This window comes from Phocoena phocoena, chromosome 11 (genome assembly GCF_963924675.1).
Source record: "Phocoena phocoena chromosome 11, mPhoPho1.1, whole genome shotgun sequence".
Classification (NCBI taxonomy): Eukaryota; Metazoa; Chordata; class Mammalia; order Artiodactyla; family Phocoenidae; genus Phocoena; species Phocoena phocoena.
The window spans coordinates 48,001,645-48,055,198 of NC_089229.1; the positions used below are offsets into that span (position 1 = coordinate 48,001,645).

General features: G+C 37.5%; 1 protein-coding gene and 1 non-coding gene across 6 annotated transcripts; one reads left to right on the forward strand and one right to left on the reverse strand.

Moving 5' to 3' along the window:
• The first annotated feature begins 13,382 nt into the window (after window positions 1-13,382).
• TRNAG-ACC (transfer RNA glycine (anticodon ACC)) lies at window positions 13,383-13,455 on the forward strand. Its single transcript has one exon. It is a non-coding gene; the product is annotated as a tRNA-Gly (tRNA).
• A 247-nt stretch (window positions 13,456-13,702) lies between these two features.
• Window positions 13,703-37,433, reverse strand: MDM2 (MDM2 proto-oncogene). 5 transcript variants are annotated; one of them, XM_065887258.1, is made up of 11 exons: window positions 37,057-37,433; window positions 36,279-36,363; window positions 33,496-33,570; window positions 31,247-31,380; window positions 28,983-29,032; window positions 25,181-25,248; window positions 24,955-25,051; window positions 20,966-21,126; window positions 17,117-17,272; window positions 15,999-16,076; window positions 13,703-14,326 (listed from the first exon to the last, which is right to left on the reverse strand). In XM_065887258.1, exons 2-11 carry the CDS (start codon window positions 36,357-36,359, stop codon window positions 13,751-13,753), a joined length of 1,476 nt encoding a protein of 491 aa, XP_065743330.1. In that variant the 5' UTR covers window positions 36,360-36,363; window positions 37,057-37,433; the 3' UTR covers window positions 13,703-13,750. The 5 variants fall into 5 exon arrangements, with proteins under 5 accessions (XP_065743330.1, XP_065743331.1, XP_065743332.1 ...); XM_065887259.1 differs by lacking the exon at window positions 37,057-37,433 and having other exon boundaries at window positions 17,258-17,272; window positions 36,279-36,359; XM_065887260.1 differs by lacking the exons at window positions 24,955-25,051; window positions 25,181-25,248; window positions 37,057-37,433 and having other exon boundaries at window positions 36,279-36,359.
• Between the last annotated feature and the right edge of the window lie 16,121 nt (window positions 37,434-53,554).

Below are 53,554 nucleotides of genomic sequence, written 5' to 3' on the forward strand. Positions count from 1 at the left end.
AAAGAAATCATAAAGATTAGAGCAGAAATAAAAGAAATAGAGACTAAAAAAACTACAGAAAAGATTAATGAAACTAAGAGCTAGTTCTCTGAAAACATAAACAAAATTGATAAACAAGACTTAAGAAAAAAAAAAAGAGAGCCCAAATCAATAAAATCAGAAATGAAAAAGAAGTTACAACTGACACCACAGAATTACAAAGGATCATAAAAGATTACTACAAATAATTATATACCAATAAAATAGACAACCTCAAAGAAATGACAAATTCCTAGAAATGTACAATGTCCTCAGAATGAACCAGGAAGAAATAGAAATTATGAGTAGACCAATTACCAGTAATAAAATTGAATCAGTAATGAAACAACTCCCAAAATACAGAAGTCCAGGACCAGATGGCTTCACAGGTGAATTCTACCATTTAGAGAAGAGTTAACACCTATTCTTCTCAAACTATTCAAAAAACTGCAGAGGAAGGAACACTTCCAAACTCATTCTATGAGACCAGTATCATCCTGCTACCAAACCCAGACAAAGATATCACAAAAAAAGAAAGTTGCAGGCCAATATCATTTATGAACACAGATGCAAAAATCCTCAACAAAATATTAGCAAACTGAATTCAACAATTCATTGAAAGGATCATACACCAGGATCAAGTGGGATTTATACCAGGGATGCAAGGATGGAACAATATCCACAAATTAATCAATGTGATACACCACATTAACAAAATGATGAAAAAAAATCATATGATCATCTCAAGAGATGTAGAAAAATTTGACAAAATTCAACATATCCATTTATGATAAAAACTCTCAAAAAAGTGGGCAAAGAGGGAACATATCTCAAAATAATAAAGGCCATATATGACAAGGCCACAGCTAATGTCATACTCAATGGTGGAAAGGCGAAAGGATCTCCTCTAAGATAGGAAGAAGACAATGATGCCCACTCTTGTCACTTTTACTCATCATAGTATTGGAAGTCCTAGTCACAGCAATCAGATAAGAAAAAGAAATAAAGGGAATGCAAACTGCAAAGAAAGAAGTAAAACTGTCACTGTTTACAGATAACATGATACTACACATAGAAATTCCTGGGAATTCCCTGCCAGTCCAGTGGTTCGGACTCGGCGCTCTCACTGTCAGGGTCCTGGGTTCAATCCCTGCTCAGGGAACTAAGATCCTACAAGCCGCATGGCACACCAAAGAAAAGAAAATCCTCAAGACACCACCAAAAACTACTAGAGCTCATCAATGAATTTGGTAAAGTTGCTGGAGACAAAATTAATATACAGAAATCTTCTGCATTTCTATATGGTAACAATGAACAATCAGAAAGAGAAATTAAGAAAACAATCCCATTTATAATTGCAACGAAAGGAATAAAATACTTAGGATAAATCTAACTAATGGGTTACAGATGCTCAACATCACTAAAAGTTAGAGAAATGCAAATCAAAACTACAATGAGGTATCACCTCACACCAGTCAAAAAGGCCATCAACAAAAAAATCTACAAACAATAAATGCTGGAGAGGGTGCAGAGAAAAGGGAACCCTCTTGCACTATTGGTGGGAATGTAAATTGATACAGCCATTGTGGAGAACAGTATTGAGGTTCCTTAAAAAACTAAAACTAGAACTACCATATGACCCAGCAATCCCACTACTGGGCATATACCCAGAGAAAACCATAATTCAAAAAGACACATGTATCCCAATGTTCACTGCAGCACTACTTACAATAGCCAGGACATGGAAGCAACCTAAGTGTCCATCAACAGATGAATGGATAAAGAAGATGTGGTGTATATATATATATATATATATATATATATATATATATATATATAATGGAATATTACTCAGCCATAAAAAGAAATGAAATTGGGTCATTTGTCGAGATGTGGATGGACCTAGAGTCTGTCATAGAGTGAAGTAAGTCAGAAACAGAAACACAAAATATCATGTTAACGCATATATGTGGAATCTAGAAAAATGGTACAGATGAACCGGTTTGCAAGGCAGAAATAGTGACAGAGGTGTAGAGAACGTATGGACACCAAGGGGGGAAAGCAGGGGGGAGGGGAGTGGGATGAATTCAGAGATTGGGATTGACATATATACACTAATATGTATAAAACAGATCATAAAAACCTGCTGTATTAAAAAAAACAAATATCATATATTAACGCATATATGTGGAATCTAGAAAAATGATACAGATGAACCTATTTGCAGGGCAGGAACAGAAATGCAGACATGGAGAACGGATGTGTGGACACAGGGAGGGCAGGGGACCGTGGGATGAATTGGGAGATTAGGTTTGACATAAATACACTACCATGTGTAAAATAGATAGCTAGTGGGTATCTGAAAAACACATACCTGCTGTACAGCTGTACAGAAGGGAGCTCATCTTGGTGCTCTGTGATGATCTAGATGGGTGGGATGGGGGTACGGAGGGAGGTCTAAGAGGGAGGGGATATATGTATACATATAGCAGATTCACTTCACTGTACAGCAGAAACTAACACAACATTGTAAAGCAATTATGCTCCAATTAAAAAAAGAAATTAAGAAAACAATCCCATTTATAATTGTGTCAAAAGAAATAAAATACTTAGAATAAATCTAACTAAGGAGGTTAAAGACCTGTACTTAGAAACTACAGGACACTGAGACTGGTTCAAGATGGCAAAGAAGGACATGCTCTCATTCCCTCTTGCAAGAGCATCAGAATCACAACCAACTGCTAAACAATCATTAACAGGAAGACACTGGAACTCACCAAAAAAGATACCCCACATCCAAAGACAAAGGAGAAGCCACAATGAGATGGTAGGAGGGGTGCAATCACAATAAAATCAAATCCCATAACTGCCGGGTGGGTGACTCACAAACTGGAGAACACTTATACCACAGAGGTCCACCCACTGGAGTGAAGGTTCTGAGCGCCACATCAGGCTTCCCAACCTGGGGGTCCAGCAATGGGAGGAGGAATTCCTAGAGAATCAGACTTTGAAGGCTAGCGGGATTTGACTGCAGGACTTCGACAGGACTGGGGAAAACAGACTCCACTCTTGGAGGGCACACACAAAGTAGTGTGCGCATCAGAACCCAGGGGAAGGAGCAGTGACCCCAGGGGAGACTGAACCAGACCTACCTGCTACTGTTGGAGGGTCTCCTGCAGAGGCGGGGGGTGGCTGTGTCTCACCGTGAGGACAAGGACACTGGCAGCAGAAGTTCTAGGAAGTGCTCCGTGGCGTGGGCCATCCCACAGTGCGCCATTAGCCCCACCAAAGAGCCCAAGTAGGCCCCAGTGTTGGGTCACCTCAGGCCAAACAACCAACAGGGAGGGAACCCAGCCCCACCCATTAGCAGTTAAGCAGATTAAAGTTTTACTGAGCTCTGCCCACCAGAGCAACACCCAACTCTACCCACCACCAGTCCCTCCCATCAGGAAACCTACACAAGCCTCTTAGACTTCTTAGGCTTCATCCACAAGACGGCAAACAGCAGAAGAAAGAAGGACTACAATCCTGCAGCCTGTGGAACAAAAATGACATTCACAGAAAGACAGACAAGATGAAAAGGCAGAGGGCTATGTACCAGATGAAGGAAAAAGATAAACCTCCAGAAAAACAATTAAATGAAGTGGAGATAGGCAACCTTTCAGAAAAATAATTCAGAATGATAGTGAAGATGATCCAGGACCTCGGAAAAAGAACGGAGGCAAAGATTGAGAAGATGCAAGGAATGTTTAACAAAGACTAGAAGAATTAAAGGACAAAGAGATGAACAATATAATAACTAAAATGAAAACTGCACTAGAAGGAATCAATAGCAGAACAACTGAGGCAGAAGAACGGATAAGTGACCTGGAAGACAGAATGGTGGAATTCACTGCTGTGGAACAGAATAAAGAAAAAAGAATGAAAAGAAATGAAGACAGCCTAAGAGACCTCTGGGACAACATTAAAAGCAACAACATTCACATTATAGGGGTCCCAGAAGGAGAAGAGAGAGAGAAGGGACCTGAGAAAATATTTCAAGAGATTATAGTCGAAAACTTCCCTAACATGGGAAAGGAAGTAGCCACCCAAGTCCAGGAAGTGCAGAGAGTCCCATACAGGATAAACCCAAGGAGGAACACACTGAGACACACAGTAATCGAATTAGCAAAAGTTAAAGACAAAGAAAAATTATTGAAAGCAGCAAGGGAAAAACGACAAATAACATAGAAGGAAACTCCCATAAGGTTAATAGCTGATTTCTCAGCAGAAACTGTACAAGCCAAAAGGGAGTGGCATGACATATTTAAAGTGTTGAAAGGGAAGAACCTACAACGAAGATTACTCATTCAGATTCGATGGAGAAAGCAAAAGCTTTACAGACAAGCAAAAGCTAAGAGAATTCAGTACCACCAAACCAGCTCGACAACAAATGCTAAAGGAACTTCTCTAAGTGGGAAACACAAGAGAAGAAAAGTACCTACAAAAACAAACCCAAAACAATTAAGAAAATGATCATAGGAACATACACACCAATAATTACCTTAAACGTAAATGGATTAAATGCTCCAACCAAAAGACCCAGGCTTGCTGAATGGATACAGAAACAAGACCCATCTATATGCTGTCTACAAGAGACCCACTTTAGACCTAGGGACACATACAGACTGAAAGTGAGGGGATGGAAAAAGATACTCAATGAAAATGGAAATCAAAGGAAAGCTGCAGTAGCAATACTCGTATCAGATAAAATACACTTTAAAATAAAGAATGTTACAAGAGACAAGGAAGGACACTACATAATGATCAAGGGATCAACAATTTAACATATAAATATATATGCAATTTAAACTGCATAAATATAACAATTTAAATATATATGCACCCAACACAGGAGCACCTCAATACATAAGGCAACTGCTAACAGTTATAAAACAGGAAATTGACAGTAACACAATAATAGTGGGGGACTTTAACATCTCAACTTAAACCAATGCACAGATCATCCAAACGGAAAATTAATACAGAAAAACAAGCTTTAAATGACCCAACAGACCAGATAGATTTAACTGATATTTATAGGACATTCCATTCAAAAACAGTAGATTACACTTTCTTCTCAAGTGTGCACAGAACATTCTCCAGGATAGATCACATCTTGGGTCACAAATCAAGCCTCAGTAAATTTAAGAAAATTGAAATCATATCAAGCATCTTTTCTGACCACATTATGAGATTAGAAATCAATTACAGGGGAAAAAACGTAAAAAACACAAACACATGGAGGCTAAACAATACGTTACTAAATAACCAAGAGATCACTGAAGAAATCAAAGAGGAAATCGAAAAATACCTAGAGACAAACGACAATGAAAACATGATGATCCAAAACCTATGGGATGCAGCAAAAGCAGTTCTAAGACGGAACTTTATAGCAACACAAGCCAACCTCAAGAAACAAGAAAAATCTCAATCTAAAGTTTCACCTAAAGGAACTAGAGAAAGAAGAACAAACAAAACCCAAGGTTAGCAGAAGGAAAGAAATCATAAAAATCAGAGAAGAGGGCTTCCCTGGTGGCCCAGTGGTTCAGAGTCTGCCTGCCGATGCAGGGGACACGGGTTTGTGCCTCAGTCCGGGAGGATCCCACATGCCGCGGAGCGGCTGGGCCCGTGAGCCATGGCCGCTGAGCCTGCATGTCCGGAGCCTGTGCTCCGCAACGGGAGAGGCCACAACAGCGAGAGGCCCGTGTACCGCAAAAAAAAAAAAAAAATCAGAGCAGAAATAAATGAAATAGAAACAAAGAAAACAAGAGCAAGATCAATAAAACTAAAAGCTGGTTCTTTGAGAAGATAAACAAAATTGATAAACCATTAGCCACACTCATCAAGAAAAAGAGGGAGAGGACTCAAATCAATAAAATTAGAAATGAAAAAGGAGAAGTTACAACACACTGCAGAAATACAAAGCATCCTAAGAGACTACTACAAGCAACTCTATGCCAATTAAATGGACAACCTGGAAGAAGTGGAAAAATTCTTAGAAAGGTATAACCTTCCAAGACTGAACCAGGAAGAAACAGAAAATATGAACAGACCAATCACAAGTAATGAAAATGAAACTGTGACTAAAAATCTTCCAACAAACAAAAGTTCAGGACCAGATGCTTCACAGGTGAATTCTATCAAACATTTAGAGAAGAGCTAACACCCATCCTTCTCAACCTCTTCCGAAAAATTGCAGAGGAAGGAACACTCCCAAACTCATTCTATGAGGCCACAATCACCCTGATACAAAAACCAGACAAAGATACTACAAAAAAAGAAAATTACAGACCAATATCACGGATGAATATAGATGCAAAAATCCTCAACAAAATACTAGCAAACAGAATCCAACAACACATTAAAAGGATCATACACCATGATAAAGAGGGATTTATGCCAGGAATTCTTCAATATACGCAAATCAATGTGATACACCATATTAACAAACTGAAGAAGAAAAACCATATGATCATCTCAATAGATGCAGAAAAAGCTTTTGACAAAATTCAACACCCATTTATATAAACTCTCCAGAAAGTGGGCACAGAGGGGACCTACCCCAACATAATAAAGACCATATACGACAAACCCACAGCAAACATCATTCTCAATGGTGGAAAACTGAAATCATTTCCTCTAACATCAGGAAAAAGACAAGGATGTCCACTCTCACCACTATTATTCAACACAGTTTTGGAACTCCTAGCCATGGCAACCAGAGAAGAAAAAGAAATAAAAGGAATACAAATTGGAAAAGAAGAAGTAAAACTGTCACTGTTTGCAGATGACATGATACTATACATAGAGAATCCTAAAGATGCCACCAGAAAACTACTAGAGCTAATCAATGAATTTGGTAAAGTTGCAGGATACAAAATTAATGCACAGAAATCTCTTGCATTCCTATACACTAATGATGAAACGTCTGAAATAGAAGTTAAGGAAACACTCCCATTTACCATTGCAACAAAAAGAATAAAATACCTAGGAATAAACCTACCTAGGGAGACAAAAGACCTGTATGCAGGAAACTGTAAGACACTGATGAAAGAAATTAAAAATGATACAAACAGATGGAGAGATATACCATGTTCTTGAATTGGAAGAATCAACATTGTGAAAATGACTATACTACCCAAAGCAATCTACAGATTCAATGCGATCCCTATCAAATTACCAATGACATTTTTTACAGAACTAGAACAAATCATGGTAAAATTTGTATGGAGACACAAAAGATCCCGAATAGCCAAAGCAGTCTTGAGGGAAAAAAATGGGAGATGGAGGAATCAGACTCCTTGAGTTCAGACTATACTACAAAGCTACAGTAATCAAGACAATATGGAACTGACACATAATCAGAAATATAGATCAATGGAACAGGACAGAAAGCCCAGAGATAAACCCACGCACCTATGGTCAACTAATCTATGCCAAAGGAGGCAAGGATATACAATGGAGAAGACAGTCTCTTCAATAAGTGGTTCTGGGAAAACTGGACAGCTACATGTAAAAGAATGAAATTAGAACATTCCCTAACACGATACACAAAAATAAACTCAAAATGGATTAGAGACCTAAATGTAAGACCAGACACTATAAAACTCTTAGAGGAAAACATAGGAAGAATACTCTTTGACATAAATCACAGCAAGATCTTTTTTGATCCATCTCCTAGAGTAATGGAAATAAAAACAAAAATAAACAAATGGAACCTAGTGAAACTTCAAAGCTTTTGCAAAGCAAAGGAAACTACAAACGAGACGAAAACACACCCTCAGAATGGGAGAAAATATGTGCAAATGAATCATCGGACAAAGGGTTAATCTCCAAAATATATAAACAGCGCATGCAGCTCAATATTAAAAAAACAAACAATCCAATCCAAAAATGGGTAGAAGACCTAAACAGACATTTCTCCAAAGAAGACATACAGATGGCCAAGAAGCACATGAAAAGCTGCTCAACATCACTAATTATTAGAGAATTGCAAATCAAAACTACAATGAGGTATCACCTCACACCAGTTAACATGGGCATCATCAGAAAACCTACAAACAACAAATGCTGGAGAGGGTGTGGAGAAAAGGGAACCCTCTTGCACTGCTGGTGGGAATGTAAAGTGATACAGCCACTATGGAGAACAGTATAGAGGTTCCTTGAAAAACTAAAAATAGAATTACCATATGACCCAGCAATCCCACTACTGGGCATATACCCAGAGAAAACCATAATTCAATAAGACACATGTACCCCAATGTTCACTGCAGCACTACTTCAAATAGCCAGGTCATGGAAGCAACCTAAATGGACATCTACAGATGAACAGATAAAGGAGATGTGGTACATATATATGATGGAATATTACTCAGCCATAAAAAGGAACGAAATTGGGTCATTTGTAGAGACAGGGATGCATCTAGAGACTGTCATACAGAGCGAAGTCAGAAAAACAAATATCCTATATTAACACATGTATGTGGAACCTAGAAAAATGGTACAGATGAACCGGTTTGCAGGGTAGAAACTGAGACACAGATGTAGAGAACAAATGTATGGACACCAAGGGGGGAAAGCTGCGGGGAGGGGGGTGGGGCTGTGAAGAAATGCAAGATTGGGATTGACATATATACACTAGTATGTATAAAATGGGTAACTAAAAAGAATCTGTTGTATAAAAAAATAAAATTCAAAAAACAAAACTGGGACATCGATGAAAGAAATTGAATATGACACAGACAGAAAGATATACTGTGTTCATGGATTGGAAGAATTAACATTATTCAAATGACCATACTATCCAAGGAAATCTACATATCAATCTAATCCTTAACAAAATATCAATGGTATTTTTCACAGAACTAGAACTAATTCTGAAATGTGTATGGAAACACACACACACACACAAAACCCTGAACAGCCAAAACAATCTTGAGAAAAAAGAACAAAGCTGGAGGTCTCACGCTCCTTGGTTTAAACTATACTACAAAGCTAGTCATCAAAATAGTATGGTACTGCCACAAAAACAGACACATAGATCAATGGAACAGAATACAGAGTCCAGAAAGAAACCCACACACTTACGGTCAATTAATCTATGACAAAGGAGGCAAGAATGTACAATGGGAAAAAGACAGCCTCTTCAATAAGTGGTGTTGAGAAATCGAGACAACTATATGCAAAAGAAACTGGACTAGGCTCTCACACCATTCACTAAAATAAATTCAAAATAGATTAAGGACTTAAATGTAAGACCTGAAACCATAAAACTACTAGAAGAAAACAGGTAGTTTGCTGTTTGACATTGGTCTTAGTGATTTTTTTTTTTTTGGATATGTGTCCTCAGGCAAGGGAAACAAAAAGCAAAAAATCAACAAACGGGACTACATCAAACTAAAAAGCTTTTGCACAGCTAAAGAAACTATCAACAAAATGAAAAGACAACCTATTGAATGGGAGAAGATACTTGCAAATGATATATTTGACACGGGGTTAAAACCCAAAATATATTGATATAAAGAAGTCATACAACTAAGCATCAAAAAAACAATCCTATTAAAAAATGGGCAGAAGACCTTAACAGACATTTCTCCAGAGAAGACATACAGATGGCCAACAGGTACATGAAAAGACGCTCAACATCCTAATCATCAGGGAAATGCAAATCAAAATCACAATTGAGATACGCCTCACACCTGTCAGAATGGCTATTGTCAAGAAAACAAATAAGTGTTGGTGAGGAATCCTTGTACATTGTTGGTGGGCATGTAAATTGCTGCAGCCATTACAGAAAACAGTACGGAGTTCCCTCAAAAAACTAAAAACATAGTTACCATATGATCCAGCAATCCCACTCCAGGGCATATATCTAGAAAAAGCCAAAGGCACTAATTCAAAAATTTACATGCAGCAGGACTTCGCTGGTGGTCCAGTGGTTAAGACCACACTTCCAACGCAGGGGTCACAGGTTCAATCCCTGGTCAGAGAACTAAAATCCCACATGCCTTGTGGTGCAGCCAAAACAAACAAAAAAATGTACATGCACCCCAACGTTCACAGCGGCACTGTTTACAAGAGCAAATATATGGAAGCAACCCAAGCGTCCATTAGCAAACAATGGGTAAAGAAGATGTAGTACACACAAACACACACACACGGAATATTAGCCATAAAAAAGAATAAAATCTTAACATTTGCAACAACATGTATGGACCTAGAGAGTATTATGCTAAGTGATAAGTCAGACAGAGAAAGACAAATACTTTTACTTACAAGTGGAATCTATAAAACGAACACAACAAAACAGAAAGTTATAGATACAGAGAACAGGTGGTTGCCAGAGAGAAGGGAGGTGAAAGGAGGAAAGAAATACATGAGGGACATTAAGAGGTACAAACCTTCAGTTGCAAAGTATTTAAATGAGTCATGGTGTAAAATTTACACTGTGTGGATTATAGGCAATAACTATGTAATACCTTTGCATAGCAACATATCATAACGAGACTTACTGTGGTAATCATTCGAAAATGTATAGAAATACCAAACCACTCTTGTATAACATGAACTAACAAATCAATAGTACTGTAGGTCTTTATACTTACAAAAAAACCAAATAAACAGAAAAAGAGATCAGATTTTTGGTTACCAGAGGTGGGGAGTTGGGGGAGAGGGAAATGGATAGAGGCAATAAAACGGTACAAACTTCCAGTTATAAGTACTAAAGATATAATGTACAACATGATATATATAATTAACAGTGTGGTATGTTATATATGAAAGTTAAGAGAATAAACCCTGAGTTGTCATCACAAGAACAAAAAATTTTGTCTTTAGTGTTGTATCTATGAGATAATGTTCACTAAACTAATTGTAATAATTTCATGAATGTAAACAAGTCAAATCATTATGCTGTACACCTTAAACTTATACAATACTGTATGTCAATTACCTCAATACTGGAAGAAAAAACTATTATAGGAAAATTGCCTATAAGATCCAATAATCACATTTTTTAAACAATTCTTAAACATTTAATCTTTTATTTGCAAATCAATAAAACGTATGCTACACCTAAAAATTTAGATAATCAAGACTGCATTAGTAATGCATATATATATGGTGAATGAAACTCTATTTGCACCGATTTGAATGTCTTGTAAACAGCAGAATCATTGAATAATATACAGTTGTCCCTCAGTATCCATGGCGGATTGGTTCCAAGATGCACCCCCCCAACCCCGGGACACCAAAATCTTCGATGCTCAAGTCCCTTATATAAAATGATATGGTATTTGCATATAACCTATGCACATCCTCCCATATACTTTAAATCTCTAGATTCAAATACCTGACACAATGCGAATGCTATGTAGTTGCCAGTGCACAGCAAATTCAAGTGTTCTTTTTGAAACTTTCTGGAATCTTTTTCCTGAATATTCCCAAACCAGTGGTTGGTTAAATCCATGGATGCTGAATCCACAGGTATGGAGGGCTGACTATACAGTGTTTATAATCTCATTTTTATTTCTCTGTCCTCAGAGAGGATCAATTCTACTTAGTTCTAGTTGAAGTATTATAAATGCCAAATTAATAAAGCTTTACTCTATTTGAGGACCACTCTTTGGCTAAGGTGCTGATCCCTTCAGCCATTACTTACATATCTATATATGGGTAAGTCATATGTGTGTGTGGTTTTTGTTTTTAAAGTTTAATACAATGTTCTGTAACTGGCACACAAACTTGCTGTGTAAAATTATCCCTCAGTTCTGTTCTAAACTCATAGCTCGGTTAATTTTATTGTCCTCACCGGAGTATGTACGACCGACATATATGGGAGAAATACACTGGGACCTTAAAGTTGTTATTTTCCACTATTTTGTTGAAGATTTAATATAAATCAAGATGTTAATCTATACAGTTTGAGAGTTATTTCAGAATTTTATGTTCTGATCCCATCATTCTTATAGGATGTCATTCTTATAATTTTTGGACAATTTAGAGAAGTTAGGACAATTTCAGCTAGTATAAAAACAAACAGTCCTTCTGTTTATTATATCCCTTACCATATCAAAGAGACTGGAGAATGAGAAATATATAAGTGCTACTTACATAGCACCAAAACTATCTACCTATTTCTTTTATCTAGAAAGAATACGGTAAGTCCCCTGCAACGAACGAGTTCAGTTCCCGAGAGCCCGTTCGTAAGACCAATTTGTTCATAAGTCCAACAAAATTAGCCTAGGTACCTAACACAACTAACACAATCAGCTATATAGTACTGTACTGTAATAGGTTTATAATATTTTCACACAAATAATACATAAAAAACAAACACAAAAAATAAAGAAAACATTTTTAATCTTACAGCACAGTACCTTGAAAAGTACAGTAGTACAGTAAAACAGCTGGCATACAGGGGCTGGCATCAAGTGAACAGGCAAGAAGAGTTACTGACTGAAGGAGGGAGAAGAGGTGGGAGATGACAGAGCTGAAGGATTGTCAGCAACAGGAGTTGGAGGGAAAGCTGCAATTTCACTCACACCTGACGGTGATGGCACAGGTTCTGGTTCCTTGCTGGATTCAATTCTACCTACCCTCTTGAAAAACCGATCCCATGATGTCTGGGTAGTAGCTCTTTTTTTCTCCTCATAGATAACACGGTAGCACTGGATTGCATTCTGAACGGCTGCTGCAACCTTCGTGTACCACTCTACGTTCGGGTCCTGTGCCTCAAAAACTAACAGTGTCTCCTCAAATAAAGAAAAAACCCTTGCCATTTTCTGCATCGTGAATCTCTTTGGTTCTTCTGTTACTTCTTCCTCTTGTCACTCCACTCTCAATTATTTTCACTTTTGTTTCCATCAGCAGTATCAGCTACATCACTGCTGCTTTTATGCTTGCTTCCAGACATCCTGGGCTTGAAATAAAGATACTATACTACTGTACTCTACACAGTAAAGTACACAAAAGCACCACCATTTGTAGGGGATGCACGCACATGACAACGTACCCCACTCACGTGAACTTTCGTGACTGGACATGCTAGCTCACATTCCCATCTTTGAAAGTTGGCAATTTGAAGGTTCGTATGTAGGGGACTTATTTTAAGAGGCTCTGAAAGACTAGAGAAACTAAGGATTGGAAAGTTTAAGAGTATGTAAAATTTAAATATTAAATCTTTCACACGAACTTTTCCTCCTTACATGAAAGGTACTGAGTAAGTTACATTTAAATGTCCTACTTACATATTTTTTAAAAGGTCAGATACTTCTCATTTAAGAGAAAGTGGAAATTATTTTAAATAATGAGCGGTAGGAATTTCCCTGATGGTACAGTGGTTAAGACTCTGCACTACCACTGCAGTGGGCGCAGGTTTGATCCCTGGTTGGGGAACTAAGATCCACATGCAGAGCGATGCAGCCCAAAAAAAAAAAAAAAAAGGGGGGGGTAGAGGGGTAAAGGATGAACTCTATATCCAATCCAAATTACATTAAAACCCAAATATAAAATATCAACAGAAGGGGCATTTTCCTAAAAGGAAGTAACTATTCACTATTGGGAGAAATCTACATGTAGTAAGATACTTTCTTGCTTTGATACAGCTAAAAAAATAAAAATAAATTTCATGTCTAAATTTTGGGGCTTATATAGTTAGAAATATATAATTCTACTTTTATAGGTAGTTCAACTAGGGGAAATAAGTTAGCACAATCATTTGAATTGGTTGTCTGCATACGGGGCAGGGCTTATTCCTTTTCTTTAGCTTCTTTGCACATGTAAAGCATGCCATAAGATGTCCTGTTTTGCCATGGACTATGCAACCATTTTTAGGTCGACCTTGGCAAATCACACAAGGTTCAATGGCATTAAGAGGAAAACTAGATTCCACACTTTCTTCTTTGTCTTGTGTTTCTTCTCTCTCCAACTCTTTGACATCTTCTTGGCTACTATAAATGATACTATTAGATGTTGATGGCTGAGAATAGTCCTCACTTTCTTGGGATAGGGAGGCTTGTGTGATCTTATCATCATTTTCCTCAACACATGATTCTTTGGAATCATTCACTGTAGATTTCTTACAGTCAGGGACATCAAAGCCCTCTTCTACTTGTGCTGAGTTTTCTAGTTTGGCTTTCTCAGACATTTTCCCTTTATCTTTCCCTTTATCTTCAGGAAGCCAATTTTCACGAAGGGCCCAACATCTGTTGCAATGAGGTGGAAGGGGAGGATTCATTTCACTGCATGAAGTACACTTCCAATAGTCCTTCAAGGAAACAAGACAGTTAGCTTCCGTAACCCTCCAATAACCAGTCACAGCAACGCTAGCAACTTGTTCAATATGTCTAAGGTAAAATGTATCATACAGCTCAATTTTCAGCATTTCATGTCTTATATAAAGCACTCAACAGTCTTTCCTCAAGCATGAGCTTGTAAATACATTTTTTTCCCAGCCAAACTATGCTAAGAATTCTAAAATGAAAAACGTATTCACCATGACCTTAACCATGTACCTGTAAAGTTATCTGTTCAAGGACAGAGTTGGTTCATTTAGTTGAAGCAAGTGCTATGGGATCTTCTCTGTAATGAAGCCTGTACCCACTCCACTCCCTTAAAGGCTCAAACCTGATACTGTGCCCAGTCCACCAAATCAATCTAGACAAAACTATCAACCAGTCTGCCATTGACTAAGACTCTCTTAGAAGTGCTCTAAAACCAGGGCTCAACTGGGTGTTCCCTAACTACACCCACAAAGGAAATGCTAAAACATTCTTTTCAGCAATCACAGCCAGATAAACTCTGCCATCCTTGTCACTATCCAGAATGTATGCCCCTTACTTGTCTATCCTTTTCTGTGCTCTCGTCTCTGTAACTGCTCATTGCTTCATCCTTATTCCAACTTATTTCTCAAACCTTTCCACCCACTATGCAATCTGGATAACAAATTCCCCCACATTCCTAGCCTCTTTACTGAACATATCCCTTATCTCCCTGCCTTATGAGAAGCATGGTTCTTGCCTGAGGACACTGTGCATGTAAAACTTGCCATAAGAGGTCCTTCCTATCTTGCCATGAATAATGTAACCATTTTTAAGTTGCCTGACAAATGACATAGATATTAGCAATAAGGGTGGAAACTTCATTCTCCCACAATGGTTCTTTCAAGTTGTAAAAGCAGGTATCTACTAAATGATAAAACCAAAGACAGGTCTTGTAATACAGGAAGAAAGTGCTTCAAGAGTCCGATAAATTACAAGATCTATGTCTAAAATATTTCACTCAGCCTGACATCAAATGACTCAACTAGTTACTTGAATTATTTTCTAATATAGCAAAATATTTTCCTAAGATTTTATAATTTCTCCTCCTTTTTAGTATTTGGATAATTAATAATTGTTTCTATCTCAGAAAGAGAAAACTGAGATTTCCTACCCAAATATAACAAAAAGCAGTATTTAAGAAAATTAAAGCAATAATATTTGGTTAAAAAAACACACATCCAATACCTGAGGAACCCTGTGAAGCATGAAATGTAAATGTTTAAGTCCAGATTTCTTTAATAGAAAATCCCACCACATATTCTAATACAAATCAATATGATATTCATATTTGGTAAGATTGGCAAAATATTGGTAACTGTTAGACCTGAGTGATAAGTACAACGGAGATACATTATACTATTCTCTATGCTGTACATACCCAAAATTTTCCATAATGAAGTTCTTCAAAAGTTCAAATTCCAACACAAAAAAACCAAAAAGTATAGCAACAGATCCCAACCCAATAAAAGAACAAAAATATTTTAAACCATTAAAACTTAAAAAAAAAAGTTAACTTTATAAAAACTACCTCATGTCAAGAAGTAGACTAGACATATTTTTCTAATCTTGACTTCAATGTTATTTTTTGATTCCTTGAAAAAGTAAATGTATACTTACAGCTAAGGAAATTTCAGGATCTTCTTCAAATGAATCTGTATCACTCTCCCCTGCCTGATACACAGTAACTCGATATACCTAAGAAAAAGAAAAACAAAAAAAAACATTAGCATCAATTCATCACCTTTTTTCTTCAACCAGTAAGGCTTCTTAGTGATAAGTGATAAGTCCTAAACAAACAACATGTACTCAGTCATCCCTCAGTATCTGTGGGCAGGCTGGTTCCAGGACCCATAAGGATACCTAAATCTGCAAATGCCCAAGTCCCTTATGTAAGATGGCATAGTATTTGCATACAATCTATGCACATCCTCCCCTACACTTCAAATCATCTCTAGATTACTTACAATACCTAATAAATGCTATATGAAAAGTTGTAAATACAACGTAAATGCTATGTAAATAGTTGATGGCCCACAGCAAATTCAAGTTTTGCATTTTGGAACTTCCTGGAATTTTTTTTTTTTTTTACTCGAATATTTCCAATCTGCACTTGGTTGAATCCACCAATGTGGAACTCGCAAATACGGGGGTCCAATTATGTTATATATGAGATATCTGAGACAAAGGTGCCATGGAATGAGTGAATATAAAGGGGGAGAAATGGAGGACGGTAAAATCCTCACCCACTGTGGTAAAAAGCCAACATACAGGGATGTTTAAAATAAATAAAGTAAAATATTCAGTACAAGCATTTTTGTTTTATAAATATGGAAGTATTAAATTACAGTGAAATAGCTAGAAATGTTGAAGCTGGTCACTTCTAGGAAACAGATCTGGTGGTAGTATGTGACTTTTAACTGCATGCATGCTTTACTTTTTCATAAATTAAAAATGAAAAAGGAGAATTGAATTAAATATTTTTAAAAACGAGTAGACTATTATAAGAATGCTCATTAAGGCCTACTGACTTCTTGACATTACATTTTTAAAAATATAAATAAGACAACAAGGAATTACAAAGCCTCAAGTCCACAAACCAATATTCTAGTTTGAATAAATCAAGAGTCAAAGATTGTGATGTGAAATCTGAATACATTATTATTTCAATCTCATCAGTCAACGAATATGTAAAGTATTTAAGAACTTCAGAATATAATCAGAGAAAAAAAACCTACCTCATCATCTTCATCTGAGAGTTCTTGTCCTTCTTCACTAAGGCTATAATCTTCTGAATCCAGAGACTCAACTTCAAATTCTACACTGAATTGATCTGAAACTGAATCCTGATCCAACCAATCACCTGAATGTTCACTTACACCAGCATCAAGATCCTAAAATCGAGGGGGAAAAAAAGCGACTTAATGTACATTACCTGTTGGCCTGTAACAGCTTAACTCTTCCCTGCGCACCTAATTCCCCCTCAGTTCCATCCTGCACACTGACACTAGGTTAAGCTTCTGGGTTATGATTAGATAAATATTTTCTCTGTTCAAAACCCCATTATATAAAAGAAAAGGCCAAATTCCCTTGGCATTCAAGGTACATACAGGAAGTCTATATTAACATTTTCATATTATCTCCAACTAGACACCCCCCTATCCCCACTAAACAAGAACATTAACCAGATCTAAACTGTTTCCTAAACCAAACTTCAACTTCCACACCTTCCCTCTAGCTGGAATAACTTGATAGTTTTCAAATTCTGCTCATCCTTTTTTGCCAAAGCCTTTGTCAATACTATAACTAAAAGAGCACTCCCCACCTTTAATTATCTGTGCTACTTATATTATTGAGTATTATATATTTGCACACACAAATTTTGCAAAACATAATTTTGTACACGTTTCTTATCTGAATTATACATACTTTAAGAGTTAAGACCATGTCTCAATCATCTTTATATCTTCCAACTGGTAGAATGCTAGTAGCTACAACATATACAATAATTATGATTTATGTTTAATGAACTTTGAGAATAATTTCTTTGGAAGAGCTTTCAGATATAATTTTTTAGATCTATTTTAAAAATTCTGTATCTGCTCATGTGATTCATTTTAAAACTGATTAATAGTATAAGAACCTAAGAGAACCTTCAGTCCCATAATATTTGCCATCAGTGGCTAAGGGTAGGAACATACACAAAGCAGAAGGCTAGAACTAGAAAAAGTATTTTGGTCTAGTAGTCAGGATACATACATTCTTATTCTAGATTTGCCACTAAGTAACTTTCAACCTAGACATATTTAGCTTGTAAAGGCCACAGCTATTTCATCTATGACACATGAGTTTGGATTAAATGATCTCTAATATGCCCATCATTTATAAAAACAAAAACAAGGTATTTATTTTACAACCACTTAGGTCAAAAGACTGTTTTAAACCGTGATGACAGGAAAGTAGTAGTAAAAGCAACATTCATTGAACTGCAGTTCCAATTCCTTAAAAAAAGGCTGCATTAACAATCACATTAAAATCACAAGTCAAGCTAGAATACAATAACAGCTCTAATAACCTAAGAAACTGGACACTTCAATTAACTAGGCTTTAGTGTACTATGTTTAGAATAAGGGGGTAAAAATCACAATAAACATTAAGTTTCAGAAAGCATCTTCTATGGCAGGAGTCAGCAAACTGTGCCTCACCACCCATCTATTTTTATAAATAAAGTTTTACTGAACACACCCGTGCCCGTTGTCTATTAGACTTGTTGTCTATGGCCGTTTTTGCCTCACAGCCGTAGAGTTGAGTAGCTGAAACAGATACCATATGGCCTGCAAAGCCCCAAATAGTTACTATCCATCCCCTTACAGAAAAAGTTTGCCCACTCCTATTCTAGGGTTCTATGAAGAAAGCAAAATTAAAAGTAGTTTTCAGGACTTCCCTGGTGGTGCAGTAGTTAAGAATCAGCCTGCCAGTGCAGGGGACACGGGTTCGAGCCCTGGTCCAGGAAGATCCCACATGCTGCAGAGTAACTACGCCCGTGCGCCACAACTACTGAGCCTGCACTCCAGAGCCCGCGCACCTAGAGCCTGTGCTCCACAACAAGAGAAGCCACGGCAATGAGAAGCCCGCACATAGCCCCAGCTCGCCGCAACTAGAGAAAGGCCTCGCACAGCAGTGAAGACCCAACGCAGCCAAAAATAAACAAATAAATAAATTAAAAAAAAAAAAGTTTTCAGAAGTTTAGCTAATGTTCAAAAAAGAAAAACCTAAAAACTCTTAAATACTGTATATTTAAAAAGTATCAGACAGGCTTGATCTGGAAAGATCTAAAAATCCCTGTTTTTCTGAATTCCAATTGTGACAATTATTAGTTATGTGATCTTAAACAAGTTATTTGAAACACCCAAGTCTTAGTTTTCCCATCTATAAATGGAGTTTGAGGCTGCTGAGGTGATAAAATATGTTAATTGCCTGGTATAGAGCCTAGAGTATAGCCTTAGTTCCCCCAATGCATTAAACCCAAAAGAAAGAAAAGATGGGAGGCAAATGCACTTCCCTTTAACTCCCTTCACAAATTGGTGAATGACAAGACCAAATAATGTGACGTAAGCTAAAATGAAGGAAAAAAATTAGCCTTACCAAAAGCTTTCACAACTAGGGACTTTGCCTCAAAAACAATAGCTCTTTAACAGAGAGGATTTTTAGAAGAGAGCGTAGAATAGGACTAACAAAAAGAAATACCCTCTATACTGCTTTGATAACAAGGCAGTGTCCCAGGTAGAAAGAACAAGGACTTTTAATACCATTTAGCTAGAATTCTGAAACAACTTTAATAAAGACTGTAAGTTTAAATGGCGCATAGTCGTTGTATTAAAACCATTTGTAAGGAATAAAATTATCCAAACATGAAGTTGGTGACACATCAAGTTTTATTTAATTGGATTCAATTTTTAGATCACACATATTTGTTCTCAAGAACCTGTATTTTTTTCATAGCATTTATTCAGTATTTTAATTATTTGTTTGATTGCTGATGACCTATCTCCCAATGAGGGCAGGGATCATAACTACCTTGACCACCACTGTATCTCCAGTGCCAAATGGAACCTGGCATAGAAAAGACACAAATATCTACTGAATGAAGAACTTGCTCTTGGAGGAGCTCACCATGCCATCTAGTGGCCTACACGAGTAACAGCTCTATTAAGTACTAACTCCAGAAGGCACCTCTGCATCCATAAAATCACTGCTTTGGAAGAAAAAAATGTAAAGATAATAAAGAATAATACATAAAAAGAATATGGTTACTATCACATTTGGTTCAATCCTTTACATCTTCTAGAGAACTATAAAATAATCACTAATATCCAGAATAATCGCCATGAAATGTTGCCATATCACAAATAAAGATTCCAATTTTAATAACATTTTAAAGACAAATGTGTAATGACAAGAAAGAAAAGATTCCATTTGTCAAGCATTCTTGTTAGCAAAAACTTCTTTACAAAACCTCCTTCAGCGATATCTCTTAAGAATGTTAATGCTGGCTAATACTTTGGAATTTTGTATCAATGATCAAAAAGTACTGATACTTTCCCATCATGCATGCAATAATATACCAATATTTCACAGCCTTATTAAAAAGACATTCCCTGATATCTAGACCTACGTATGGCAAATGTGGATATCAGGCTATGTTCACTTATTTGCTGAGAGCTGTAATAAGATATATTTACTCTAAATATGCAAAACAAAATTGCTTAGAATCTTAAGATATCTTTGGTGCAGTGGCCCACAAAGGTTCTCCAATATGTAGGGTGACATTAATAACTAACATAGGTTCTAATTTTACCAACACACTCCAGTGCAACTCCATTATCTTCCACCCTTCTCCGCAAACCCGGGGTTGGGAGTGGGGAAGATCTATAGTTTCATTTGAAAGAAAATTTTACCAAGTGTATAGCAGCAATCAAGCAGCAATCACATATCATACATGTGCATTCCATCTGGATGCTTATTAGGACTGCCAGGACTAGACTAAAAATAACAGAGTCCTGTTTTATTTAAAATGAGAGGATTACCGGATTTGATGGAGTCCCTGTCGATTCACTGCTACTGCTTCTTTCACAACATATCTCCCTTATTACACACAGAGCAAGGCTTTCATCAAAGGAAAGGGAAATATTATCAGATTTGTGGCGCTTTCTTTGTCGTTCACCAGGTAATTCATCTGAATTTTCTTCTGAATATGTAAAGAAAAACAAGTTAATTAAATTGCTATACTATAATGTATTTAGAAATTGAGCTGTCTTAAGTTACCTATCTGTACTAAAATTGTTTCAATGAAATTAAACAGAGAAAAATAGTGAATTACTACTGTTTCAAAAGTCAACACTCTTATTGGATCTGTCCAACTTAGAGTTATAGCAGAACACTACATTTTTAAAAGCTTTAAAGCTTGTTTCAGAACTTTATCAACTCACAAGTAATTTAATCCATCTAGACCTTTTATTAACCAGTCTACGATTTTTCTGTCAAAATCAGAATTTAGGATATAAGATTTCACTTTTTTTCCTGGAAAGAACCAACTGTTTAACTTACTTAGAAGGTATTCCTAATGTTTCAATTTCCTTAGTGTCCAGTATTTTCAACAGGAATCAAAACCAGTTAAAACTGGTCCATTTTATTTTATTTATTTTTTGGCCGCACGGCATAAGGGATCTTAGTTCTCCAACCAGGGATCGAACCTGCACCCCCTGCAGTGGAAGCACGGAGTCTTAACCAGTGGACGGCCAGGAAGTCCCTGGTCCATTTTATTTTAAATAAGAAATTATCTCTGACTTAAAGTGAGAATGTTACCAAATCTGTCAGGAACATAAATGAAGAGTCCTACCTTACACCAGACATAAAAATGAATTCCAAGTGGATTAAAATACCAAATACAAGGAACAAAACCATCCAACTACTTATATAAGAGAATATACCGGGGTGGGAAAGTATGATGTGACACTACAAAGCCCTCAAGAAAAAGACTATCAAGATTAAGTTAGTTACTTAAGGCTTACATGGCAAAATAAAATACTATAAAAAAGAAGTTAAAAGGCAAATGTCAGACTGAAAAAAAATCTGCAACACATAATAAAAAATGATTAATACCCACTTTATATAAAGACCTCCTACCAACCAAGTAAAAGACAAACTTAATTTAAAAAAGTCAAAGATATGAAAGGGCAATGCATAAAACACAAAAGACTAATAAACATGAAAAAATGGCTTACCTCTCAGTGATCAAGGAAATGCAAATTGAAATGAGATACCATGTTTCACTCATGAGAATGACAGAAATTAAAATGAGAGACAGTCTCAGAGATTTGGGAGAAAGGACTTTTTATACACTACTGGTGAAAACGCAAAACAGTGTAACAATTTATGGGCAGTTTCTCTATCCTAGACAAATACCTGCATAATCATTTAAGGATTTATGAGCAAGGGTGCTCACTGCAGCCTTATATGTTAAGTATCTAACAGGGTTATGAGATTAAATAAAATATAACCCATATGCCTGAAACAGGTACAACTCACACCTTTGCTCACTCCATTTCCCTCTCTTGATCTTCCTAGTCAGAAGTTATCTCTTCTTACTCTGAATTCCCAAAACACGCTTATATCCTCTAATTTTGTATTTATCTCTACAAGATCACAAGTTCTTGATATAAGTTCTTAATGTTTGTATTCCCTATAAGAAAAGGTGATCTTGGTTGAAAGATGTGGGCTAGAAGGCCAAAACCATGCTGTTGATCTATATTTTTTAACTCTGTTAATAACATTTGGGGCTTTTTTCTGATTATTAAAGTATTGTATTACTCACAGTAGAAATCTTTAAAAAACAGACAAAAATTTAAATGTAAATCATCTATAATATTACCATTGAGATAACTACTAATAACATTTTAACATAATAATTTTCCAGCTGCCATTTAAAAAATTTACTTCCGTCTAAAAAACATATTTATATCACACTATATGTACAATTTGGGATTGTTTTCTTTTTTATTTTTTTGGCCATACCACATGGCTTGCAAGATCTTAGTTCCCCACCCGGGGATCAAAACCAGGCCCCTGCAGTGAAAGCACTGAGTCCTAACCACTGGACTGCCAGGGATTTCCCAGGGGTTGTTTTCTCTTAAACATTCTTTTACATTACTTTTAATGGCTGCAGAATATGGTATCCATAATATAGGTTCATCATAATTGAACCATTCAGTCCACAAATCCGAGCACCTTCTTTCTGTCTGGCACAGTGCGAGGCAGTGGATATACAAAAATGAAGTCAGCCATCATCCCTACCACCAGAGGAAGTTTACGTTCAAACATCAAGGCAACCAAAATACAATCATTTACAAGCTATAATGAGTGCTATGAAGGAAACAAGCAGGGTGCTAAGGGAAAGAATAACAAGAGGGGATCCACTTTTCCAAGTGGTTAGGGACAGCCTCTCTGAGAAAGTAATAATTAAGCAAAAATAGAAAAATGAGGAACTGGTCTTACAAGACTGAGGTAGAAGAACTTCTGGCAGAAAAAACTGTGCAAACAGCCTTACAGCAGGAAAGAATTCTGACTTGTTTGAGGAACCAATCAGTGCAGTTAAAACACAGTGAAGGTGGGGAAAAAGGCCAAAACCCAGATTAAAGGTAGAACAGGGCCTTGTAAGCCAACAAAACAGTGTGGGTTTTATTTGAAGGTCAATGGTAAATAAACAAAGTGGGGAAGTGACACAATCCAATTTACCTTTTATGATCCCTTTTGGTACTGTGATGAAGGACAGAAAGAGCAAGTAACTAGAGACAGAAAATCGGAAGCTGCTGCAGTGGTCTCGGTAAGAGATGACAATGGCCTGGACTAGAGTGATGACATTCTCTAGCATCATATATGTTTTCAACTATGAATAATGCTATAATTAATATCTCTACATATAATCTTTGCATTTCTGATTATATCCTTAGGATAGATTCCTAGAAGTGGATTACTGTGATAACGGTAAGAAAGCCAAGCCTTTTTATAATTCATAAAGGTTAACCAATTTACACGAATTGATACACCAACAGTGCATCAGTGCCAACACATAGTTAGCAAGGATAAGTTTAAAAAAAATCATCTTTCCTAATTTGAAAGACCAGAAAAGACACCTTTTTCGCATTTTTTGTTATCTATAAAGCTAAATCACTAAAATCCACTCCTCATATTTATCAGTCATTTCTATTTACTATGAAAAAAATTTTTTTTACAAGTTGGATTTTTAATATTTTTCTTATTGACTTTTGGAAACTTATAACAAGGATATTAACACTGTCAAATTTAAAGTGAATCTATTTCAGTATGTTGTAATTTTTTTCACTTATCTTTTCAACTCATTTAGTATTCATTTTGGCATAAGGCACAGATATAACTTGATTTTTTTCCCCCCAAATAACCATTTGTTCTACTCCCATGTATTTACTCTGCACTTGCTGCCCTTTGCCCTCATATACAAAACTCTACTCTGGATTTATCTATTCTACTTCACTGATTTGCCAAACTTTTTTTTCTACCGAATCATACAGTTTTAGTTATCATGACTTTCATCAGGCAACAGCCTCCTCCTGTTTTCTCTGTTAAAAATACTCTCAGCTATTTTCTTTACCTCGTCCTCATTTCTAAGATGCTATTTCTCTGTTTTTAAACTCACTGGTGTGTTTTATTTATTAGAAACAACAAATACTTTAACTGTTAAGGTGACTAAGAATGATGACTAAAATAGAGTTTATATCCTTGTCCTCTGTTACCACGCATAGCAAAAAGCTGGCTAACTATAAAATCCAGCAGGATACAGTAAAATTGTGCCTGCTGTAGTCAACCAGAAAAATGTTGCTAAGAAAGCAATTTTTAAACCAAATAAATCATATAAAAATAAGAAACTCAAATTCATCTAAACCAAAAAAGCACAATTTCATTAAGCCTAAATGTACTAATTTCAGTAAAGAATGAACACTGAAAAGCTGTTTGAAAGTGCCAATTAAATATTCATATATACCTGTCTCACTAACTGCTCTCCTTCTAGATGAGGTAGATGGTCTAGAAACCAAATCTGAAGATGAAGGTTTCTCTTCCTGTAGCTCTTGCACAAGGTCCTAAGCATTCAAGGGAGAAAAAAACAAAAAAAAAACCCACAAACTTATAACACCAAGAAGCTAAAAATTCATTGTTTTAAACACTCCCAATTTTCAAGAAACTTCATAGTAGAATGAGTTCAAGATTACCTTTTGAACACTCCCACCTTCAAGGTGACACCTGTTTTCACTCACAGATGTGCCTGAATCTGATGGTTCTGACAGAAAATAAAAACAAAGAATCACAAACTAGGAAAGCAAGGGTTATTCAATAGATGCTATCCAGAACAAACGCCTCATACAATTTAACCTTTTAACCAACACTGAACGTGTAGTCTCCAAGTGCCATCCTGTGCTGAATACTAGAGACGTAAATAGATAATTCAATTTTAATATAGAAGATACATAAGAATAGTTATAAAGTACAATAAAATAAGCACACTAAAAGAAGTATTATAAGATAAGTTAATGGAGAAGACGAAGCAATGGTTATTTGGTAGAGATGCGGCAAGGTCTGAGTAACAAGGAATCAGGAGAGGTTTCATAGTAGGATATGTGGAAGTATGACTGGGAAAGGCTATTCCAGACTGAGGAAACACTGTGAAAAAAGCATTCAGAAGTGAACTACCAGTGTTTGTTGCAGGAACTACAGATACTTCATTACTATGGGAATGTAAGCAGGATCATAAAGGATCCTGCCTGTCTTGCTAAACAGCACAAAGATATCAACAAGCAATATTCCTGCCACCAATCCCAAATCACTGCATCCTCCCCAGCTAATACTTCACATTCCTCCCTAAGGCACTGCTGCAGCCACGCACCATTAAAAAGGTTTAATCTAAGAGATAAAATTGATTTGCTAGTTCACAGCAAGTATTTTACCCAGCGAGCAATAAGGAACCCCTAAATGGTCACTATAAGCAGAAGAGTGACAACTCCCTCTACCAAAATAGAAGAAAAAGAGAACAGAGGCAGGGAAACCAGTATTAGCAACTGCAATAACATAAATGAAAAGCATTAAAGTCTAAACTAAGACATGGAAAAAAAGATCAATTCCAGAGAAATTAAAAAGGTAAAAACCAACAAGAACCTGGTGTCTGACATACAAGGCAAAGGAGAAAGGAGTCAAGAATTCCAAGATTCTACCTTGGGTGGATAAATGGGTGGTATAATTCAAAACTTCAGATGATGAACAGATTTGGATGGGAAGATAAACTGAAAAGTGGATAAAACTTTCAGGTAGGTAGGTTTAGTCTGTATGTAGATGTACAGACTTGGAGCTCAAGTCAAAATTTCAGATGTGGGATATATACCATCACCTAAGATCATAATCAAATACCTTTTACTACTCCCTTGGAAACATTTTCGTCTTAACACTGAAGCCCAGTCTGAGTATTAACATTTTGAAATTATATACATTATCATAACAGTTTATTTTTTATATTATGGGCAAGGTATTATACTGATTTAAGCTGTCCATATAAATAGGTTATATTTTGTTTTAGTATAAGAGATGTTACAAAACAGATGTAATAAAAAGGAAGCACTAAGTGTGACAAGTTTGAGAACAATGGTACAGGAGTTCTGAAGTTAATTATATTAAAGTAAAACCTGAAACAAACTCAGAATGGAAATAACGTAAGTAATCTACAGATTACTAGAGACGTAAATAGATAATTCAATTTTAATATAGAAGATACATAAGAATAGTTATAAAGTACAATAAAATAAGCACACTAAAAGAAGTATTATAAGATAAGTTAATGGAGAAGACGAAGCAATGGTTATTTGGTAGAGATGCGGCAAGGTCTGAGTAACAAGGAATCAGGAGATATTAATCTCCTGATTAATTAGATATTAATTAGATATTAGAATTAATGAGATATTAATCTCATTAGATATTAGTTAGATATAATTAATTAGATATTAATTAGATATTAGAATTAATGAGATATTAATCTCATTAATATAATTTTCCTAGCAATCAGCCAAGATTTAAATGAATGAATGAATACATCAGGGATAATAATACTTCAGAAAACTGAAAATACTAAAAGAGATACTACAGTTGTTTATCTGACTTCATTTGATTTCATAAAGGGCTTTGTAAAACAAAATGTCAAGTCACCAGCCTAATAATTACTTCTATTCTGGGATTAAGACAGTGATGTGCTTTTCTGGGTCTTAAATCCTAACGCTGGAAGAATAAGTATTCAATTCAATAAATTTACTAAACGTCGTATTAATAAACACTGTACTGTGTACTGCAGACTGCAAACCTGAAGAGGACACACTTGTGTAACAAAGTAATATAACAATAAAATCTAGATACGAAATAATGGGAGCACTAAGGAGTGGTCAGTTCGTTCGGGAAAATGAACAAGCTGAGAATAGTTCTTTTTCTTTTTTTTTTTGCGGTACGCGGGCCTCTCACTGTTGTGGCCTCTCCCGTTGTGGAGCACAGGCTCCGGACGCGCAGAGGCTCAGCGGCCATGGCTCATGGGCCTAGCCGCTCTGCAGCATGTGGGATCTTCCTGGACCGGGTCACGAACCCATGTCCCCTGCATCAGCAGGCGGACCCTCAACCACTGAGCCACCAGGGAAGCCCTGAGAACAGTTAATTATAGACCAAGAACGGACTTTGGGCTTCCCTGGTGGTGCAGTGGTTAAGAACCCACCTGCCTGGTGGTGCAGTGGTTAAGAACCCACCGGCAGGGGACATGGGTTCAAGGCCTGGTTCGGGAAGATCCCACATGCTGCCGAGCAACTGAGCCCGTGCGCCATAACTGCTGAGCCTGCGCTCTGGAGTCCGCGAGCCACAACTACCGAAGCCCGCGCACCTAGAGCCCGTGCTCCACCACAAGAGAAGCCACCACAATGAGAAGGCCATGCACTGCAACGAAGAGTGGTCCCTGCTCGCCGCAACTAGAGAAAGCATGCACGCAGCAAGAAAGACCCAATGCAACCAAAAATAAATAATAAATTAAAAAAAAAAAGAATGGATTTTAAGAAGCCTGTGGTGCAACTACTGAAGCCCGCACACCTAGAGCCCATGCTCCGCAACAAGAGAAGAAACCGCAATGAGAAGCCCGCACGTCGCAACTAGAGAAAGCCCATGTGCAGCAACAAAGATCCAATGCAACCAAAAATAAATAAAGTAAAAAAAAAATAAATTAAAAAAAAAAAAGCCTGTGGTGTATTGGAGCCAGCTCCTACCAGCACTCCCAAGCAAACTGTGTATATCTCTTCCCAACTCCATGTTTGCGGCTGAAAATGGTCATGCTGAGAGTATTTATATTATGGAAACCAGTAACCACAAATCAAGGCTCTTCCCCTGGAGAGTGGATTGTTAAACATTTACCGGCATATCACTGTGTATGTTTAGGTGTATCGTTATGGAATAAGAACCTAGCACTTTCATCAGATTATCAACAGGATATGGAACCCAAAAATAACCAGTTAAGAACTACAAGTCTAAAGGAAGGGAAGTAAAATGGCACTGACCTGAACAAACTGGTAAACAAAGTTTTGTCTATTATAAAAAACACAGAAGACAAGGACCCTTCCATTCAAATGGCCCTACCTAGGTATCTGTATTACTTCCCTAAGCCTTTGAATACGTTTCAAGGTTTGCTCCTATCGCTACTATGCAGAAGATTTTGAAATTACCTACCTTTCAAAGCAAATTCTAACCTGATATCCCAAGGCTTAAATTTATGTAATAGGATATTTAAATATCCACTGCAAATAAATGTGCATAAGAAACTTAGTATTATGTTGTTTTAGCTCATAGGTATTTCTTCCTGTTAAATGTATCATACCCTTACTATAATTAAATATACAATGAGAGCAACTTTTAAAGCAAATCACAATTATAAGATGTCTGCACATCCACAGAATGTCTTTAATATATTTTTACAGTACATGCTTATGGAATTCAAAATGAACTTACCCTGCTGATTGACTATCACCAAGTTTCTATAAATCATTGTATATATTTTCCTTGTAGAGAGAAAAAAAACATGTACATTTTAAAATAAAAATGTATTTAACTAGACTTAACAAGACTTTTAAATGCATATTAGTATAAACTATCATGCTACAACCCAAAGTTTAAATCACTACATTCAAGTACTGATAAGCTTCTAGACACTAAAAACCACCATAATTATTTGCACAATGATTACACGCAGCCACGTTTAATAATCACTAAAGTCTCCTTAGTGCAAAGATTTCACATCTCCATTTCCTGAAACATGCCTTGTTGAGACTTTAGCAAAAGTCCCCAGAGAACTGGTGCGAACATACGAGGCAGGTTAACATACGTATTTTCAAACAGAAAAGAATTTATCTAGCTCCGGGCACAGACGAAGACTGCCTAAAAAAATAGCAGGTTATGCAAAACCCATTATATAGGAATTTCATTATAGTTTTTTTTTTTTTTTCGGTATGTGGGCCTCTCACTGCTGTGGCCTCTCCCGCCGCGGAGCACCGGACGTGCAGGCTCAGCGGCCATGGCTCACGGGCCCAGCCGCTCCGCGGCTTGTGGGATCCTCCTGGACCAGGGCACGAACCCGTGTCCGCTGCATCGGCAGGCAGACTCCAAACCACTGCGCCACCAGGGAAGCCCTCATTATAGTTTTGACTTTTATCAACCTTAGACCAATCATCTAATGGATTTTCTTTCTTGATCTGAAAATTTATTAAAAGACAGAGCAGTATACGGTCATTTAATACAGCCTGAGTACCAGTCACTGTTCTAGAAATCAGGGGAAACAGAATGAAATAAAAACAAATCTCTGCCCTCCTGGTGCATAAGGAAACAATTCACTTATGCCAATACTCAGTGAAGTCATGGTACATTTTTCATCAACTAATGACTTCAGAGAACATTTATTGGTCACAAGATATCATTTCTAACTCTCAAGGTTAAGGGGAAAGTGCCAATCCCAACTAATTTTTTTCATCCTTGGGACTGATGATACAGCTCCTTAAACTCACAAAAAAAAATTCAATATTCCTCCTCGTATCTTTTCCCCAAGTCAGTAGTTTCCCCAGTGTTTAACCTCTCAACACATTAGAATTCAAGTCAAAGATAATTTTAAATTTGTGCTTTCCGTATCAGAAATTACAGCTCCAAACATTATCAAGATTCAATACTCAGATGGTGCAAAATTATCAATATAGTTATTTCTTAAACTTATAAAATTAGAGCTTATATCCCAAGGCCAAGTATAAAATAACATAAATATTAAACAGATATCATCTGTCAATGGAAAGAAGCTTGTATGTTAATTTAAAAGCAGGATGAAATTAAATATAGTATGTTCACAACAGGGTTGAAACACATCTGTGCATAATAAGTTGTAAAAATGACAAGTAAAAATACCTTTCGATGACAAATTACAGTCTTTTTTCCCCTATCATTAGCTTTCTGTCTTTTCTTAATATTCAATAATGAATATATACATATAATAATGAAGTTATTTTAAAGTTATAAATATCCCACTTAATTATCTTTTTAGCTACAATATTATTGAGCATTCAACACTAGTAGAATCTAGGTAAATGTTTCAGGTGAAAAGTATTCTTCTCATTAAGATACACTGCAAAGAGACTAACAAAATGAAACAAGGAATTCCAAATGTAAAGTAAGAATGACTGAAAAAAAAAAGTCTGAAAAAAAAAAGTTCCCGGCAGAGTAATTTTAGAAATGCTATCTGGGTTAGATTCAGTTGATTAAGTGCCATAATGGTATATGACAAAGAAAAAGATCTTCAAAGTAACTAGGGCTCAAATTTAAGCAATTACCACAGGGTATCATAAAGAATGTCTTTGGAAGTGACTGCAATAATAATATTTTTTTAATATGCAGTTACTGTAGCTAACATTTAAATGCTTACACATTGCCTCTTTATAACCTCCACATAAGGTATTTACATTGTTCCTACTTCATATTCAGGGGAAACTTAAGGCTTAAAGAGGGTAAGTCAATTTACCTAGTCTGACAGCTAGTAAATGACTAAGCTGGGTCTCAAACCCAGGCTTGTAAGATTCCAGAACTCAGGTTCTCAAGTAACATGCTATTTTACTAAGAAATTAAATTTCAGCATCTTTTATATATAATAACAATTTTCTCTGACAAAAGGGAGTGAGGATGGAGGTGAACTGAAATGTTTGCCCAGCTGGCATTTTACAGTAGACTAAAGAACTTACCTGTGCTCTTTCACAGAGAAGCTTGGCACTCCAAACAAATCCCCTAGAAGATCATTTGAACAATACACAATATGCTGTTGTTTCTCATCATATAATCGTTTAGTCATAATATACTGGCCAAGATAAAATATAACCTGAAATAGAAATATGATTTCTGAGCATTAAAGAAAATTAAATGTTTGTTTCAAATACATTCAATAACATCTCATTTATCTGAAGAGGGTTAAACAACCAGCAACCACATCAATAACCATCTAAATAACAACCATCCTGTACTCCTAAAAAAAATTTTTTTTTAAAAGCTGATTTTATATCTTTTTCTTTTAATTTGACTAAAGTAGAGACACTGCTTCTGATTTACTTAAAACTTTAAAATGTGTCTTCTCTTTTTTTGGCAGACTTTAACTTTGCCCAAATATCTAGGTACTACTTATTAGGAAGAAAGGAAAAGGCAGCAAAATGCAAAACCACTGATCACAATGAAAAGTTGCAGAATCAAAAACATCAACTAAAATGTAGCAGTGACCTGGAGTCATTTAGTACATAGTCCTGCACACCATATACCTCAACAACCTCTGAGGTCATCACAGATGAGAAGACAATGACGAATTACATCTACAGAAGAGTTTGGGAGAATTCAGTGAATGAAATAAACCCTTAAAGATATCATTATAATCTACACAATAAATAATCAAAATAATGACCCTGAATCATGCACATACAGTTAAATTATATTTTGTGTGCTCCATTAAAACAAAGTAGGCAATACATTTTTAAGACATCCACATACAAACCTATTAACAACCACCTAAACACATATGGTGTTTTACAGTTTACAATGTACTTTTACGAGTACTGTCTCCTTCTGATATTTCATAGAATTGTTATCAGGATATGAGAAATAAGAAACTGACCCGGTCTTCTGACTTCTAGCCCAGTGTGCTTTCTACTACCCCATACTAGCTTTCATTACTCTCCCACATACCACAGAACAAAGATTTTACAACTGAACACTGTGTCAGACAATATATACATCACTGTTACATGGTTTAATATTAGCATTCTAAGTCTTTATGATGACCTTGATCAATTTTCTCCTTATTTCTATCTACTACTAGTCATACTTTTTTGTTTCCTTAACTGGTTATATAATGATAATATAAGGTTAAACCCAAGTTAACATCCCAAAAACATCATTTACCTTGACACTTCCCTGCAAGCTCCGTCTATAGACTTAAATGGCTAAGCTGGCTTCAGACTTAAAGGAATATTCCTATGTGACTATGGATGGAAGAGATGGTAGACAGTGGAAAGGAAGGAGGAGGAGAACCTAGACTCTTTCTATCAAACGTCCCATAAAGAAACTTCTGAATGTGGCTAAAAAGGAAAAGGGTCTGGAATCTTTTCTTGCCCACTATGCTGATGTAAGTAAGGTCCTTCAGTGTTATAAGTAATCTGAGCCCCATAAACTAAGTGTGAGAGATGGGTAAGAGGCACATTTCATTCACATCGAAATTTTCCCCAAGATGGCCCATCTCTCAATGAAGAACATGCTTCTGTGCACAAATTTAAAGCTAGAGAACAATGCATTGAAATGTATCCATTAAATAGAATATATGTTCACAAATCAGCTCACCTCTATCCCAGAAAGATCAGTATACTGTACTCATGTATCTCTAGTGCAGAAGTTCTTAACCTGGGATCCATGAATGCCCAATAAGTCCTTGGATAGAATTCAGGGGGTCCATTAATTTGGATGGGAAAAAAATGTTTGTCTGTATTTTCACTAACTTTTAACTGAAATTTAGCTTGCCCTTCAATTATGAACACAGGCAACAAATCACAAAGTATTAACAATAACTGTGATTTTGTCACCAATAAAATCACAAGCATTTTTCATATCATACATACTATGCTTGATGTAAACGTCTCAAAATATCAGTTATGCTCCTCACTAATTCCAAATTACATTAGATCTGCTGCTAAATCTTAAGACTTTACCAGTGAGTCAAGTGGGTTCACAGCACAAAATGGCTAAGAACCCCTAAAGAGCTTCCCTTTGTCTGAGTTCCGGGCTGACAAATGAAATTCGAGTATAAACTGAATTTTCAGCTTCAAATTATAGTCCAAATGACCACAATACTTAACATTCCTGCTTACTGAAAATCCCTCCATATGACCAATTTCTCCCCACAGCTATACGTAACTAGTAAGACATTAAGTTATCTTTTTAACTTAGTTCAGCTTACCTCTTTCATAGTATAGGTGTCCTTCTGTGCACCAACAGACTTCAACAACTTCAAAAGCAATGGCTTTGGTCTAACCTATAAAGAACACAGAGTTGCTATTATACTTCCAAATTATTCCAGAACTATAAGCCTGCAGGAAACTCATCCATAAAGAATTTCAATAAAGGTAGCAAACACAATGTTATCTCACAACGTTAGAGACCTCAAAAACTAAGTCATGTTTTCACTAAATGTAATAAACTATGTAAACTGAATACCACAGACTGTGTTTGGGAAGAAAATGCTGGGATGTAATTATTATGCAAATAATCACAGAACCCTCAAGTATCATCAGTTGCCATCAAAAACAGTACCCATGCCAGGGCAGTGAAAATTATTCTTTTTCCTCCAGCTATTTCTATCATCTGCTTATTACCTTACAAACTCAACGGTAAATGGAATACCCCAATGAGCTTACTATAAACTAAATTACAAAATACGAGAGAAAAGAGTAAATCTTTATGGTGGGTCCTTTTACCAATCTTTTCTTTCTACAGATTAGGTTCCTGAACGCTGGCGAACTTTAACCCAAGCTGACAAGGATAATTAAGAACAGATCTGGAGACTGAGACTCACATCCCTCAACTGCAAGCCAACATTTTCTTCCTACTATAATATCATGCTGCCTTTTAGTTGGTCTACATTCCAAATATCTACTTGACAAACATTTATTGAGCTTCTGCCATGCACCAGACAGCACTGGATACTGCACACACACACACAAACGACAAATAAGACATATGACCTGTATTGAAGGAGCCAGCCAACTAGATCAGGGTTTAATTTTTTTCTTTAAAGAGCCAGGCAGTAAACAGTTTATAGCTTTTCTCGCCACATAGTATGACTCAGAAGCATAAATTATATGTAAACCAATGGATGTGGCTCCATTTCGGTAAAACTTTATTCACAAAAGTAGGCAGCAGGCCAAATTTGGCCCATAGGCTGTAGTTTGCCTGCCTCTGACCTAGAAGCTTTCCAAGTTGTACTGAGAAAACATCTGGCAAGGGGGCAGAGATGTAATGTGTTTATGCTCTTTCTCCCTATCTGTTGCTGTATCAAAATCTTCAAAACTCAAGTATCTTTACAGCTACACAGCCACCCCTATACAGACTGGTGCCTCTGCACTCCCTTCAATATACTCCCATCCCGTCTAACTTTGAAATCTGACAGCAACCCAGTTCGGGATCTAATCCTCAGAACAAGATTTAAGAAAACTGCCTATTTCCAGCTAATCAACATAATATTATTTAATAACTGAAAGTTTTAAAATACACAATAAATGTAGTATTGAATCATTAATTGTTCTGATCATATGTTTTTTCCTATGTGCTTACATATGCGCTTTACTTTCAGGCTATTTAAAGAATGAATTATCCCAGAAAACATAAAAAGTTACTTTTTTTCCTTCTAAAATTTTATATATACTATATTAACTTCAAACTACATAAAACAACCCAAAGTCAAAGTCTCCAATGGAAAGCCATCAGCTTTTTAAGACTTAAAAGACATGCATTAATAAGAAAACTACTATAAAAGACAATACCATTATTAATCTTACATTTAAGAACAGAAAGATAAATTCTAGATGTAAAAATAAAAAATGCTAGAAGAAAATACAGCAGTTTATCTGTATAATCTTGGGATGGGAGAGTTCTTCCAAAACATCATATGAAATTCAAAAGTCAGCAAGTCAAATTTTACTTTATAAAAATGTTCTCAATGAGAAAAAGAACAAATAAGCAAAGTTAATTTTTAACATTTGTAAATGATAAAAATTAAATACACTTGAAACACAGAGAACTATTACAAATTATTAAGAAAAATACAATAAGCCTAAAAGAAAAGTGTATAGATAAGACCAAGCAAACCCCAAAAGAAACAAATGATTTAACCAATGATGTGATGCCCAACCTCACCAAAATTAGGGAAATACACACTTACACAATAATACCTTTTGCCAAAATAGGGCAAAATAACAGTGATAATATTCAGTTTTGACAGAGAGGAAAACTATTACACATAACACTTGTGTTAGGATACATATGCAAAGCAGCACCATTTGTAATACTCAAAAACTAAAGGCAATTTTAGAAAACCTATCAGTAAAGGCATAAATTTCTTAAATGGTACACTAATGCTGTGGATTACCATGCAGCTGTTAAAAAAGAATTCTGTAGGTTTTATTGATTGACATAGATGCTATTTGCTTAACATCTCTAGTATAATCCTATTTTAGTAAAACAAACTGAACTGTGACAGATTAAAACTCACATGTGCATATATATATGTGGGTATGCACATAGATGAAGATCTAAAAAGGAGATATGACAGATATGGTCAAAACAGAAGACTGGAATTTTCAGCTTTTACTTTATACTTTTCTGTAATGCCTAACATCTTTAAAACAAGCATGAATTATTTCTGACTTCTACAAAAGTTAAATACTGACAGGTCAAATCAGAAAAAAAACAAAAAACAGTCACATAATAAACATAACTTCAGCATCCATACTTAAGAAGATAATGAAACTGACTTTTAATTCAGTGTGGTAAAAAGCTAAGAAAATAAATATTGATTCTTACAGGTAACTTTTGCTCCACAGTTATGCCTGAGTGGCAGGCATTTAAGCTATGTACTACAACTTCACTTAAAGAGCCATGCTATAACTGGGGTCTGTGAAATCTAGTTGATCACCTCATAAAATAAATTTTTGCTAAAGTTACACTGGAGACAAAAATACCAACCAGGGTCTCTTGTTCCGAAGCTGGAATCTGTGAGGTGCTTACAGCACCATCAGTAGACACAGACATGTTGGTATTGCACATTTGCCTACGAGTACGAAAAGAAAACACACGATAAAAACTTGAAATACTGAAATATCTGTAAAAAAAAAAAAAGACAAATCATATAGAAATGAGATAAATAATGCTTTTATTAGCAAGTGGGTCCTTACCTAGATCAGCAGAAAATGCTACAGGTCGGTGACCACAGGTTCTCTCTCTCAAACAGCCAGTGAATACAGCTGGGAAAAGGCATGGTTTAAATAGCCCCAGCTGGAGACAAGTCAGGGCTTAGCTCCTTCTACTACCGACGCGGAACGTGTCCGAACTTGACCAGCCCCACAGGAAAAGCTGAGTCAACCTGCCCCCAGAACCAGCCCAATCTCGCCCAGACGTAGCGCCCGGCAGATACAAGCTACCGAACAGGCACCTGTCGTTATTCTGACACCCACCCCCGCCCCCGGCAGCGCCCCCCGCGCACTTGACCTTTACCCCCGTGCCCGCGGAACCCCCTCCCAAACCCCCACCCGCTGGGAGCGCGGCCCCGAAAACCCGCCCTCCTCCCGAGGGGCGACAACCTCGCCTCCTTCCAACAAAACCTCCACAGACCCACATGCCCGGCGCCCCCCACCACGAAATGCACAAAGGCTGCGCGCGGGGCACAGGCGGGGGGTGAGAGCGACCGGGGAGACCCAAGTCACAAAGCAAACCCAGAACTGCCCACGCGCTTCCAGGCCGATACCTGCTGCTCACTAATTGGGGTTTGCCGCGCCTGGAGTCGGCGGGGTGGGTGAGGGAGCCGTACCTCGAGGCTCCCTAGTTCCCGTCACGGGGCGCGCGGAAGCCCGACGCCTTGGGCCTCGGCGACCATTCCACTCGCCGGGCCCAGGCCGCCAGGGCGCTCGAACTCACTAGGTCCGAAGGAGAAGGAGGCTCCTAGCGGCAAAAGCGGCAGGACCTCGGTCAGAGGGGTAAGAGCTACCCCTCAGGCTAGGCTTCTTGCTCCATTTTCCTTCCAGTCACACCGGGCCGCACAGGCCCCCAAAGGTGCCGAGCTGGCCGAGGTACGCCGGATGCGCGCCCCCTGCCGTCCGAGCGCAGCGCGCCGGAAGCCGCGGCCCATCCGGGCTTTTGCGCGCGCAAGCCCCGCCGCCCCCGCCCTTTGGGGGCGGGGCTGGGCCCGACAGCCTCGGTGAAGGGGGAGGTCCCGGAACTGGGCAAGCGTCCTCGGCCGGTGGGGAGGGGCGCTGGGCGCGCACGACCTGCTGGAGTCGGTAGCGCTTTTTCACGGTTGGAGCTGATCCCTGGTTCTTCCCGCCGCCGCCTGGTTTGGTGCGCCAAGCTTGGGACTTCTTTGAACCTTGGCGCTATTTTTGTATTTCTGTGTTTGCACCTCCCTACCGCAATGAAAACTCAGGCAAATACGCATCTAAGTGCCGCTACCAAAAAAGAAACCACAATTAACAGCTGTGCGATATATTAAGCCCGCACCGCCAGCAGCTGGAGTTGTTTTTTTTAAAGTATGATTAAAAATAGCACAGTATGGGCTTGTTCAGGGATGCATAGAGTATTCTAGTTGGAGGAATAAAAGGCCGGTGGTTACCGTTAGAGATGGGTGAGGTAAAGAACGGTTACTCTTAACTTTATGCTTTTAGAGTGTTTGGGTTTCTTTTGTTTATATGATGAATGTATTCATTACCATTAAAAATATCTGTTTCTATATTAGGCATTCAGTACTGAAAGACTCACCTACTTGCCCCTTTTGGCACATAGGCATGGCAGTCTCAAAAATGAGCCAGGACATGAGAATTGAGTTGGCTCACCCCAAAAAGCACAGCCATCGCAAAAACAGCTGCTTCTTTGGCAAGGAAGTGACTAGTTCCTTGTGAACGGAGAACTTTTTGATAAAGTTATATCTTTCCTTTCTCCCACACCCTAGTCTACTAGAAAGCAATCTTCCTTAAACATAGTGGTCGCTCAATTAATTTAATTGCTAACATTATCTTCAGGGATTTGATTTGGCTTTTTAAAAAAATCTCTTTGTCAAATCAAATATAGTGAGGTTTCCGGTTGTAAAAGCGTGTGCTTGACACAGGATAAAAGAAAATCTCAAGAGATGGAGAAAATAGCATAAAAAGGTAAACAAGTTGGCATTTGTTAATGCCAAGTGAAGGAACAGGTATGTGCTACAAGAGTTCAAAGACAGGATTGCTCAGTGAATACCCAGGCGGTTCACAAAGGCCTCAGAGACGTTTAGATATATCTTGTGCCTTGAAGGATGGTAAGACTTAAGACAGAGAATATTCCAGGCACAAGAAAAATATTCTCCAGAAAGTCCAGAAGTGAAAATGTTGTTTTGTTTCTGGTTTTTTTTTTTTTTTTTTTGCCGTGCCTCGCAGCACGTGGGATCTCAGTTCCCCGACCTTGGATCGAACCTGCGCCCCCTGCAGTGGAAGCATGGAGTCTTAACCACTGGACTGTCAGGGAAGTCCTCAGAAGTGAAAATGTAAAGGACCATTTGAGAAACAATAAGTTTGACTTACAACCAAGGAAAAGAAAAACCAAGAAAAAGAAAAAATTTTCAGAATTTGGAGGTTCCTTAAATGTCAAGCAAAGGAATTTGGGCTTTGGACAGGGTAGGCAGTGGACAGAGGGGAAGAATGTAAACAAGTGAGTTGCTTCAAACTGTTTTTAACTTTTTAACAGCACCACCATGACCAAATTCATGAATAGGCTGGCCAGCCTCCTCTGGACCAACTTTCCCCTTTCTCTTTGGCCCTGTGTTCTGAAAAAATCCTCCTGGCAGAATTAGTAGAGCAGAAACAAAAGGGCAGAACTGATAGGATTAGTCTTTTTCTTCTAATGGAACCAAAAAAGAAGGGCAGAAATGAAGTGATAGGATTTGGAGTGTTGGGGGAAGAGATGAATGAGGCAAGGATTCTATGTTTCAAGGAATTGATACTGAAAATTTACCGAGTGTACCAAGCACTCCCCAAGGCCCCTATTGGTGAACAAGATGGTCATATTACCTGCCATCATAGAACCTAGCAGGATGACTCTGAATTTCCACCCAAAGAGAATAATGATATTGCTGACCGAAAGTCTAGAGGCAATGCAGTTGAGGAGTTGTTCGAGTTTTAGATGATGTACCACAGAATGAAGAGTTCAGTGGTAGAAAATGTAGAACTGAAGCTCAGGCTGGCGACAGAGCTATCAAGGTGATGGTTGGCTCCACACTTAAGACCTGATGAGTTCCCCAAAGGAGAGAAGAGACTAGACTGGGATAAGGCAGCAGGAGAACAAACAGCAGAGAATGAGAGGAATGACCAGAAGGCCAACCAACACAGGACCATATGGTGGTGTCTCAAAACCACAGGAGCCAAATAATGGTACTGAATACTGCAGAAGTCAAAGAAAACGAAGAATGAGAAAACACACTGGATCTGCTCACTCTAAAAACAGTTCCTGTTGTTTGTGACTTTACCGTTATGAAAAGATGCAGACCAGCTGCTGCTGTTGCCCTGCATTCCACTGCTGTCCTGGAGGCTTCCACTGCTGTTCCTGAAGGCTTCTCTGGGGGCATCTTCTGCTTAATATTTCGTAGCATTGTTCTTGACACCCTCCTTTGTTCTAAGAGATGGAGATACCTTGAGCATCTTTATGATCTTGGCACTTAAACTCTGCACAGTAGACTTTTATGCTGGTCCAAGAGCCAATTCATACTTGCATTTATTAATGACAACTGACTAATCTTTAAAGAATGGTAGAAAATAAACAAGATTTATCTCAGAAACAATGTTTAGAATGCTAAAAGTTTTGCAATATTTATGAGGCCATCTAAAATTACAGAATTAGTTCAAATTTCTCATGTATTTGCAGACATCTGGAGATAGTGTCATTTAAAAAGCAAAAACCCAAAAGACACAGACCTACTAGAGAATGGACTTGAGGATATGGGGAGGGGGAAGGGTAAGCTGTGACAAAGCGAGACAGTGGCATGGACATATATACACTACCAAACGTAAAATAAATAGCTAGTGGGAAGCAGCCACATAGCACAGGGAGATCAGCTCTGTGCTTTGTGACCACCTAGAGGGGTGGGATAGGGAGGCTGGGAGGGAGGGAGATGCAAGAGGGAAGAGATATGGTAACATATGTATACGTATAACTGATTCACTTTGTTATAAAGCAGAAACTAACACACCATTGTAAAGCAATTATACGCCAATAAAGATGTAAAGTAAAAAAAAAAAAAGCAAAAACCTAGCAAATGGTGGCTATAAATACAGGGTTTTTATTTCTATTTGGAGAATTAATCAACTAACTTTTTGTTTATTTTGGCAAGATTCAAGGATGCAGAAATATTCACAAAACAATTAATATCCAATGTAACCACTGCCTATAATACACATTTGTCATTTCTGCTTTGGATAGATTTAAAAAAGGGAACATAAAAAAAGTTGAAATTCCCCTATTCTCATTCCTAATCCCATTCCCCTCCCTCTCTTGAGACAATCATAATTATCAACTTGATGTTTATCTACTGAGTCCACGTTTTTATACATTGACTCTATAAACAGTAAGCACAATAGACCATAGATACATACATATAAAAAGAATTGCTGGCCCATAGGGTATTAATCTTTATGGTAAGTTTCAATATCTAACAGGGAAAGCTGTCCTATCTTTTTCACTATTGTTTTGGCTCTTCTTGAATGTCACTTTTAGAATCAGTTTGTCTAATTCATAAAAAAGAATCTTACTGGGATTTTGATTCAAATTGCATTGGATTAATAGATTAAATTGACATCTTTTCAGTTTGGATTCTTCCCAAATGAGAACATAGCATATTGTTCCTTTCTTTTCAGGTCTCCCTTTTATATCCTTTAATAATGTTTTATCATTTTCTCCCTAGGTCTCTAGTATCTTTGGCTATTTTTTCTGAGGTAATTTATAATTTTTATTGCTATTATAAATTATATCTTTTTTCTGTTTTATTTCTAGTTGGTTATTTTTGACATATGGGACAATTATTGATTTTTGTATTTTGATTTTAGAGCCAGCAATACTGCTGCATTTTGTTTTATAAATATAACTAGCTTTTCAGTAGATGCTTTTGAATTTTCTGTGTAAGTAATGTCATCTGTAAAAATCATCAATTTGTCTCTTCCTTATGTATATATGTGTGTGTGTATATTATATGTATATATATATGTATATATATATATATATATATATATATATATATATATATATATATATATGCAGTTGTTTTTTGTTTTTTGTTTTGCCAGGCCGCATGGCTTGCAGATCTTAGTTCACCGACCAGGGATCAAACCTGGGCCCTGGGCAGTGAAAGCACGGAGTCCTAACCCCTGGACCGCCAGGGAATTCCCTTATTTTCTTATCTTAAAATCATTATAAAAATTATTACTTCAGGGAATAGTAGCAATGATAGTGGGCATCCTTGTCTTATGCTGGACTTCAATAAAAAATGCTTTTAAAGTTTGATGTTGGCTGTTTTAGGTAGTTGCCCTTTATTACACTATAAAACTTTCCTTCTATTCACAGGTCTTTTAATTTTTAAAATATATGAATAAGTGTTCAGCTTTATCAAATACTTCTTTGTGCATCTGGAGATGATCAAGTGTTTTTCTCCTTAATCTGTTAATATGGTAAGATTATAGTGGTAGATCTGATAATATTGAATCATGCTTGTATTTACTCAGATAAACTCTACTTAATTATTAGTTACTTAGGGCTTTTTCTCTCTTTTTTAAAGACACTGATGAATTAAATTTGTAACAAGAATTGTGCAACAGGATAATATGGAGCATAACTGATATCCTGTCCTCAGAGGTTACCAGACGCTACAGTCCTTAGAGGATTTCAGTGGGGATATTGTCCTGTTGAGAATAGTTACTCAGTTCTCCAAGACTAAGTTCAAATTAGGCCCAGTTCTTGACTTGAGACTCTGGTTCCCACAGGGGCAATACAGGTTCAGCCAGTTTGATAACTTTTACCATTGAGAGTTTAAACGGAGGACCATGAAAAAATAGGTCACCTTTTGGAGGAACAGAGAGTTTATAACATCCCATACCCCCAACTAAATCTGAAAGTTGTGATCATATCTTGCCTGGAAGTTGATGAACCACTCAACTGGCAGAAGAGACATAGTGAGTTTGAGTAGCATCCTCTGCCTTGATGTGGAAAGTTTGCAGGAGTTTCTCACAGGTCAGTGGTCCCTAAGAAGATGGCAGGGGTGTTAGGAGTTTTACTGGTAGCCCCTAAGATGGACACAGCCTTGTAATAGAACCCTGGCAGCAAAAGACTGTAGGATATGTATGGTGGAATGTGCTCAGTTGGGGCAAAAGAAATTGAACTTTGTTCAGATCCCCCCTGTCCAACTTCCCGCCAGGACCAAGCCATAGGACCCCTTTGGAGAACTAGCTTTTGGACACCTGCCACATGGAGGGAACTGATGTGATGCCAACTGGTATTAAACAGGAATCCAGGACAACCAACAGAAAGGGGACAGAAATGTCTCCATCATTTAGCTGGGATTGTTCATATAAAGGAACCATGATTATGTACAACTCATATAAGGGAAACAAACTTCAAGGGCAGTCATTTTCCCCTCCTTCCACCTTCCCAACCCAATACCAAAGGAGTAATGTAGTGGTTCTCTATTGCTGTGTAACAAATCACCACAAACAGAGTGGCTTAAAGTAACACAAATGTGTTAGCTCTCAGATCTATGTATCAGAAGTCCAAGTGAACTCAGCTGGGTTTCTGTGCTCCAGGTCTCACAAAGTCGAACTCAAGATTGGCCAGCTTGAGCTCTCATCTGGAGGCTCTAGAAAAGAACCTGCTTTCTAGTTCATTCAGATTTGGGCCCATATTCAGATTGTGTTGATTATAGAACCGCGGCCCCCTTTTCCTTGCTGGTAGACAGTGGGGGCCACTCTTGCTTCCTGAAGGCTGCCTGCATTCCTTGACACATGGCTCCCTTCATCTTAAAGGCGGCAACAGTATTTTGAGTCGCCCTTATAGATGCATATCTCATTTTATTGTGCTTTGCTTAATTGCATTTCACAGATGTTGCCTTTTTTTTGGTTACAAATCAAAGGTTTGTGGCAATCCTGCATTGAGCAAGTCTATCAGCACCATTTTCCCCACAGCATTTGCTCACTTCATGTCTGGATGTCATGTTTTGGTAATTCTGGCACTATTTCAAACTTTTTCATTATTATTATATATGTTATGGTGACCTGTGATCAGTAATCTTTGATGTTAATATTGTCATTGTTTTGGGGCGCCATGTACCGCACCCATATAAGAAGGCAAACTTAATCGATAAATGTTGTGTGTGTTTTGACTTCTCCACCAACCAGCCATCCTCCTTTCTCTCTCCCTCTCCTTGGGCCTCCCTATTTCCTGGGACACAACAGTATTGTAATTAGGGCAATTAATAACCCTACGATGGCCTCTAAGTGTTCAAATGAAAGGAAGAGTCACACGTCTCTCACTTTAAATCAAATGCTAAGATTAAAATTAGTGAGGAAGGCGTGTCAAAAGCCAAGACAGGCCAAAAGCTAGACCTCTTGCACCAATCAGTTAGCCACATTGTGAATGCAAAGTAAAAGTTCTCAAAGGAAATTAAAAGTGCTACTCCAGTGAACACACAAACAATAAGAAAGCAAAACAGCCTTATTGCTGATATGGAGAAAGTTGTAGTGGTCTAGATAGAAGATCAAACCAGGCCACAATATTCCCTTAAGCCAAAAACTAATCCAGAGAAAAGCCCTAACCCTCTTCAATTCTATGAAGGCTGAGAGAGGTAAAGAAGTTGCAGGAGAAAAGTCTGAGGCTGGCAGAGGTTGGTTCCTGAGGTTAAAGGAAAGAAGCTGTCTCCATAACATCAAAGTGCAAGGTGAAGCAGCAAGTGCTGATGTAGAAACTGCTGCAAGTTATCTAGAAGATCTAACTAAGATCATTAATGAAAGTGGCTACACTAAACAACAGATTTTCAGTACAGATGAAACAGCCTTCTATTGGAAGAAGATGCCATCTAGGACTTGCATAGCTAAAGAGGAGAAGTCAATGTCTGGCTTCAGAGCTTCAAAGGACAGGCTGAATCTCTTGCTAGGAGTTAATGCAGCTGGTGACTTGAAGCCAGTGCTTATTTACCATTCTGAAAATCCTGGGGCCCTTCAGAATTATGCTAAATCTACTCTGCCTGTACTCTATAAATGGAACAACAGTGCCTGGATGACAGCACATTTGTTTACAACATGGTTTACTGAATATTTTAAGCCCACTGCTGAGACCTGCTGCTCAGAAAAAAAGATTCCTTTCCAAACATTATCACTCACTGACAATGCACTTTGTCACCGAAGAGCTCTGATGGAGATGTACAAGGAGATTCACGTTGTTTTCATGCCTGCTAACCCAACATCCATTCTGCAGTCCATGGATCAAGGAGTCATTTTGACTTTCAAGTCTTATTATTTAAGAACTACATTTCATAAGGTTTTAGCTGCTATAGGTAGTGATTCCTCACAATGAATCTGGGCAGAGCCAATTGAAAATCTTTTGGAAAGAATTCGCCATTCTAGATGCCATTAAGAACATTCATGATTCATGAGATAAGGTCAAAATACCAAAATTAACAGGAGTTTGAAAGAAGTTGATTCCAACTCTCATGGATGACCTTGAGGGGTTCAAGACTTCAGTGGAAGAAGTAACTGCAGATGTGGTGGAAAAAGCAAGAGAACTGGAATTAGAAGTGGGAGCCCGAAGATGTGACTGCATTGCTGCAGTCTCATGCTAAAACTTGAATAGATGAGGAGTTGCTTCTTACGGATCAACAGAGAGTGGTTTCTTGAGATGGAATGAAGATGCTGTGAAGATCACTGAAATGACAACAAAGGATTTAGAAAATGCTATCAAACAGCATTGTGTGCTGCAGAGAAATCGTTCATGAAGAGAAGAGTCACCAATGTGGTAAACCTCACTGTGGGCCTAGTTTAAGAAACTGCCACAGCCATCCTAACCTTCAGCAACCTGACCTGTCAGCAGCCATCAACATCCAGTCAAGACCCTCCACCAGCAAAAAGACTACAAGTCACTGAAGTCTTACATGATGGTTAGCAGTTTTTAGGAATAAAGTATTTTTAAATTAAGGTTTGTACATTGATTTTTAGACATAATGCTACTGCACACAATACTCTATAGTATAAACATAATGTTTATACTCAGTGGGAAACTAAAACATTTATGTGACTCATTTTAATGCAATATTCACTTTTCTGCAGTGCTCTGGAACTGAACCCACCATGTTTCCAAGGTATGCCTGTACTTTGAATCTCTGACTCACCCCTCTGCTACCAGCCAGAGAAAACTCTGAGCTTACAGGCCCCTATGGGACTTCCCTGGTGGCACAGTGGTTAAGAATCTGCCTGCCAATGCAGGGGACATGGGTTCAATCCCTGGTCCAGGAAGATACCACATGCCGCGGAGCAACTAAGCCCATGCGCCACAACTACTGAGCCTGCGCTCTAGAACCCGCGAGCCACAACTACTGAGCCCACGTGCTGCAACTACTGAAGACCGCGTGCCTAGAGCCTATGCTCGGCAACAAGAGAAGCCACTGCAATGAGAAACCTGAGCACCACAACAAAGAGTAGCCCCCACTCGCCGCAACTAGAGAAAGCCCACGCACAGCAACCCAACGCAGCCAAAAATAAAATAAAATTAAAAAAAAAAAAGGCTCCTATGATTAGAATTGGCCAACCCAGACAATCTCCCTTTTGCCATGCGATGTAACATAATCATGGCCCTGCTGACAACTTGATTTCAGACTTCTGGCCTCCAGAACCCTGAAACAATAAATTTCTGTTGTGCTGAGACCATCTAATTTGTGGCACTTTGCTAAGACAGCCATAGCAAACTAATACAGTTAGTTTCCGAGACTTACCACTCAGAATTATGACTACTGTATTTTGTATTGAGTGAAAAATTATGGTACAACTCAGAACTGAAAAATCTGGCTTAGGCAGAGATAAGTGTCTTTGAATGACAGGTCCACACGGACTTCAAATTAAAATCTCATGAAAGTAGTACTGCCTTGCAGGACTGTGAAGTAGTCTTTGACGGCATTAAAATCATCCTCCCAGGGCAAGTTGGGGTGGTGGTTGCCATGCTCAGTGGATGCCTTGAGTGGGTCAGAGAATTCCTGCCCTGGAGGTCAGCAGTCTCTGCTTGACTACTCACTTTAAACTGTTGCTGGTTGCTGACGTGTTTGCTATTGTCTAGCATCTACAACTGGCTCCAGATGATTCCACTGTTGATGCTCAAAGTGGTTAAAAAGACACTGTGCCTTCTCCATGAGAGGAACTGCCTCATAGGCACATGGACCTTCAAGTTTTTCCTCATGTGGCCAAACCTAGAAGGGGAAGCCAACTTCTATTTGTCTAGCTCCTAATTCAGGTCACCCTAACACTTGTGGGCTTCTTTTTTTTTAATGCCATGATATTTTCTGTTTCTTGTGAGCCAACACTATCACTTACATAGATTATGTCAGACATTTTGGGTCAAACTGTTCCCTAGAACCCAAAATAAACAGCAGAAAGTTAAACCAAAAAAGCACGAATGACCCACCTTGCAGTACATGCTCAACAGAGGATAGCTCAGGATACTCATTGGCTGAGACTCTTGGCAGCATAGTACACTTACTCTCATTGGCTGGAGCAAACAGGACAACTGCCTTACCAGCTCTAATTGGCTGTGACCATAGACGGCACTGAAAGGATGAGGGAAATAGATCTGTAAACAATATTGTAATGGATTATTATATAACTAATGAGGTCGAAAATTTAACTCACCCCAGCTCAGACAGGCAAATAAAAAATAACACTTTAATTTTGCCTACAATTATTTCTGAGGCTGTACTTGGAATTTAATAGGAAAATTAATTAAATGTCCAATATTATTTAAATCTGGTTATTTAAATCATTTGAACAGTGTCCAGTCTCTTTTATTTTACTATTTTTAAAGGTAAGTCATAATTATTTTTTTTTTCTTGAAGTATAGTTGATTTACAATGTTGTGTTAGGTTCAGCAAAAGTAATTCAGTTACACATACATATATATCTTTTTTTCATATTCTTTTCCCTTATAGGTTATGACAAAATATTGAGTATGGTTCCCTGTGCTATACAGTAGGTCCTTGTTCGTTATCTCTTTTATATATAGTAGTGTGTAATCCCAAACTCCTCATTTATCCTCCCCCATTTCCCCTTTGGTAACCATAAGTTTGTTTTCTATGTCTGTGGGTCTATTTCTGTTTTGTATATAAGTTCATTTGTATATATATATTTTTTAGATTCCACATATAAGCGATATCATATGATATTTGTCTTTGTCTGACTTAGTTCACTTAATACGATAATCTCTAGTTCCATCCATGTTGCTGCAGCGTCCAGTCTCTTTTAAATAGAAATGTTCATAGGAGCTTGTGGTATTTAACAGTTTATCCTAAGAATTTCAATGATTAGTCATGCAATAAATAGTCTGGTTTTAAAAAATAAATAGGTAGGTAGGTAGATAAATAGAAATGCTCATCTTTCTTTTAGCTCTCCCTCATCCCTTGCTTTTCTGAGTTGGTATTCTAGTATTGGGGTGGGAGTGGAGGTGGTCCTGGCACGTGTTGTTCTGTCAATTCTGCTCACATCTGTTGCTTTCCAGCCGGCTGATGTCCTTTGACCACCTGGCTATTCCACAGTCTGTTAGTTTCTGATGCCACAATCTAGAGCTTATAGCCCCAACCCTACTAATAAAGTCTAACCCTATTCCCTTGCTCTGTGAGCCCCTTGGCTTTATCACTTACTCACTGCTTAGATTTGGGGGCTCCCTGTTTATTTCTGGTACAAAAGAAAACATCTCTTTCTTGATTTCAAGTTATGCTATATATGTACTTGTGTGTATTTAAATTTATATTTATATGTATTTAAATTTTATTTGATGTTTTATGCAGCATCTCTAAGTGTTTGAAGGGAGTATACATATTTCATCTACAGCAGTTATTAATCAGAAAACAGACTAAATTTTGAAAAATAAAATTAAAATAAGTAATACACAAATTATCTTTGTTAAAAAAGGGGGCATCATTATAGATAAGATCAAATCCCCATCAAGTCCCACCCACACTCCTGTCCCTCATAGAAATATATCTGTAACTTGCTTTTTTACCCAACTGCATGCTGTGGAGAGCTATCCAGGTTGGCGCAGACCTACCATACCCTTTAACTCAAACCACCACATACACAGTTTGAGTGTACACGTTATAAGCCATTCTTCTATTCATGATTCAGTGTTTCCTGTTTCTCCCTATGAGGAACTCTGCAATGGACATGCTTGTACATGTTTTCTTGTGCACAAGTGCCAGTGTTTTTCAAAAGTAGAGACTAATATCTGGAATGGCTGGCTCACAGCGTATGTATATTTTAATTTTATTCAATATTGCCAAATTTCCCTGTTCAACATGGCTGTCAGTTTTATATTCCCATTAGCAGTGTGTATGTATGTCTTTTCACACCCATGTCAACCTGTTTTATTAATGGCTTTAATTTTTGACAGTATAATGGTTGAAAATTATCTCAATATTCTAAATATAATCAAATTTTTTTGATAATTGGTGACATTCAGCTTCTTTTTATATGTCCATTGGCCAATTGTATTTATTTTTCTATAAATACATCCTATGATTTTTTTCCATGTTCCCATTGGTTTATTTGAGTTTTCCATTTTTGTAGGTGTGTCTTATGGATCTAAAAACTAATCTTTTCTGCATTATATGTACGGCAAATATTATCTCCTAATCTGTTGCTTGTCTCTGAACTACACTTAAACATATTGGACATATTATTGAAGGCTTATGATGCCTTTTGTAGTAGAGAACTTTTACATGCTGTTCAAATTTATCCATCTTGATGCAGTCAAACATATCAATTTATTCCTTTACGTCTTTTGCATTTAGGGCCTAGTTTAAAACGACTTCTAGCTTCCCAGCCATAAACATATTCTCCTACGTTTTCTTCTGATATATTTATGGTTTTGTTTCTTTACATTTGGGTCTTTAGTCCCTCTAGAATTTATTTTCATGAATGGTGTTAGGTAGAGAACCTAACTTTAGCAAAACAAATGATCAACTGTCCCAAAGCCATTTACTGAGTTGTTAGAACTTCCCCACTGAAACTGACTCCATCTTTATTGTACATACCACTCTAACTTGGGTGAAATAGCCATCTGCAGGCATAACCCACACTATGAAAAGGCTTACACGTCGACTGCTGAAACTAGGCAAATACACCAGACTTATTTAAGAGAGCAGGATGTATCCTTGAAATGAGAATAGTAACTTAGTTATTTCAGAGCCTCTCTGGAATAATACAGTTGTGCCTTGGAATCCACGGGGGATGGGTTCCAGGACAGCCCCACACCAAAATCCATGGATGCTCAAGTCCCTTATATAAAATTCTGTATTTGCATATTATCTATGTGCATCCTCCCACATAACTTTAAATCATCTCTATATTACTTGTAATACTTAATACAATATCAATTATGTGTAAACAGTTGTACATACAATCTGATTGCTATGTAAAAAGTTGCCAGTGCATGGCAAATTCAAGTTTTGCTGTTTGGAACTTTCTGGAATTTTTTTCCCCGAATGTTTTCCATCTGAGGTTGGTTGAATCCCCGGATGCAGAACCTGTGAATACGGAGGGCCAACTCTATATAGTAAAGGAGGGTTACATTTATATACAGGAGGTATATAAAAAGGAGAAACAAATAGTAAGAATTTGATCAATTCACTAGAGAAATACATAAAATTTTCCAGGCCTTTCCATAGTTTGAAAGAAATAGCTTTCTACATTAGTCTTCTCCCTTCTCTCTGATTATATGCCCATTAAACTTTCAACTAGCTTATCCAGTTTCATAGGTACCTTGATGCAAAAGGAGGGGATGCCCATAAAGAAGAAATGAGTAAATCTATCTTTCTGAACTGAAAAATTGATACTCTGTTGTACAAATCAGTCCTTTAAGAGACTTTAATTGTGTAGTTTAAACAGGTCAAGCCATACAGTTTTCTGGAATTCTAATTCTGTGGTTTTATCTCCAGTGCTTGCATAGTGCCTGGTATATAGAAAATACTCAGTACATTTTTTGAATGAATGGATGGCTAAAACCATCACTGTTGTTTGGTTAGGTTAACAGCTGAAATGCTATGAATCAGTCGTTTCCCCCCCTAGTATTACCGTGTAAATGATTTCTTTCTGCAGTAGAATACAGGCCTGCAGCTTGAAGTAGAGCTCATCACATTCAAGGCAGACCGCAAATACCTCATTCATTTACTCACTCATAAAATAAAAATTAAGTACCCATTAACCACGGTGCTACGCTCTGGGGAATACAATTAAAAAACCAAAAAACAAAACCCACCACAGTTCTTGTATTTAACCAGAGCGGAAGGTAGAGGGAACTGCAATTGCAGGTAGTTGAAGTTCTAAGCAGCAGATTGAACACAGTGGGGAAACCAAGCTATCTGCACTCAGAAATGAGAGAAGACTAGCAGTCCTTAACTGGAGAGGACCATGGACTTCCAGGGTCCCACTCATTCAGCTTAGGTTTGCGTGTCAAGTACAAAGTTAAAAACTCCAGCCCTTCCCAGAAGACTGGGGAATCACACAGATTAGCGGACCAAGAACTGTTGGACATTTAGGTGCTTTCCAATTTTTTCCTATTATCAATAGTTCTGTGATAAACTTCCCTAGATAAAAATCTTTGTGCACATCTTAACTTCCTGCAAGCGGATTCTTTGGGTCAAAGAAAGGCTATGTCAATTTACAGTTTTATGAGTGCTGTAAGAGGGTACTTGTTTTCCCATACCCTTGATTACTAAATTTGGAAAGATATGGAGTTCTAGGTCTCTATGAAAATGAAAACAAAATGTCTGCCAATTTTATATGTTGAAAATTTCCATTTACCTTTTCATTTCAGAACTATTTTCATCAGTTAAAAAAACTTGTATGGTGTTTATAGAAAAAGGAATTCACTTTACATTATATTACAATGATTGCTGGAGTCTTGTTTGTTTGTATTAAAATTCCTGAGTTGATGGGACTTCCCTGGCGGTCCAGTGGTTAAGACTCCATGCTTCCAATGCAGGGGGCGTGGGTTCAATCCCTGGTCAAGGAACTAAGATCCCACATGCCACTCGACCGGCCAAGAGAAAAAAAAAAAAAAAAACTCCTGAGTCGAAGCAGAAGTGCGCTTTAACTTGTGGGTTTAAGGCAGAGGTGTCTTAGAAGGAAAAAAGATGGAAAAGGTTAAGACAAAAATGTAATACGATAGGAAATGGAGACAAAAAGAGCAAAAGTGAGAAAGGAAAATGATGGAGACATGAGAGGGCCCAACTCCTGCCACCATGTGTCCTGCTTGTACTTGCCCACTTTCTTGTGTAGTTGCCCTGTCTGATGTTTTCAGTTCAAACATTGAGCAACTACAGCTTCTTTTATCATTAGAGGAGGAAATGAAAGAGCAAGCATAATTACAGGCTGAGGAGTAATTACTGGAGCCAAAATGAGAAATCAGCACAGAATGTTTCTTTAAAGGGAAAATCCACATGTTGAGACTTGCTAAGTAATCAGGATTCTAGGGCTCTGACCCTCTGACGTTAGTCATTCCTTCCTTTTCAACGGTTCCCTCTCTAGTTTTCTAACTGGTCGTTGTGTTGTTAATAAACACAGCAGGGCCCTTCAAATCTCTCTGAAAAGTCTGAGAATGAATTCAAATTCTAATAAGCAGCATTTCTGAACGTTGAAAAAGAAATCAGTTGACTACTTATTTTATTTCTTTCTTCCTCTTAGGATTTTCCCCCTTTAAGGGAATTCACTGAACTAAAATTTAAAACTTTGAAGAGGCTTTAGTTTTAAGATGACAGAAGAGGAAATTTCTCTATAAATAAGTTTAAGGTTTAGAAAACCAACAGTAGCAAAGTCTCCCTCTAACTACCAGAAAATGCTACAATCTAACTGTGGTTTTGTTTTTGACCTTAGAGGCTGTCATTTCTTTTAAAAATCTTGGTCAGGCTGTTTTCTATCTTTCATCACCTTACTTAAAGTGTCTCATCACTTTTAAGTTATTTAGAGACACAAAACTAAATATGTCACATAAAAATAGGAATAGGGACTTCGCTGGTAGCACAGTGGTTAAGAATCTGCCTGCCAGTGCAGGGGACACGGGTTCGATCCCTGGTCTGGGAAGATCTCACATGCCGTGGAGCAACTAAGCTCGCGAGCCACAACTACTGAGCCCGACGTGCCACAACTACTGAAGCCCGTGCGCCTAGAGCCCATGCTTGGCAACAAGAGAAGCCATCACAATGAGAAGTCCGTGCACCACAAAGAAGAGTAGCCCCTGCTCACTGCAACTAGAGAAAGCCCGCGCACAGCAACAAAGACCCAATGCAGCCAAAAATAAATAAATAAATAAATAAATAAATAAAAATAGGAACAAAAATTAATAGAGTAATTTCAAAAAGTACATTTCTGACTATTTTTTAAAGTAGGGCTGGGGTAGGGGGATTAGGGGTATGTTGGTCAAAGGGTAAAAACCTGCAGTTAGAAGATGAGTAGGTTCCGGGGATCTAATGCACAGCACTGTGATTATAGACAATATTGTAGTATATATTTCAAAGCTGCTAAGAGACTGGATCATAAATGTTCTCACCACGAAAAAGAAATGATGATTATGTGAGGTGATGGAGGTATTAGCTGATGCTATGGTGGCAATCATACTGCAATATATGTATCAAATCACATGTTGTACCTTAAACTGACACAGTTTTATACGTCAATTATATCTCAATAAAAATAAAAAATAAAAGCAAGTTAAAAAAAAACCCAAAACAAAATACAAGATAGACCAATGAATATCTATTTAACAGAGTATTCCATCACTGAAAACTTTCCAAACAATAAGTGCTGGAGAGGGTGTGGAGAAAATGGAACCCTCCTGCACTGTTGGTGGTAATGTAAATTGGTACAACCACTATGGAGAACAGAATGGAGGTTCCTTAAAAAACTAAAAATAGTAGCAAGCCCACTCCTGGACATGTATCCGGAGAAAACCATAATTCGAAAAGATATATGCACCACAATGTTCCTTGCAGCACT

Bases quoted from the DNA above. Each gene is read 5' to 3' on its own strand.
- MDM2 (XM_065887258.1), bottom strand. From the start codon at position 36,359: ATGTGCAATACCAACATGTCTGTGTCTACTGATGGTGCTGTAAGCACC. The intron at 25,052-25,180 runs GTAATCTTGAAC...TTGAATGCTTAG, and splicing joins AAGGTGGGAGTGTTCAAAAG to GACCTTGTGCAAGAGCTACA. The intron at 16,077-17,116 runs GTAGGTTTTTTT...TCTTTTTCTTAG, and splicing joins TCTCAGATGAAGATGATGAG to GTATATCGAGTTACTGTGTA.